Source organism: Astatotilapia calliptera, chromosome 23 (genome assembly GCF_900246225.1).
Source record: "Astatotilapia calliptera chromosome 23, fAstCal1.2, whole genome shotgun sequence".
NCBI lineage: Eukaryota > Metazoa > Chordata > Actinopteri > Cichliformes > Cichlidae > Astatotilapia > Astatotilapia calliptera.
In genome coordinates, this window is record NC_039323.1 from 24797053 (window position 1) to 24869141 (window position 72089).

At 40.7% G+C, this 72089-nt stretch overlaps 1 protein-coding gene and 1 pseudogene across 1 annotated transcript; both read right to left on the reverse strand.

Annotated features, from left to right (window-relative positions):
* Positions 1 to 2272: 2272 nt before the first annotated feature.
* Positions 2273 to 23665, reverse strand: LOC113016329 (major facilitator superfamily domain-containing protein 6-A). Its single transcript, XM_026159084.1, has 7 exons — positions 23350 to 23665; positions 19829 to 21332; positions 14514 to 14611; positions 12206 to 12367; positions 11943 to 12041; positions 10890 to 11176; positions 2273 to 5462 (listed from the first exon to the last, which is right to left on the reverse strand). Exons 2-7 carry the CDS (start codon positions 21328 to 21330, stop codon positions 5238 to 5240), a joined length of 2373 nt encoding a protein of 790 aa, XP_026014869.1. The 5' UTR covers positions 21331 to 21332; positions 23350 to 23665; the 3' UTR covers positions 2273 to 5237.
* Positions 23666 to 26470: 2805 nt separating this feature from the next.
* LOC113016395 (insulin-like growth factor-binding protein complex acid labile subunit) lies at positions 26471 to 36287 on the reverse strand (annotated as a pseudogene).
* Positions 36288 to 72089: the final 35802 nt, after the last annotated feature.

Genomic DNA, 72089 nt, shown 5'->3' on the forward strand with positions numbered 1-72089 from the left:
GAGTCGTCATAATAATGAGACGCAACAGTAATCCTAACCCCTAACTCTGTGTTTTACAGAAAAATAAAAGAAAATAAAAAGAAGGACAATATTTTTACTACTATTGTACTGATAGCACAGGGTTAGGGTTACTGAAGGCTTGTAGCTGTATTTGCAACCCTCGACCGCGCACTTGTCCCTGATCCCTCAAGGAGTCTCGGTGGACATCGGGCGCCGTCGTCACCTTGACTCAACAGTTCCTCCTCAGGGTGTCTGTCTCGCCTCTCTGTCACGGCACAGTGAGGCGAGGGAACTAAAAATAGCTTCAGGTTGTATCTGGGCAGCAGCTGGCCAGGACTGAATGCTCTTTAATATCAATGGTAATTGGTACAATTAAGAAAATAGGCTCTGGATGAGGCTCTGTAGCATGTACATTAACATTAGCTTTTGTTCTTCAGCTTAAAGGGAACAAAGCAAGAGCAAAGGAGCAGGTTAGGGGAAAAAGAAAGATGCTAAGATGGTGAGGCGGTGAAAAATGACCTTCGGGGTGTGAGGGCCTTATTTGACTCCTGAAAATTAGGAGAAAGCTGTTAGTTTACAGCAAAATGTGTTTTAATGTGGCTTTTGGGGACCAAAACTAAAAACTGGCAGCATTTATTTGCATTTTTACCCCCTCCTCCCATTAGTCAAATAATCAAGTTGCAAGATGCAGTAATGACCAACATGCACGACTCTCTTTGTTCAACTAATTGGAAACGTCTGCAGGTCAGCGCTGCAGTAATTCCCTGCAATTTCCAGAGACATGTCAGGGAACAGAAAAGCCGGCCTCTTCTCGACCTTCCGCGCCATTTGAATTAAAATGTGTGGCATTGTTCTGCAGCTCGCGGTCATGACACCTCAGAAGAAAAACAACACCATTATACTGTTCATTATTAAGGACCACGCAAGACAAAACAACAACAACAGCATCAACAGCACCGGGGCTGATGAAATTTCTCCACGGATATCAGACAGGCTGAGCGTGCCAAGACGGGTTTTGATTTTATTATTTCTTTTTTTCTTCCTTTCCTTTCCTTTTTTTTTTAACAACAGCACATAGTCTAGTTTTTGAGGAAGCCTATTACTGTCCTCCCACACACACCCATCAGTAGCAGGCGCACCACGACCTCAATAACCCTCCACACACATATAGAGGCTGGCAGAGTCCATTTAAGACTCTGTAAATGCACCAGAGCACTACTGCCATCAAGTGGCTGCTTTAGCACACAAACGCTGAGCACCAGTGCAGAAATACCTCAGTGTGAATGCTGCACACTTGCACAGATGAACTATGAAACATTAAAGTATTTAAATCAATCACAACACCCCTCATTTCAATAGAAAAATAGTCATATAGATTACACTGGAATCATGTGGCCTTTTACCTTTGGGGTACTTTTTACTGGAGTAGATTTCTGAATAAACGTTTCTACTTTTACTTACGTGAAACCTACTGCAATAAAAATTGCACTAATTTTAGCCACATTAAGGCATGCTCCTTAGAGGAATGTTTGGTTTTTCAGGTGATGTGGTCTTTCTGGCTTCATCAAAATGTAGATCATCTCTAACTCACTCAGGGCGTCAGGTCAGCAGCAGATGTTGAGGTGATGGTTTTCAGCCGGATTGAGTGTGGCGTATCCACTCTAGGTTGGGATTAGTTGCTTTCGCAAGACAAGGAGTTTTTGTATCGTTGGGTCTTGTTCATGAGCAAAGGGGAGGTGTAAGCTTTGATTTACTGGTGGAGTTATAGTGCTGTGCAAAAGTCTTGAGCCACCCCTCATTTCTTTATACTCTGACTTTCCTGTCATTGTTTTTTTTAAAGCGGCCTTGAGCAATGGCTCTCGAGACTTTCCGGTGGTCTTTTAAAGTTATTCTTTGGACATTGGCTGCTTTTCACTTATTTTCAGTCCAGTCCTTTTACCCGACCAGTTTCAGAGAAATGACTTGTTGATTGTTAAGCCGTTTAACACTGACCTATGAGTCATTTAAGTATTTTCTTAAAAGGCTCCTAACTTAACAGACATTCACAATTTGACTCACTCTCCAGTTTGTGTCTTTAGAGAAATTTGGGGCTTATTCTCATATCTGGTTTTTTTTAGTGCAGTTCATATACATTAAAAATACCCCAGAATATTTCAAATTACTCAACACCAAACACACCTGTGAAAGAAAAGCAATATAAGGCTACTCATTTACACACTCATTTACATCAAGTTAATTAAAACTGGATGATTACTGTAATAAAGGAGTGATATTGGCCTTTTCCAAAAGTCCTTTAATTGACCGCACATCATTACAGTACATCGAATAGCTTCGTCTTTAAGGCTTTCCTACACATACGGCACAAAAACACTCAATACTGAAAACTATTTGGCATGAAAATAAAAGACAGGAAGCAGAGAGCGTGTCAGCTGTTGGCAGTGTAGTGTAGCACAGTAAAGGGGTCTTTGCTCAACATCGCATCATAAGAAGTTAGAATAATAATGATGATTAAGAAGAGGCACTTCTTCATCACAGCTCCTTCAGTGAGCTCTGACGAGAATTAACACTCAGCAGTTCCTCCCACGAGACTTCAACAATCTGATTTGTCAAGGAGCAACAAAGGTAGAGGATGTAACGTCTTTATGTGGACCAAATCTGCTTTTCCTACATTTTTGCATCCATCTTCAGTTCCAGTGGCCAAAACCCACGTTAAACATGGACAAAACGTATGTACAAGCAACCCTTTTGAGCCGCAAACTCCAAACGCCATCTTATCAGTTCTTTTGCTCTTGATATCAGTAAGAGCAGACGTCCTTACATATTGTCATCCCTACTGGGGATACACTAGGTTTGAGTGTGGGATGCTGCAATGCCTTCAAATCACATCAGGAGTGTTTTAGAAATGTAATCTTCTGGGTCTTTTATTTTGAAACTTTATCTGATTTCTACGCCCGAGCATAGAGACACTTCTGAAACACGTCTGCTGGAATCAAAGCGCTTAAGTGAGTGCAGTGTATTCCCAGGCTGGTCAAAGGGATGAAGTGAGACCCATTTTAAGATAAATATGGATTATTTTGAACTGTGAATCATACAAAGCTACTCTAGTAGAGTCCAAGAATGAAAATATTCTTCCCATTTCCAGCTCTGTCCATTTTTAAGGTACCCACAACCTGAAACGGCACTGAAAAAAATAAATTAAATGTATTTAAGGAATTTGAAAAATACAGTTTTAAGTATTACAGCGATTCCCAACAGACAGACCACAGATGTAACCAAATTATTGTAAGCTTATGTAAAAAATACATTAACAACCAACAGTACTTGTTTTTGTAATAAACAGTTTTTCAGATAGTTCTTCTAACCACATTATAGCTATATCAGTGTCAACTGTCATATGAGGGGCAAACTAATTTACCATCCCCCTGAACGTGACGGAGCTCGTTCTGGTTTTCTTTTATGTCTCGGTTATTCGCTTTATTCCCGCGACATTTGAGACATGAAATATGGAGATTGTGTTAACACCACACATGATAATCTTGCGAATAATACGGTGCCATTAACTACCTGAACTGTAATTATATTTCATGTGGTTGCCTTTGCATTAACCTGAATCATTCTCATTGTACAGTTATGGTTACAGACTGTCTACACTCATTTTATGCTTGAATGAATTAAACCCAATTTTAATAAGCACCAGTTTATTATTTGCATGTCAGAATCAGAGAAGTTCTCACAGGAGAAATCATCTATATCTTCAAGAAATTTCACAAATTAATTTTTACTCACGCACTGTGAAGGTGTGCCGTCACAGGCTGTGCGTATTATTATTATTTCAAATTTTTATCACCAAAGTATTAGAAAATCAGTAAAAATCTAATTTATTTATTCTCTTTAATAAACTTTTTATTTTTACTGCAACTAGATTTGCCTGATTTTTATGCACTTTTTCACCAATATATTTGCAGTATTTGCAATTTGATTCATTATTTTATGCAACTGTTTTATTTCGGTTTCCTTTTTTTGTGCAACAGTGGAAACGTAGGGGAAGAACACAAAAAAAAAAAAAAGACAAAACTTTGGTGAAAGTGTGCACATGTAATGTATAATTTACTGTTTGTTATTTACCTCTAAATTTACATTGTTGTGCCTCATCATGACTCTACAAAGAAAAGGAGAAAGGAGAGGTCATTTCTATGAGGGGGGAAGAGAAAGGTGACATTTTTTTAAATTACAGAAATCTTTGGGGATCGTAGAAAGAGCTCCAGAACAACAGACATTAGTTAACTTTTAGAGAAACATTAAAATGATACATTAACTTAAATGGGTTAAACTTCCCCAAGAAAAAAATAAACACTGATTTTTAGAAAAGCAGGCCCTCAGTAGAAAAGATAGCCTCCGTTTTATGTGCATTAAAAAAAATGTTTCTGATTTCATTTGTATACTAAGTAATCACAGGTTGAATTTAAACTTGTTGTAAAGCTTTTCTGTTTGCTGTATTTCTCATTCAGTATGTGGTAGTTTTCACGGTTAGTTACTTATGCTGCTGCTTCAAATTAAAAGCACTCAGCCAGACACAACTGAGAGGCTTTTATTGTGAATTTAGCTCCACACATTCGAAGCGTGGCCATGAAAATGATCTACGGCACATTCAGATTGAGAACTCTTGTATTACAGTAGAATTAACAAAACAAAACAAAAAAAAAAAAATCCCTGCCACAAGTTAAAATCCCATGAAGTCATTTGTGCTGTCGTCCAGTCAAAGCTGCACGTTGTATCATTACTTCTTTTAAAAACACTTCAACAGTTTTCTTCCCATTTTAAACGTAAATTAAGTTAAATAACATATCAAGAGGCACATTTACAAATGAAGGAATTTCCTTCACAGTCCACTGGAAGGTGTTGCAGTGTGCAGAGATCAGTTTCAAACCTGCTGCAAAAACCATCCATTAATGAAGTTTAGAAACCACTCCACCTCTAGAATTAAACCATTCCCAGCTTGCTTCCAGTATTCAAGGATAATCCCCCATTTCACAATCATATGTACACACTACACTAGCTTTTAGAATAATCTGGACACAGTGTTTATAAACTGCAGAGGAATCACTTCACCACACAATAGGATTTTAACACTGAACTAGAGGACAGATGAACTTGTTTAGACAGGTCACTTTGCAGTAATGAAACACACTGGGGTTAAAGCCCTCTGTGTGTGCATTCAATAGTTTTTAAATGAACACTCAATGTGGGTTTTCTTCTGTGAAGACCGTATTGTCTTTGGGCGCTCCTCCGTCTGACGCAGGGTGCGTTTGGTCTTTGTCAGAGTCTGTGTGTGAGGTGTGGGCGGTGTCTGCTTGCGTGGGAGTTTCCGTGGTGGATTTCGGCGGGTGTGCGCCGTCATCGCTCGAGTTTCTGTGCGAAGTTGCCACCGCCTCGTACTCAGCCACCGCCCGCTCATTATGCACCTAGCAACATGAGAAACAAAAACATTGAGGGCGGCTGGCAAGAAGCCAGTTGAACATGTGGCACAATTGCCGAACAACAGTTTAGGTTACATCTGCTAGATCATGTCTAACTGCTTCCAACAAAATGCTAGCAGGAAAAACCTGCCTGAGCTGTTACTAGCCAACAAAGACATGGATACAAGGGTGCTAATGCTAACACTAGCTGTTTACATAACATGTTAACTATGACAAGTATTTAAGAATTGGGTAACCTTCCCTGAACTTCCTCTGCTACTCTGACTGCCTCCAGGTCATCTTCAGACCTCAGCTCTCTCATCCTGGCTCTGTTCCAGGCGCTCTAAGGAGCCACTATTTAACTTGTAAAAAAGACATTGACTTGTAACTAAAAATGCTAGCCCTTCGTCATAAGAAGCAGCTGCGATCACACAGCCACTGAATACTGCACACAGGTTTAATGTAACTTAAATTTATCAAGGACAGATTAAGAAAATTTAATGAAATGCTGTCATATGATAGTAAATATTGTGGAAAAATGATTAGAAGTAGGAGCTTTAAATCTCCCTAAAAGCCGGTGAGGATACGAAAATGAAGAAATTTAACTGCATTAAAAAAAAAGGATCAAAATATTAAACAAAGCTAGCTTTTCATTATAAAGTAAATATATGTCCACCATATGTTTCCATTATTTTTAACATCATTGGTGTTTGTTTTCGCAGATGTGGGTGTTTTTTTTTTTTGCAGTTTTACAGATTTTTTTTTTGTTTATATCTGTTTGTAAAAATATTTTAACTGTTAAAATTGAATTTAGTGATACAAAAGCTGTTATAATTTTCATCCTACATTTGAAAATTGTAGGATGAAAGCAGCTTTAATGAAAATCTTGTGTTTTATCCCCTTATAGGGGATTTACTGCTCAGCATGGCTTTTATTTTTTTTATTATTTTACTGTGTTTAAACTAAACTCAGAGCAAAGTGCAGCTACGAGTCATATTTAATCTTCAGATCAAATTGATTAAATAAGACTGACAAAATCTGATTTATTTGCTTGCACGGCTGCTACATTATGGAAAAAAAAAAAAAAAGAAGATATGCTCATTTTTCCCATAGCAAACATTACATCATTTTATCTGCAATTGTATTTATTAACTTAAACATTACACAGTTATTGTGGTGTAATCGCAACAAGGAAATGGGATACATTTAATTCTGTTTCCCCCCCTCTTTTGGATAGTATAATTCTTCATAAAAACTGTATGCATGGTGATTTGTTTTTATAACTCATCTATCTGGATACTAAAGTTAGAGACAGCACATCCAAGTAGTTTATGCTGTGGTTTTGGTGAGTTATATTCCAATTAGTCTGTCACTTAGCACAATTAACAGGTTGTGTGATGCACCCATATAGTCTATGGTAATAAAAGCTTGTTAGCATTAGTTGAGAACGCAGTGTTTCACTGTTTGGCCAAGATGCCAACATTGAGTCCCAAAACAAACAGGTGATATTTAGGTTATTTTTTTCATTATTTTTATTTGAAAGGGACTGTGTACAATACTAACATAAATGTTATTTGAGCTACTGTACTAGAGTTAGCTTAAAGCTCATTTGCATCTGCGATACTTTGGCAGGTCACATTTTTACCTACTTTTATGGTCACACAATAAAAAGTCTAAATTGCTAAAACAGTATGTGAGTGAAAATGCACCAACGTTAAGAAAATAAGCATGCGATTTTTATAACACATTATTTTATGCATATCATCTTCTTTTCTCAGCAAAGAAAATGATATAAGTATTTTTTAACTATGAAAATTATTAAATGCGTTTTGGCCAGAAAGTCTATAACAGTTGTGTTTTAAAGATATATTATATTTAAAAACAGAATATATTGTTTTGGGAAATTCTGCAGACACCAGTAGTGCCATCAAAGCAACAAAAGACTGAAGTAGCTGCTTTACCGAGCACAGATTATCTAAATACCTCATCAGTCAGGGGTAAAGCTCAGATCAGCTCCCGGCCACAAAAGCAGACCTCAGGCCCCACCCCCAGAGGGTGGGGTTGGAGGTGACATCACCGGGGAGAAACCCATACGTGTAAGCGCATCACATGATGTCAAGAGTCAGGTGTGGGCGGTTCACAGACACACAAAGACGTACATGCATGTACACGCCCACACATACACAGGTATGCCTGAGTCACTGTTATCACCCCATGCATGAGAAAACACACACAGAAAATCCTGAACTACACCCCCACCTCACAGACGCACACACACAGTAGTTTTCCATCAACCTTTGCACGCAACACCATCTCACCTTTCTTCAGTGTGTGTGGGCAGCCAGTCAGGAGGAAGTGTCAGATTAATGAGTTAAAGCATGAAGAAGAGACATTTCAGACACAACAGATGGAAACAGTGAGTTACTATTACACAACGCCTCGTAATACAGCAGCTACAGCGGCATGTGGCTATTAAAAAAAATTACACACCGTGTAAAATGTCCACAAATCAAAAGCCTGCCCTGATTTAAATCGTGCTGATGTCTATAACTGACAGAGCTCACTTCTAACCGTTTTCTTATTTTTATACTTGTCGATCAGTCTGATTTGTTTTTACTCCTGTTTGGATCGCCAGTAAATTCCTCATCAGGAATATCCTCTTTTAACCAGACAGGCTGGCTGCTATTTTTAGATCTCTTCCTGAAAGTCACAGTCTGACCACTTACACACTACAAAAAGCGACTCGTGCCTCGGGCTGACCCGGATTGCATCTAATAATGAATGCCAGGTCTCGGGCAGTTTTCAGCTTAAAAGTCATCAGTTTAGAAGCATTAACGCTGGCGTTTGGCTATGTTGAGTTAAGGACTTTGTTCAGTTCTCACAAAAACAACAGGGTATAGCAGATGGTGATGATAAATCATGCAGATAAGATGCTGTAGGTTTGAAAATGTGCTAGAACAGGAGCAAAGATCACCCGTGAGGGGAAGAAACATGAAAAAAAGAAAAACATGAATAAATAAAACAATCAGCACAAGAAGCTCTGACAGGCTTCAGACTTTTGGGTTCTTGTGAGTTTTTAAACATGTAAACCGATATACAGAAAATATAGTTTTGAAATTTGCACTGTTAAAATTTTTTATACAAGTTAATTCTATAAGAATTCATAAACTCTGAGGAGACAAGCTGCAGAAGTCTGAAGAAAATCAGGGAACAGGACATAAAAGAAGTTGAAGCTAAGATAGTCTTTTCTTAACTACATTAAACTAAGCTCAATTAAAAAAATAATAATTAAAAGGTGTAGTTTTAGTTTTGTATTTTCTTGACCCTCCAGGTCAATGTGAAAATTAATAATAAGCACTGCTGAAAAACTGCTGGATTATACTTTCTTTGTTTTATTTGACAGCCAGTTGCTGGTTTCATACAGACACCCATGTCCAACTGTTAGGTTACTTCAGTTAAACTACTTTGAATATGCCTGCTGTAGGCTCAGATGCACTTTAACAGGCTGATTTGGATGATAATGACAATCCTTTTGGTTTCATTCTTGAGGATCAAACCATTTGAGATCGATCCTATAATTGAAACCCAATTTTTCTGCTCAGATTTCTTTTGGACTTTTTAACCTGTGTTTAGCTGTTAAAAACACTTTCAGTCGAAAATAAGTTTGCTTAAACATTTCATCACAACATTTAAAGTCAATGTCATGAAGCTTGGATAACTTTCATTAGTGGACTATAGGGCACATTTGAAAAGCACAGATGCAGAATTTAAACTATATTAAAGCTATTAACACCCCTAATAGCAGCATTCATATTAGCAGACCTGCATGAGTGTACGATATTAAACATGCAGAGTGTTGCCTCTATAATGCATTTGTGTACCTCGCAGCATTAATGTTCACACATTAAAGCCTCCTCTTAGACAAAGACTGGCTTCTCTGTGCTGCCTCCAAACTCCAATCAAGAGTCGACTTATTTTTGATCTTGAACTGCTTATATATCCCACCATTAGTTGGAAGGAACGTAATATGGAACAAACCATCAGCCCAAAATAAACTTGGGAATGGCTCTAAGCTAAAGAACAGCAGTAACAGCAGCTTAAGTAGCCCAGATTACTGGTTGTTCAACATATTTTGAGAAAGCTGCTGGTGATAATGCATAGCTACAACACAGATGTCTGTAAAGCTCTGCGTAGGACAACCACGCAGGTCGCTCCCAATGCCGACTGCCACTGCACTGAACACAGGTCTCGCTCACCTCCTGCCCCGTGTACCAGGTTTGCCTCCCTGTGACTTTAGTTCCAGTTTTGGGAAATGCACAAAGTTGAAGGATCAGTGTTCTGATGCAGTGGAGGACATCCAGCTCACATTACAGAGCCACAAGTACACACGGACGTAACAGGCCCTTCTGTAAAAAGCAGCTACACTGAAAACAGTCTGAGAACTCAAGTCTGATCTGATTAGAGATCAGCTGAAGATAAAATCAGGTGAGGCTTTTGATATTCAGGTATCTGCTCTCAGAACTTTCTGATCACCCCTCGTGTACACACTAATACATTTATCATGTTTGATTCAGCGCACAATGACTTCACTCTTACTTTGAAAGTCCGGGTCAACCAGGTCAGGTTGCTGCTGTGGCATAGAGTTGTCTCAGGTTTTATTCCCTGCTTATTCTAACTGAAACTCCACCTTCTGGGATGTGTGGGGCTGACCTCCAGCTTGACAGAACAAGGACTAGCATCACCAGCTGCACTGGAGATGGAGTACGTCCATGAAATGAAGACTACAGCAGCAGCTGATTGGTGCTCCACTATTTATTATCACTAATTAAAAACGGTATCATTTACTAACTAATTTAACAAAGTGTTTAACATCTACACGCAGATCCTGCCTCACCATCGCAACAAAAATGATCCAATTCTCTGGGAAACACATATTTGTTATATGGATGTCAAATTCTCAACTATGCAATCACTGATTTTAGTTTTTCTTTAATGTGGAAATCTAAACGCTTCAGCTCACCTCACTGCTGACAGAGCTGTCGCTACATTTAGCCACTTTTCCGACCCTTTTTGCTTCGTCTTTCCTAAAAAGACTGAGCTAAAAGTCTATACACTCTCTGAAGCCTCTATACTGAGGCTTCAGAGAGTGACAGACGTGCTGCGGCTTTTAGATTCTGTCAGTATAAAGTACCTTGAGGCCCCCGATACTGCGATATGGCGCTCTACAAATAAAACTGTATTAAATTGACTGCAGAAGACAGAAAACTATTCAGGAGAGTCCCAGTTTAATATTCCCACAACTTGAACCAAACATAACATTACTGTAAGTCTTCCGAAATGACCAGTTCTCACATTTTTATCTCCTAAATCAGATTTTTGCTTTTCTTTTCATGTGCTCATGACTAAAACTCTGCTTGGCTACTGTCTGTTCACCTGCAGTGGGTGAGGGTCTCGAGTGCTGTTCTTTGCCAGGCTGATCATCTCTTTGATCTGGACAAAGGCGAAGGCAATGGTGACCCAGGGGGCACCGGAAAGCATCCAAGCCGGCCTGTTCGGGTCCTCCTGATCCTCCTGATGTTTAGTCTTCCTTACTGGCAACAAGGGAGCCTGTCGCACTGGGGCCGGGCTGCCGTCGGGTGCGTGACTCTGCACCAGGTCGATGGTGGCGATCGGGACTGGACTGGAGGGCACAGGGATGTTCTCTGCTAGCATTTTGTCCTCTGGAAGAAGGTGCAGAGGGAAGAAACACAAAACGACGGGCACAAAAATATAGATTTTAAGGATCTGAATGTGTATCATGTCACAGCAAAAGCATCAGTTAAAACAGTTTGTTCTGCTAATCTAGAGCAGGGTATTCCAGACATACTCCTCCATTCCTCCACCTCTCTTGGTCACTCTCCAGAGCTCATGACCACCGGTGAGGGTTAGAATGTAGACCTACTGGTAAATCAGGAACTTTCCTCTCGATCAAAGCCCTCTCATTACCACATTATCTGTAAAACTGCACCAATCCACGTCACTCATGAACATCCTGACACACTTAGACCCAACCCCAAGGGACAAACCCAGCAAAAGCAGTGGAAACATGACCAGCCGTGATTCAACATCCGGCTCAAAATATCAACAGGAAGCACAGCTTTTGTTTACTGCGGATCACATAGTTTCAGCTTTAATTTTTAAGCTGCTCCTTTATCCACAAGGGGCTAAGGTCAAGGCATTAGTGTTTCCTCCTGGGATCAAACCAGGAATCTTTCACTTATTAGGCAAATCTGTACACCTCAACACTATGGAGCTACTTTTCATCAATTTCCTTTTAGAAGGTGATTATTATGCTGTGTTCTTACACTTCTTATTAGACAAGATTAGTTAATGCTTTAGTTTTCTAAATATTGCAGACACTATAAACCTGCAATCTACTTAGTGACATACAAAACAAGCCTAATGTGCATATCTGCGATCTTGTTTATTTGTATGCATTTTTCCCACCTTTGCCTTCAGTGTCTCCGGTCAGACACTGGATGAAGGAGAAGATGAGGAGGATGACGAGGGAGGCCATGCCGATTCCTCTGAACGTATCTGCAGCACCTGCAGAGCAAACAGAGAAACCATTAGCAAGGCGAACTCATATATTTCCTGTGTTTCCTACCCTAAAGCAGCTCAAATAAACAACTTACACTACACCGGTACTGCATTTAAACATTAGCCAGTGTGCTGCAAGGCAATTTCCGCCTCACGTGCTCGTTTCATACCAAAATAATTGACGAATACTCCTCCGACCATGGCTCCGCAGCCGCGACCCAGCCCGAGGTGCAGGCCCTGCAGAATTCCCTGTGCCGACGTCCTGAGAGCCGGCGGGACCGCAGCGCTCAGGAAGGAGATACAAGCTGCCCAAACTGAGGCATGGGTCACACCTGGAGGACAAACAGGGACATCCAAAGGGTCACAGCTGAATCTGGATCTAAATAAACTCAAGCATCCTGATGTAATCAATTAACTCCAACATCTCAGCTTTAGAGTCATTACATCAGCAGCATGTGTTGAACAAATACAGGCAGAGCCTCTGAAATTATTATGTTTTTTAACAATTGGCCAGATTTTCAACTTAAAAACACTTTCAGTCGAAAATAAGTTTGCTTAAACATTTCATCACATTTAAAGTCAATGTCATGAAGCTTGGATAACTTTCATTAGTGGACTATAGGGCACATTTGAAAAGCACAGATGCAGAATTTAAACTATATTAAAGCTATTAACACCCCTAATAGCAGCATTCATATTAGCAGACCTGCATGAGTGTATGATATTAAACATGCAGAGTGTTGCCTCTATAATGCATTTGTGTACCTCGCAGCATTAATGTCCACACATTAAAGCCTCCTCTTAGACAAAGACTGGCTCTCTGTGCTGCCTCCAAACTCCAATCAAGAGTCAATAACCTGCAGATATTGACTGCTGCATTCTTTCTTATTTATTTTTCTATTGTTATCTATTATCTAAATCTATTTCTAATTCACCTTTTTCTTCCTGGCACTTGAGTAAGTGAATTGCTCTACTGTGGAATTAAAAAAAGTCTATGAAAATTTGGCTTTTCATGCATTGCAAGATCAAATATCACAAGTTAAATTATTTGTCCTTACTTCTCCACTGCCAAGTGTCAACCATTTGTGGACTCTGGAGAATAAATAAATGCTGACATATATGTTTAATTAACCTGCAGTGACAGTTTTATTTCTTCACCTCAGCTTCCTCTCTGCAGACCAGCTAATCGCATCGAGGTAAAAAGCAGGCTGCCTCAGCCCTCCCTGTTTTTACACCACATGTGTTGCAAATGCTAAATATACTTTTAGACTTTTTGAAATTGTGTCATACTCAGGGTAACACTGGACCAACAGGTGGAGCACTCAGAACTGAAGCCCCGATGCAGCTTTCACGTGTTTATTCTGCGAGGCAGAGGTGTTTTCTCAGGGCGGATGTCTCATGCAAACCAGTGAGCCACAGAGAGCAGCTGTTCACTGCTCAAGTCTTCACTGTAGTTTTATTGTATGCACTGCATTTCTCACCTTACTTTGCATTGCTTAAATAAAGTCAAAGATAAATTAGAAATACAGTGTTAATAATCTGGGATGCCAATTCATATGGTGTGATGGGAATATAAATATAAAAAAAATATCAAATTAATATATAATAAAAATATTATATATATTCTATTCAATATTAAAACTATTAAAAACAGAAAATTAAAAAACATAAAAACACAAAATAAAAAATACAATTTAAATAATTATATTTACAAAAATACAAATAAAAAATGGAAAAAAACTTAAATAAAAATACAAAATGTATATCTAGTAAAAAAAATGTTTTAAATGTATGCATAAATCCGTGTTGCTGCTAACTGTGGCTTTAGTTTCCACTAACTGTGAATCTGAAACTGAACTGACTGAGTGAAGACTGAAGACAGATTACTGCTAAGTGTTCTGTAAACCGCAGCAGCTCCCGAACAGGAAACAAACCGCTCATAAACAGGACCTATGACATAATATAATCAGTCTTTTCCTTTTTAAAACTGATCAGCCCTGTTTTGAGAAAGCTGCTGCTTGCACAGAAAAGCCAGCGTTCATTATCCGGGCTGAAAAAAGTGACACATGGTTTGCAAGTTTGCATTCGACTGATTTGTGACTCCGAGAAAGACGACTTTTTCTCTGTTATTTTCAAGTCCGGCAGCGCCCTGCACATGCTTTCTGACAACACCTCTGTTAATATCCTCTCTGTATGTTGCAATGCTGCTACAATAAAGGAAATAACACAGAGTAATACAGATCGTGCAGTTGAGAATCCGGGCCGTTTCCCTTCCCTTCAGTTTTTTCTCGTACTTTACAGCTTTCTGTCATCTGCTGCAGCCCTGACAGCCTTCTGCTAACCAGCGATACTGTAGGAAGAGAAACGCTGTCTGATAAGGCGCCATGCTGGACAAACAAAGCCATTTCCTGGCCTGCCCTGTCCTCTGGGTCCTGAAGTCCTAATACTCCCTGCAGACACAGACAGAGAAAGGGTTACCTTGAAGGATCTCCATGGGCAGGACGATCCAGGCGTTCTCCAGGTAGGAGATGTACAGGTAGCGAGCTGTGTTGCAGGCCAGCCCGATGTACAGCACTCTAAGGAAGGAAAGAGAAGAAGCATGAGACTTGTTGCAATGAATTACCAACTCAATCCTGAGCTGTTGTTTCTTTGCTTTAGTGATGTTTGGTAAGACTGATATGCATTTTTAAATCCTAATAACATCTTTCCAAGGACTGAAGAAATGTCTTCAACTGTTTCTATCCTGTAAGCATCCCGATTCTTAGTTTTACTGCAAGTATGACCATTAGGATGAACTGGTTGTGATAAGGCCACACCTTCAGTCAGTATAATCGTTCATCATTTGAATCTTTGTTTAAGCTTTGTTCTTTTTTTTCCACGTCAGCAAAGACAACAAATTCATCCTGTAACTAAAAACGAGCAACAGTTCGTCTGGATCTGCTTGCCTTTCTTCTTAAACCCAAACCTGCTGCAGTTTGGGTATCAGACAAAAATAATTTGTCCTATTTAACTGTTTCTTTATTGCAATAAATATTGAAGTTATGACCCAATGGTACAGAGCATAAATGCTGAAAAACTGACAAACACTCAAGCTGGTAAAAAGTCTTTAAAGTCAGCTGACTGAATTATCCTGGTGGTTTTTTGTTGCTACAAAAACAGGAAAAAGTATTTTCGTTATACGAGCCTGTATTTAACTGTTCGCCTCATTAATCTTTCTGTTCTTCTTCTGTGGTGCTGTTCGTACCCATCAAGGAGGCTTTGTGCTGCTATTTCGAGAACAATACAGCACAACACGCACCGAGTTCATCGCGCTCATCACCGGGATTATTTTAATGTTTGCTCATCAGCTGAAGCGTTACTGAACACACAGACACACTCTGTTCTCTGGGTGTGTGAACACTGAGCTCGACAAGCTCTCTCGCTGAAAACAACGTTACAGGGAAAGGTCGTGTTGTCAGCATTTCCCAAAGATAATAACAACGAATGAGAGCTGTTAGGCCTCAGCCACACAGGCTAGAGATTGGACCGTCATTCCTGGCAACCTCTGGCTGATGGGGAAAAATGTGTATCCCCAAACTGGTTGGCCGCCTTTATTATGAAACTAGTTATAAAGTTTGCATGTTCTCCCCCGTGTCTGCGTGGGTTCTCTCCGGGTACTCCGGCTTCCTCCCACCGTCCAAAGACATGCAGCTTGTGGGGATAGGTTAATTGGTTAATCCAAATTGCCCATAGGTGTGAATGTGCGAGTGAATGTGAGTGCAAATGGTTGTCTGTCCCTGTGTGTTGGCCCTGCGACAGACTGGCGACCTGTCCAGGGTGTATCCCGCCTCTCGCCCTATGACAGCTGGGATAGGCTCCAGCGCCCCCCGCAACCCTGAAAAGGATAAGCGGACGCGAATGGATGGATGGATAGTTATAAAGAGCGCGCTGCACCAAAAATCTTGTTTCGATTGCTTTGGTTACGTGGATGACACCAAATAGTCTGCATTTCAAAAACATTTCAAAGGGGCACAACTCCTTGTATGGGTCGCTTCATACTTTTCACAGCTTCACGACCGCTTAGAGAGTAGTTGGCAAGTTTTTGCAGACAAGTCGGCATCTTCCATGCAAACCACAGGCAACCACAGTAAAGCAATTACAAAGAGGTTTTTGTTGCAGCACCCTCTTTGCGCCCAATATCGGCATTTCCTTCTCTCTCTCTCTCCCTCTCCCTCTCATATTCTAAAGAGTATTCAAATGAAGAAGTATGAATTAAGTTGTGATGATGTTTCAGGCTGCCTTGTTGTCTGATAATGATCTAAACCTCCAAAATATTTCAAGTGTTACAACAAAGCACAGAACAGAAACTTTAAAAATAACAACATTAAATACATAAAGCTAATATATCTGATTTGGTGTGGTGGGAAACTGCGATAATCCTCACAAGAAAATACATCTTTAGATTCTGGACATTGCGAGTTCAGTCCGTCCTCTAAGATGGGCTCCATTAAGTGCTAAACTGAGCCCATCTGAGCAGTAGCAGATGGTCTCTCTGTGCTAACAGGTCGGTTTAAAAGGGTCAACACATTAAACCTTCAGCCCGAGGTCACTTATTGACGTGCTCTCATCGGTTAAAATGAAAGCAAGTGACCACCAGAGAGGAAGCTGCTGCTCAGACGTTGCAGTGAAGCAGGAAGTGTGCTTACTAGACAGAGTCACATCCTGAAAACACAGGAAGATGAAGGGCGTGTTTGCATGAGACTGAATATACACACACAGAGTCACTAATGCAGATTAAGAGGAGCCAGACAGCCTGTGGGCCTGTAAAGGCTGTAACTGTCTTCTGTGAAAAGGTGCTTTCAAAAACAGGTGAAATGTTCTCATTGCTTTAAAATTTCTAAAGGTTTCAATGCATATGAACAGAAAGGAGCTATTGTTAATATATTTAACCAGTGTGTCTGGATTTTACACATAATGAAATAATGACACAGCAAGCTGCTTTTGATTGGCTAAAATGAAACATGGAAAATGGTATTAGGCTTCACAGCTTCAAGAAGCAAAGATGACTTCCAAAAACATTTCTGCTAATGCTTCTAGTCACTTAAAAATCTACCATCAGCTCTGAAAGTGAACTAAAAGTCCCCAGTGTGATCACAGAGAAAGTTAAGGTCTGTCACGTCAACGCAGCCGTATGGTGGCCAGGAGAAGTTCCCAAGGCGCCAATTCTGGAAAGTGCTTACAAGCGTGGACATCTGTCATAGGACTGTATGAAGGAGGAAGATGCTGATCTGAGGAATGAGTTGGATCAGAAAAATGACAAACCGACCCTCAAACAGCTGAAGCTCTCCCTCTCTATCAGCTTCCTACTCCTCGTCTCATGTTGATGTAAAAATTTGAAAACTATTGCTCTACAACATGTTACAACATTTAAAATCTGAGATAGCGAGCAGCTGGATGGTTTTTCATCCTATTGTTGCTTTTTTCCCTGTTTGTTGACATTTATGGCGATGATGTGCCCGATTTGTCTGTCCGAGGCACTGAAATCAAATAGCTTCTGATCTGTGTCCGTGTGAAAATCCCCACTGATGTCTTGCATAAGCACCTCTTCATAGTGAGCATTCCTGTTCAGTTTATTTATATTTTTGCTTCTACTTTAAAGTTAAATCAGTCTAAATATTCCCCAGTTTTAATCTTCTAACTCCCAGTGGAGTAACAAAGACATTACTACTTTCATGCCCTGTGTTTTGCTCATGTACTAACTTATATTATATGCTGTATTTTTGTTATTCTAAATAAAGGAAAAGTGAAATGTGTGTAGTTTAAGATAATCAGCAGCCTTGAGGGGAATAGAAATACTCTGAAACATTATGAATAAAAATTTCGTTGCTAACTGGAGGTCTGGTAACCACAGTCACAGTCATGTCAGTTAGAGTCCCACTATTTTCACTTTTTGCCAGTGAACAGCTGAGTAAATTCTTCTCTTTTGAGGCCTCTAAAAGTAAAACAGAAAGTACTCCACGTCTGACACCAGAGAAACGGTGCTCATCATTCATTATTCAGTTACATTATAGACCTTGTCTAGCTTCTACGACTGCCTCATTTTGTCTGAGTAATTGCTGCATGCTCCCAACTATCAGTGGCTTCGTACAAGGCTTTTGATTAACGCGAGGAACAGAAATATCAGCATGCCCAGCAGGTGTATTTATTAAGTACTTCAGCTAAATTTGCTCCATCTTCACCTCGCGTAGACTTGAGAGCTCTTTGAAAGTCAACAGCATAGATGGATCTGTGAAATCTAACCCCTTGTTCTCAGATGTCGAAGCTACCCGAAGGGTCCGACCCTGAATCCAATGGCCGCATTGTCCCAAAGAGGAGCGCTCACTTGTCACAGCTCTGACACCAAACACAGCGAGGCGATGACTGAACTGTTTGGACCCACCATTAATGCTATGAATGCACAGTTTAAACGGTTGATCAAGAGTTTTTGCTTTTAAAAAGTCTTTAAAGAAAGCATGGAAGTGGATTTTTTTTTAAACAGCTTACAGATTTCTTTGATTTAATGGTGGAAGAGTTAGATCAGAGGCAGCTGAACACGAGGAAAAAGGAACTCATGCTCCAGCAATGGTAATACAGATGAACTGGCTCTTTAAATAGCCCAGAAGGAGAGATAGTACTGTGTATCTAAGGGGGAACATCACCTATGTGAAACCTAACAGCATGATAATAAATAATTAGTAAATAATTCATTACTTCATTAGTTAATTACCAGATGTTTCTGTCTTGGTTCCCATGATTATCAAAAACAAAAATATTTGGGACAAAAAAAGTCAGAAAAAAGTTCAAAGTAAACGTGATCTCCAAGCAGCCTTAACCTCCTCAGACCTGGCGGCCACATATGTGGACATCACATTTTGGGTTGTGTAGACCAAAATATGAAATTTTGCTCTACAATAATAATAATAATAATAATAATAATAATAATAATAATGGATTGGATTTATATAGCGCTTTTCAAGGCACCCAAAGCGCTTTACAATACCACTATTCATTCACTCTCACATTCATACACTGGTGGAGGCAGCTACACTTGTAGCCACAGCTGCCCTGGGGCAGACTGACAGAAGCGAAGCTGCCATATCGCGCCATCGGCCCCTCTGGCCAACACCAGTAGGCGGTAGGGTAAAGTGTCTTGCCCAAGGACACAACGACTAGGACAGAGAGCCCAGGGATCGAACCCTCGACCTTCCGGTTACAGATGCGATTCCCAACCCCCTGAGCCACGGTCGCCCTACAAGGGCCTGATATCCACTTACGAGGACATTATACTGCCACTGTTCTATCAAAATTATAACGAATGTCTTCATATGTGGATCTCATTTATTTTAGGTTAAAAAAAAAAAAAAAAAGATCTGCTAATTCTTTGTTTTTACATTCATCAGGTCCCAATCAGTCCAAATAGCAAAGAAAAATTAAAGCATGCAATGAATGAGTTTGGGTCTTAGGAGGTTAAGGAATATCAACACAGGAAGCAGCTAGCAGCAACATACAACAGAAAATGTCAATGACAACAAGCCACACAACCACTGACGACGCAAAGTGTGCGAAACCTTTTAAAATTTTTAAGCAAGCGACTAAAGAACAACCAATGAAAGTGAAGGATACACTGGCAGTGAGAGAGTGGTATTACGGTTAGCCAGGCAAGTGGAACCTGGGATGCTCTTTAGCGACCAACTACCAGCTACTAACTGATGTGTGATGAGAAAATCTCTGTATATGTAGGAGCAGCTTTGGTGCCTTGTAGTGTTTGTTCTTACCTGATGTGTCCCACGAGCTCGATGAACTTGTGGCTGGTGAAATACGCAGCGAGCTCTGAGATGTGGCTGAGGACGGAGCAGACCCCAAAGAGCGTGGTGGTCCCGCCCAGGTCCTCCAAGTGCCAGTACAGGAAGCTGAAGACGAAGCCGTAGCCAAAGCCCATGAACCAGGCGACAAAGAGGACGGAGCTGTAGCGCACGCTGCACAACAGCTTGAGGAGGTCACTGTAGTGGAACTCCTGGGTGGTGTTGGGGTTGCTGGGGGTCTGCTCTGAAGTGACTGACTCCCTGTCAGTGTTCGCTGAGTCCTCCACCACCTCTGGAACTTCCTGCTGGTATTCACCGCCTTTCTCAAAGTAAAACTGAGTGGCCACAATCAACGCCACACCCATCAGAACACCAAAGACAATGAAGGCGAGCTGGTAGTTGTGAAGGCGAAAATCGGGCACAGCGCAACCAGTGCCTTCGATCGCCACGGTGATATGAGTGTGGTCAATCCAGATGCCCACCAGCAGCATTGCCAGACCCCAACCCAGAGAGCCCCACATCCTCTGCAGGCCGTAGCGGTCGCGGGCTTTACCGAGATACTGCAGGGTCACCGTGTCCACGATGGTGACGGCGGGAGCGCTGAAGAACTCGCCCACGATGATGACAAGCAGGATGAGCAGGAAGATGGACTCCACCTGGTCCCTGTTGTAGATGATCTGGTACTTTTTCTCAGGTGCTGGAGCAGAACTGGTGATGGTCTGCAGAGTGGTGTTTGGTACGAGCTGGGTGGTGTTTAGTAAATTAAATGGAGAGTATGTTGTGGTTATGTTGGCATCCACACTACGTTCTAGCCTGTGGAGCACGTGGGAATGCTCCACATGCAGCTCCAGTACGTTTCGCCGACTTCTGGTGTGGTTGGTGGAGTTGCTTGGTTGTGTTACATTATCCTGAGGCTGGACCGTTACCACGGGTGGAAGCGGCGTGGAGAGAGAAGCTCCCTTTTCCTCACATATCATTTCCGCAGGTTTGACAAACCCGATGCCGCAGTTGAACATTAACCAGCACAGAACGGAAAACAGCAGCACAACTTTTCCTTTCTTGAAACGGTCCGCCACTACACCCCAGAAGGGGGCGCTGCAAAATTCAATGAAGTAGCGGATGCCGACGAGTAGCCCGCTGCGGCTGGCTGACATGCCGAGCTGCTTGTAATACACGGCCAGCAGGGGGTGCAGCGAGCCGTAGGCGGCATAGAAAAAGAAATAGAAGACTTTGGAGATGAGGAGGTGGCTGTTGATGCGGAGGCACGTCCTCTCGCAGCAGTCCATGGAATTTGGCTGTGAGGCCGCCACTGCTGCCACCTGATCACGTGCCATGTCAGAGCCGGGTCCTGGTGGCGCTGTGACATCCTCTTGCTGGGCCATGGAGAGGGTGTTGAATGGCTCAGCGAGGACATACTTCCTCTTCTGCTCCTCCTCATCATCTGTCAGGATGGCAACCTTGTCGTCGGCTGGCATATCTGGAAGATAAGGAAATGAGGGTTAGAGCAACGCCAGAGTAACCAAATGAGGCTAAATTCATCTTGTAACTACTTCACTGTGAGACATCATTAGTAGTTTTCTGCTAAAATATAAGTTATACCAGAAATCTGCTAATAACACCCAGAAATAACCTGAAAGATTAAGAGAAATGTTTTAATATTAAATAATTTTTAAAACAGAAAAAGAACATTTGTGGATAACTTGTTTGACTACGAGAGAAAACAATAAAAAGAGCAAACCTTGATCACGACATGTCTTTGTATTTCTGTGAAAGGGCTGAGTTCTCTGGAGACTTTCCAAAAACAATACTTGTCTGACTGTGGCCAAAATCAGACAACCGGTATAAATAGATCTGCCTCTGGAGGAACATTTAGGCAGTTCTGAATACTTTAGACAAGCTGCTTTAAAAAAAAAAACCCATCTATTCAGAGTAGCATTATGGAATATTAATTTAAGGATTACGGTTTAAACAGAGCTCCTAACCTGAACCTATGTTGGGTAATATAATCCAGATTATGGCTGCCCTCTGCCACCCCTGTACACCATCACCAGGTCCTCCTGTCTCGGGAAAGCCAGGACCATCAGAGGTAACCCCTGCACCCCACCCACCACCTGTTTGACCGGTTGCCCTTTGGTAGTCAATCAGGTCCCACACCTCCAGACTCACAAACAGCTTCTTCCCCTAAGACGTTCGGACTGTCAGCTAACACCGCACCCCATCCCTGCACACTCACCTCACCAGCCATGGTCTGAGTAGCCCTCATCATTCAGACCACTAACAAATGGACTCTATACTCAGACCAAGTCCTTCGCACTACTTCTATGCTCTTTGTTCTCTAACATGTAGTTATTTTTGATCTACACCTGGTGTCAAATACAACCAAATGGTTAAAAGCTATCAAGTAATCTGGTTCCAGATGGGACAAAAGTCTCACAGAATCTGAATTTGAAACTCTCCTGGATGTTTTCTTGATTACATAATCTATAGATTAAAAGAGTCTAAATGCAGCAGGTGATGGTCTAGATCGAGTCTAATGTGGTCCACTAGCCAAAAGAAAAAAACTCTCTTTAATCATATGTTTTGTGTTACAGACATGTCAAACTGTTTTTCAAAACATTTATTGAAACGGTTTGGTAATGAATGATAATCCAGATTAGAACAGTACCAAGGTAGTGGTACATGGTCTAGACATGGTGTCATGAGGTCTACATGCTAGAAAAACTGTGAATCCAAGCATTCAGAGGTAGAATAAAAGGTTCAAATAGTCTCATTCTGTGTTTTAAATGGCCCTGACGGGTGCTAGGTAATATAATCCATACTAGAAGGGGCTAAATGTGTAGAGTATCGTTCAAATTGGTAAAAAGCAAAGAAATCATCATATTTCTGTGTCACAGTATTCACATATATTAAAACAATCTGTACACTCTCCCATGTCCAAATTAAATCAGTCTAAATGGACGAGTTCCTGGTACTATAATCCGACCTGTGTAACGTCAGTGTTTGTGGATGTACTTTGAAGGTGCTGATATTTTGTTTTTATACAAAGACGGCCAGGTTAGACTCCCTGACGGTCCCTAAGCCTTACTTTGAGATCCACTTGTGTATCGTGACAACAATAAAACTGAAAGCTGAGCAGCAGTCACCAATACAGATATTTCAGCAAACATACGACCTCTGGAGGTCCTCAGACCTCAGTTTGTAAGCCGTCCATCTATCAGTGATGGTCTCCGCGGAAGTGTCAGACATGTTAAACAAAACTACGGGTTATCTAAATTGTATAAAACAAACCAAAGTCGGAACGTTTAAGGGGTAATTTAAGGAAGTGCTAAGGAAGTGCTGGCGCTCATTTAAACCCGGTTAAACACAAAGGAAGTGTCTCCGAATGTCAGGACTTCTACCATGTAACCTAAATTAAACGTTTTAAACATGTATTTCACGAGACTCAATTTAAAATAAAGGACAAATTTAACGACAACGCAAACTAATGTTCTTACCTGCTCAGGTCACCGCTCCCATTAAACTATGACTGCGCAGTTTCTCTTCAATTTTCTCTCTTCTCCTGCGGACATTTTTCACAAAAAACGTTCAAACTACCGCTTTTATTTTCTGTAAAATATTTATAGTCTCCGACATAAGTTCATGTTTTAATTCGGGGGGAATTTCAGGTCTTTCTCGTCTCCGCCTGTCTTTGTATTGAGAACAACGGCAGCTCGTCAAACCGGAGCTTCCACCTGTCCAGAAAACAGAGACGCCGCGGTCAAGCCCGCCATTGGGACCTCTACGACAACAGGCCGAGACTTCCAAAATAAAGCTCATGCGTATGCGCTACCTTATTGTTTTATTAAATTGTGTTTATTTTTAAATTATTGAATAGTTTGGAGTAATTCCTCTCAGAAATATAAAATAATAACCTTTAAATTAAATTTCACAATTAAATGAAAGACTGAATAAAGTTCATTTTTGTTTTTCTATAATTTACTGTTTGTTTTGTTTTTGAATTATTAAGTCTAAAAAATGTTGTAATCTGTTCAAGGAACACATAATAAAATGTTACCATAAGCACATTGGTACAGTATTTAGAAATAAGGGGAAAACAGTTTAAAATTAGAAATTAAACATTTCTTAGTGGATCTTGGGGAAGAAATTGTTTTAGAAAAGTTAACATGTTCGGTTTTAGAAAGTTTAAAAAAAACATTTGTTCATTTTATTTAACAAAAATGTTGCTACTTTTGTGTGTTTTGTGAGCCTACTTTTTTCAAAGCTGATGGCACCGTTGTGCTTTTAAGTTTTCGTCACATCCGGTAGTTGCCAGGTGTAAATTCTGGCAACTTGATACCACAAAGCGACTCCGCCTAAACGTCTCCAGTGCCTCAATTAAAGGGGAAAGTGCCATTAATCGCAGTCAAAACATACAAAAACACAGCAATAATTCATTTTTAAAGAGACACAGGCAGTTCAAAATGACTGTAGGACTCCCTGAAGGCTTATTAGTCTACAACAATAAAACATTTTTCACCATAAGGAGCATTTTGCATCTTTCTTATGATCAATATCAAATTATTATCCAATAATCATACAGAAACTCTCTTGTTTAATGCACTCATGCCCAGTTTTAGAGGAGCTGTAATCAAACCTTCCTCTTTAAAAGGCTTCATATTATAATTTAGCTGTAAAGATCATGAACTGTGTAAACTGGCTCTATTGTTAAGTCAGAAATGTTCCTTCATGATCACCATCAAGTCTGAAAGGTGTCATGTCGTTTTCCATTTTTCTTTGTGACAGAAATTAATTGGTTCAAACACCGTGACAATCAATGAGATGGAAAGGACTTTATTTGTACACCTTCTTTGCTTTACAGAACAAACAGAGCAAATGCAGAAGAGCATAATTCATGCCGTATTTAACAAAGGTGTAAAGACAGGTGGGTGAGGACTGCTGGCTTTAAATACAAGAGCAATGAGAGTTCCTGGAAGGCATCATAAAGTTACATCACCAGGAAACCACACACTCCACCCAGCCGCTTGAAGTAAATAACATCTCATGTCACACAGTCATTTTCAGAGCAGTAAAAATCTGTACCTAAGGAGCTGTAGTCATACACACTCATGATTATTGATTTAAAGATGGCCATACCAAACTTAAGGCCATACCACCGTGAGCACACCTGATTTCATCTGATCTCAGAAGCTAAACAGGGTCAGGCCTAGTTAGTACTTGAAAGGGAGCCATCTCTGATTGCTAACTCGGAGGATGTTGGTCTGCTCCAACTTTCCGAGTGGGAAATCCAAGTTGAGGGGATGTTCCACAAAAAATTTCCAATTAGGAACTTGGAATTTCTGACTTCCAACTAATTCAGGAGCCCGGTATAAGCCCCAGCACACATAAAGACCCCCGCATGGGCACCTTACAGCCAGCAGCTGCAACCATTGGAGTGAGAGTGTGTGTGCAAATGTTAGACAAGGTGCTTAGGCATAGAAAAAAGCACCTGTATGACTGTGTGGGTAGTGTGGTGAATGAGGCTTGTGGTAAGAAAACACTTTGAGTGCTTAACTAGAAAGCAGTCTTTGACTACCGGTCCAAACAAATGGCAAAGGACATGCCTCTTTGAAGAAAGGTTGATTGACTGGTACTTAAATAGTGCTTTCTACTCTATTTCAAATAGGTGCACTTCAGAGTTCAGCATCTTACCCGATCTACTTCAACATGCAGACTACAGGAACTGTGTTTGGAACGGGCAACCTTCACGATTAGCTGTTAGCCCACTCTACCTTGTGACCCACAACCACTACCACAACAACAACAGTAGTAGAAAAAATGGGCTTTGTTTGGTGAAGTCCTGTGAAAGCTCCAGCAACAGGAGATTGAGGACAATTTTGTCTAGCCTTTCATGCTCTTGAAACTGCTGCAGAAAAGATAGACTGTAATGGATTATCTCTAATATAGCTGTCAGTCAACTGGACCTTTTGATTGTGCTTATGCTGTTGGTGCCTTTTGGAGCATTTTAATGCAATGATCTATTATATATATATTGCTAAATGGTTGTGGAAATCACTTCTGTTCTCTGTGTGTCTGCAGGCTTACCCGCTGGCTGGTTTTTGTATAAATCTATCCTTGAGCTGGTTCCCTCTTATCTGTGTGTATACATGTGTAATCAGCAACCTTCCCTTCAGTCATAACAGACATGCTTTAAAGGGCGTTTTGGGAGTTTTTCTGGGAGGGAACCCTCCAAAGCTGGGAGGAGACCGTGGGGAAGAACATTATTTGTTTCAGATCATCAAATACATTTAAATAATAGACAAAGATAACCCAAGTATGAGCATCTACCCCCCCCCCCCCCCACACACACACACACACACACACCCAAGTTGACTCTGAATATAGCCTTCCAAAAAAATGTGGTTACTCAATGTCACTAGTTACACCCAGACCTGATTACGACCACACCAGTTGAATCAAGAAAATAAAATTGAACCTGATTTCAATATTCTCAAAAAGAAACACATTATGTCATGATCTAAAGAAACAGCTGACAATCAAAGTCACTGACATCTAACAGTCTGGAAAGGGTTAGAAAAAGAACAAAAGAAACCTACACAGCATTTCATAAAATCAACATCATAGCAACAGTCAAACATGGTGGTGGTAGTGTGATGGTCTGGAGTTGCTTTGTTGCCTCAGGACGACTTGCTGTAACTGATGGAACCACAAATTCTGCTCTCTACCAGGAAATCCTGAAGGAGGATGTCCGACCATCAGTTCATGTCTTGAAATCCTCAGTTAAAAACAGATTTGTTGTGACCACAACCCAGCTTCACATATGTAGAATGCAATGAATGGATGGATGGATACAATCTCTGCTGCCTTCTTGGCCAAGTCACTTTTGAAAAACAGGTTTTTAATCTCACTGAGGCTTCTATCTGGACTTTTTAAACTCCACTTCTAGTCTAGCTATGAGCACTCTTGGTTGAAAATACTATCAGACTACAGTGCGAGAAAAGAAAGAGTGATATATTTAAGTCAGAAACAGAAGTTGCTTCAGTAGTCTGACTCGTCTGAAAAGTCTCCCTGCTGCGTCCAGTGGAATCCCTTCTTCTTCCTCCTCCTCCTCTTTCTCTCACCCATCAGCATGGCAGCCAGCAGGGTGATGATGACGGTGATGGTTATGATGAGCACAGTGACCGTCTCAGCAATGCACAGCTCATCATCCACGTTTATCAGAAGGTAGCCCTGGAGGTCAGGTGGCGAACTGCATGTCAGGTTGTAGTAGTCATCCAGGAAGAGCCGCTGGATGCTGTGCAGCTTCCGGAAAACTCTCTGCAGGTCACAGTCGCAGTTCCAGGGGTTCCCCTCCAGCAGGAGGTGGGTGCTGTAGGTGTGGATGCTCAGGAATGTCTTGAAGCAGATGGTGGTCAGCTGGTTCTTGGCAATGTTGAGTAACGTCAAGCTGGCAAGTGGCTTGAAGACACCAGTCTCCACCTCACTGATCTGGTTTCCGGCCAGGTTGAGGACTTCGAGAGAGCGCAGCATGGAGAAAGTGCCACTCCTCAGAGACGTCAGCTGGTTGTCCTGCAGGTGGAGCTGTCGGAGGAGGCTCATTGAGGAGAACGACCTCATCTGAATGGTCTGGATGCTGTTGTTGGTCAGGTTTAATCGCTGGATGCTGTCCAGGTGCCGGAAGGTCCGGCTGCCCAGGGTGGTCAGTCGGTTGTGGGACAGCTGCAGCTCCTGCAGTGAGGCTAGGCCAATGGAGAATCCCTCAGAGAGAGTGGTGATCTGGTTCCAGCTCAGATCCAGCTTCTGGAGGAACTCCAGTTGTGAGAAGGCCCCATCCTCCACCACGCTGATGTTGTTGTTCTGCAGCAGGAGTACCCGTAGTTTGCGAGTGGTGTTGAAGGTGCGTTCGGGGATGATGGAGATCCAGTTGTCAGACAGGTCGAGGCGTTCAGTGTTGGGAGGCACTCGGCTGGGGAGCCGTGTGAAGGAAGCCCTTGAGCATATGGTGAACTTGAGGTCTCCACGACAGTCACAGCCCTTCTCACACCCAGAGCTGTGAGACCTGCAGGATGCCTCCGTCACCAGCAGGAGGAGCAAAACCAGCTTCATGATGGCTCTCTGAAACAACAAGGAAGGATTTTACCACTCAGTGACCTCTTTCAGGACTGTGACATGGATACACAAATCTCATACTGTGCAGGAAATATATATAGATTTAGTGTGAAGATTTGTGATTGTAGTGATTAGAAGAGGAAAAAAATGAAGCATTATGTTTCAACTATGTTTTCAACTTTTTACATTTTGAACAAAGAGTAACCCTTTAAACTCTTTTGACTATTTTTCTTTGCAGAATTGGTAGGGTTCATTTAAATTGGTTGGTTTCCAGTCACGGTCCTGGCTTTTATGCATCATCCGCTTTGGCTTTGGCAAGGCCAGTCCAGACGTTTAATGTGAGGCTGCTTTATCCATACCAAAACCAGTTTTGATGTTTGTTTGGTATCATAGTCATGTTGGAACACCCAACTGTGTCCAAGTTTTAACTGTCAGACTGTTGATTTGAGGTGAAGTTGAAGAATTTGGAGCTAGTCCTCCTCTATTATATTATTATATTATTCCATGAAATTTGTTCAGCTTACATTGTACCAGTACCACTGATAGCAAAACAACCCCAGAGCATGATGATATCACCACCATGCTTGACAGCTGGTATAGTGTTCCTAGGTTTGAAAGTCTCACCTTTACTCCTCCAAACATACTTGTGGTCAATGTGGCCTACATCAGCGGTCCTCAGCCCCCGGGCCACGGACCGGTACCGGTCGTTTGGTACTGGACCGTGAGAGTTGAGATGTGAAATTTATGGTTTTTAGGGTTTTTATCGTTAACTCGGTTTCCCTGGGTCTTTTCCAGTGTTGTAGTTGTGTGGCTTATTTTGAAAGAAATTAGGCATTACCATAGCGACCAGAGAGCATTAAGGGGCAGAGAGGAGGAGGTTACTCTCAGTGTTGTCAGCACTGCTAATAAAGTTACACAATTACACAGTGAATTCGTGTTTATTATTAAATGTACAAAATACCACAGTTTTTGTCTTGGTCGTATCATTTTATTTTGTTGTATTTATCCGCAACACCTTAAAGGCCGGTCCGTGAAAATACTGTCTGACATTATACTGGTCCGTGGTGCAAAAAAGGTTGGGGACCGCTGGCCTAAATAGCTCAATCTTTGTCTCTTCTGACCATAAAGCTTTAGGTGAGTGTATGTACATATTTGAGCCTGTGTGGATTAGAGGAAATCCAATATAAATTCAAACTTGTGCAGCCAATTCTTGTTTTTTAAAGTTATTAAAAATGTATCCTGTACAATCATTCCCCGCCTGAAAAAGACAGTTCAAAGAAATCATTATAATACCAAAATTACAGTTACATTCTTGCCCATAAGGAGCAGATGTAAATTTCTGACTACAGCTGTATATTTCTGTGTTTCTGACGAATCGACATTTTTATAACTGAGAAAAACAACCAAACAAACAGATAGCTGGAGATCTCTACCTATAAATGCTGTTGCCTTCATTTGTTCTTGAATGTACAGTGAGTTAGACCTGAATCTTCTTTGTTTTTATAAAAGTTGTAAATGCTGACTAAAACAACTGTGGGAAAAAAATAATCCTTTTTTTTCATCACAGGAGCTCTAAACTAATCTTGTGACCCTGTGTGGGAGCTCGACTTCAAAGCATAAATCCACTAATCTACAAATGACAGCTTTCAGCAGGACTTCTTTACAGCACTGAGAATTTAAAATTTTCATAAAGACATATGCAGTACTATCTGTGATGAGATAAATGAGAAATCCAGCCTAAACGGCTAAGAGAGAGAGCCACTGTACCTTGATGACACTGCAAACTTTTTAAAGGTGAATTTTTAGATTTTCTCATTTAAATTCATTCAAACTCATTTAAATATCCTCCAATCTGATCTATGATCAGAAATGGGTCAGGGAAAATATTCCTTTATTGTAAAAAACAGCAGTCAGATTTAACTAATCATCATTACAAAACAGATGTTAAAAAATCTGAGATTTTCCCCCCACATTCAATCACAGCTCTGCCATTCAACCAGGGCTGTTTAAATGAACATTCATTTAAACACCACTGGGTGTTAAAACCAAATCAGACAACTCTAACAGAAACAACAAAAACCCTTTACTAACTGTCCAAATAGACAGACCACCTTTGCCATAAAGAGGTTGCGCAGGAGTAACAACGATGGGGGAAAGGAGATCACGAGGCAACACATGGGGAAAAAACATGAACATTTACAGGTGACAAAGAGGAGGACAGGACTATTTATACACCGAGGGCTGATTGAGGAATCACTCAGACAAAAGAAGTAAATATAGCACAGGTTCCAAAAAACTCTAACCCTCAAAGTAAAACAGGAACTAGTCAGAGACAAAAAGAGTTGCATCAACTATGAAGACATACACAAGAGGACTGGAGGACAAAGGCATCAAGCGTATGAGACACTAGAAGAAAAAGGTCAACTTTACACGCAGTTAGAACTTCACTAATACAGAAAGTAATGCTCAGTAAAACCTAAACTGAAACGCAGACTCACTTAAAAAAAAACCCCTGAGTTATGCCCCACTCTCATTAGTCTGCAAAGCCAGATTGGGTCGCGCCTGGGCTAATCTGTCACATTGCGTCAGAGATCATTTAAATAAGAGCTGCTGCAGCTCTACAGAGTTAAAGAGATGCTGTAATTACACATTTTAGAAGGTTTAGTTATACTGAAGCTATTTTTTTTATTATTTAATAATGCATACTGGACATCTGAAGCCTAAGAGGTTTTTATCTTTTAAAATGTTCAGTAGTTTTGATTTAATTTAATTATTAATATATTTTTTCACTTTTGCTTTTTGGTTGCAGTGCTATATATTATTTTGCAATGTTATTTTTCCTAATATTACAACACTTTTTGTAATTAAAAATATAATGAAAGAAAAAATAAATAACTAAAAAGTTGCTGATTAGTTCTGGTGAAATTTTGCAGTAAAAACACAATTTTTAAGTGAGCTTCTGCCCCTAGTGGGTAAAAAGGCACTGCACGTGGACCTTTGGAAGTAATTAAAAGTTAGTATATTAAAAAAAAATCTAGTTTAACAAATCCACTGGATATAACAGGAATCTCTTGGTTTTCTGACATATTTTCACTATTTTCCTGAACTTGTGTTGCAGTATTCGAATGAGAAATAGGTGCAGTGATTCATTTAGTCTTCAGACATGGTTCTCCATTTTGACAAGATGTTCAAGATATCAGCTTTTTCTCCCTGTTTCCTTCCTTAGGCATGGCTTCCTTCCACTAACACCATTTCTGAGGCTTCAGTGAACAGTAGATGAAGGTCCAGGTGCATCTCTCAGGTTGTTTTGTATGTCTCAAGGACAAGACTTTCAGATACTGTAGATAGTTTTCTTTAGACTGAGACTTGTTCTTTTGTTATCCACTTTTGCAGTTTCCTCAAATCTTTTAAGGTCAGACTGCACACCATGCAAGTTTTCAGCTAAAAGCTCTCTGAGAATCACCTTCTGTCAAAATTCAATTAAAGAAATGGGAAAAAATTATGTTTTTAACAAACAAATAAAAAAAACATTCCTCCAATAACGGTCAGTTACAAGGACTGAAGTAAAAGTGAATGAAAAAACATCCAATGTACAACATAAAACTGTAAAAACTATCAGAGAACGATTGATCAAGACCACTTTAAAAAATGACAACAAAGTCTGGCTGCTTGGAAGCAAAATGCAAAGACATGACAAGCTGTGGCCGTCGGGAGGCTAAAGTGAAGCTGTTGATGGAGAATCACCATAATTAAACTAACTGACAAAAATATTTATCATTAAAAAAAAAACATGGAAAAATATTTTTCATCTTTGCCTGATGTGATGATCAGAGTTGTGATTAAAGGATTTTGGGAGTTTTCCAAGAAAGATTTCCAGGAAATAGGCTGCTGACTGTGGAACTGAAAACTATTCAAACATCTGCCTGCAGGTGCAAAACACAGAGTAAAAAAAACACAAAACTCCTTTTGTGCAAACTGTCAGACTTTGTAAAGCCATCAGGGGGCCGGACTGATTCGTCATAATTTAGTAAAAGCTGCAGCGTCTCTGCACTACTCCTCTGAAATGGACAAACGTGAATTCAGACGTCATGTCAAAAGTAGTCTGATAGATTTTAATAACAACAGAATTTGAACATAAATCCTATAGAATAGAGCACCGAGAGGTTTAACAGCATGTTATAATACCAGAGAAGCATCACTGCTCTCCTGTGTCACCAAAACTGATTTTGTTGATAAAAACAAAAAACTAATAATCATCTATTCATTAAAAAAAGGAGTTTATTGATTACAGATCTGGGAATGAATAAAGTTCATCTGAGTATAGAAAACTGGGTGCAGCGAGAAAGCAAAATCACATACATGACTCGAGCACTCTCACAGTTTTAAAAAAGGGTCCCCATCAGGGCGACGGCAGTAAAAACATCCTTTAAATGAAACGAATGCTCAGCAGACTCATTCACTATGTCGTCCTCTAATAAAATTATACCTGAACATGAGAAATAAGAAGAATGAGGAGCAGATGCAGCCTGTGAGATAAAAACCTCCAAAAAGTCTGTGTTGTCTGACCGTAACAGAACGGTTTCATCTTACCAGCAGCTGCTGCTCCTGCCTGCCCCTCCGTCCGTCTGTCTACCTGCTGACAGTCGTCAACATCCAGCCAGCAGCAGGTGGCGAGTGGACGTGATGGAGCAGAGGGAGGGGCGGGTCTTCACGGTCTGGAGAACCCGGCGAGCGACAACACAAAGACAGAGTGATGGAAAGAAACACAGAGAGGGAGGGAGAGGAGGCAGGACTCGTCAATTATTCACCACGCAGCGCTGTTGGTGTGCTGTTGGTGTGTGGTGTGGTGTGGGTGTGGGTGAGGAGATGGGAGCTTTAAGAGATTGAAGCCAAACTGGGCCACAGAGCAGAGAATTAGGAGGTCTGGACAGATTTGATTGACCGCAGGCGCCGCTGTGTTTATCTCCCCGATGTTCCTGCATGTTTACAGCAGGGTTCGTACACACAGCTGCATTTAAGTGTGGAAAAAAATTGGATCATCAAAGAAAAAATGGAAAAAATATGTCTTCAGTTGTAGTATTTATCATTATAACCACCCTGAGGAGGCGTCGGTGCATCCACATACTGACCATATACCAAATGAAAAGAAAACAACTGAAAACAAACCGAAAAGCAAAAAACTCAAAACTAAATCAATATATAACAAATCTGTTTTCGAGATTTCGAGATCAGATGTTCCATCACAAGAAAGGGTGATTTGTGTGCTTTCATGATCAGTGTCTGCGTCTTTTTTAAAAACTGGATGCAGAGGAAATTGCAAAGACACTCTTTGCGGATTTGCTTTAATTCAGACACACTGGATGATTTTCCAGCATGAACAGCCTGTTTAAGGTCACGTCAAAGCTTCTCAATCTGGTTTAACTCCAGACTTTGACTCAGCCACTCCAAAACCTTCATTTTGTTTTTTTGGAGCGAGTCAGAGGTCGACTCGCTGGTGTGTTTCTGATCGTTGTTCTGCTGCAGAACCCAAGTGCTCCTGAGCTTCAGAGCATGAACTGATGGTCGCACATCCTCCTTCAGGATTTTCTGGTAGAGAGCAGAATTCATGGTTCCATCAGTTACAGCAAGTCGTCCTGAAGCAGTCAGTCCACAGAACATTTTCTCTGGGTTGATTAGGTGTTCTTGGTAAATATGACACCAGCCTTTGTGATCTTTTTGGTCAGCAGTGGTTTTCTCCTTGAACTCTCCCATGGAGACTATTTTCCCCAGTCTCTGTCTTATTGTTGAATCATGAACTTTGACCTTAACTGAGGCAAGGGAGGCCTGCAGTCCTTTACATTTTGTTTTGTGACCTCCTTGATGAGCCATCGAAGCTCTTGGAGTAATTTTAGTCCATAGCTTCACCACTGTTCCAGGTTTCTTCTTTGTGTGGATAATGTCTCTCACTGTGGTTCACTGAAGTTCCTGAGCCTTAGAAATGGCTTTGTAACCTTTTCCAGACTGATACATGTCACTGACTTTGTTTCTTAGCTGTTTCTTTAGTTCGTGGCCTGATGTGTTGGTGTTTGAGATCTTTTATCCTGCTTTACTTTGTGAGACAAGCTATTTTTTGGCTTGGGGGTTTCTTTGTCTAATATTAACATATGTTGATGGGTTGAAATATGCACGCTTGATAAATATGCAAAAAAAAAACCCAACTAAACTAAGAAATGAGAAAAGGGGGAAATACTTTTCCATTCCACTTTATTAACAGTTCACTATAATTTATATACAACGACTCAGCAAGTTCACTTCAATAATAACCAGAACTCTACAAAGAGCAGTGCAAACTATCAGCCCCAAACCCAGCAGACCCAATGACGCAGAGAGTGATTTAACCCAGTGAACAAAAACAATACAATTTGAGCTCAGGTTTCTCTCTGAAAACAGTAATTCAGGTCAATGAGACAAGGACGAAGGAGCATCAGTGTGTTTTGGTATGAGCGATAACTCCCTCAGGACTCCCATGATGTCCTGAGGACTGAGACTCAGGTGGAGCAGGAAAAGAGCTGGTTTTATTTTCATTTAAAAGCCAAACAGAGTTTGATGTGGTGTGCATTAACCTCTATCTTGTTAGCTTTTAATCTGCACAGAGCAACAGTTTGTGGATTTTAAGAAGTTTTATGTAACTTGATAGATTCACCAGAGGTTGAAACTTCGGAGATGATCGTCTGTTCTCGATGTTATCAAGGTGGATCACGTTTTAAGCAGCGGAGCAGATTATGTTCCAAATGAGACATAATCATGTACCAATCCACCACCTAGTGACCAATCAGATCTGTGTAAAACAGCGGCACCGTTCCTCAAAGTGCCCTCAAACTTCAGAGTCCAGAAACGATCACATCAAAAATCTCTGTAAAACTTTACTCCCGTTTGTTTCCTTCTGAATAAAAACCCAGAATCTTTACCAAGAATCTTACTTGATGATCTTATTTAAATATTCCAGGTATTATTGTTCATAATGAATACAATAAAATCAACAAATACACTTTTTTTCATTCATATATTTACGAAAATACAACAATGACCACGTCTGTGATCACTGTTAAATCTCCTCTATATCTAATTCTGCTATCAGTACTTCCTCTGTTCCCAGTACACAGTACTACCAGTACCAACACTCCTTTCACCTATATTGAATTTACTTTTACTTCCTCCTTGTCTCACAAATGTGTCCAGCTGATTGGGTGTCTGTGTTAACAGCTGTCAGACTATCATGGAGCCGGAGGATTACAGTAAGACAGAAACCCTGACAGTGGAAGATGAAGATAATCCCTGAGGAGGAGGATTAGCTTTATATTCTTCCCCTGCTGCTGCAGAGAGGAACATTAAAGTCGCTCTTTATTTCACTAACCAATTTAGTTTGATTATCAGTATTTTTCCCGAGCTGCTGTGCTCATTTTTCATTATTCTCTCTTCTTTTGGTAAATTGCTTTCAAACGGTTTTACAGCCATAATTTCTTTACACTGTATTCATTATTTGCATCAGAAGCTGTAAGTGAAACACGCTGTGATATTTACTGAAGGCTGTGAGCAGATCTGGTGTAGTTTCTGCTGCTGGCCACCAGAGGGCGAAGCAGGTCTGTTAGAAAAGGATGAGACCGCAGGCGGAGCAGCAGCACGAGTAGTAATGGTTCTCAAAATGTGGCTTTTACGTCAATAAAACTAAAATTGGATCCTTTTTTAATTTTTAATGATAATTTTATTGATCATGATGAAAACTGTGGGCTGGTGGGAGTGAACGTTTTTGGCTTTGAGTTTGAGGACCACAGGTTTAGATCAAGCATCAGCCTCTGGGGATGAAAAATGAAAAGAAGCTGACAGAAGTTGCAGTTCCACTAATCACCACCTGGGGTTCGTTAGTAAACAATTTTTACAGCCCAATGTGAACATTTGTTTTGGCCTCTATTGATAGCTTTACTGAAACTCTTTCTTACTTAGGACCGATTAGCATATATGCAGAGATGGGCAGTAACGCGTTACTTGTAACGCGTTACTGTAATCTGATTACTTTTTTCGAGTAACGAGTAAAGTAAGGGATTACAATTGCAAAATCGGTAATTAGATTACCGTTACTTTCCCGTAGGAACGCTGCGTTACTGCGTTACTAAAACCGTGATTTTTTGCGAGAATGTCTCACGACAGTGACGTAAGCGAGTGCGCCGTTAGTGACAACAGCTGTGTGCAGATCAACAATGGATCACATATCGAGTGCGGGAGAGAGTATGAGCATGCAGCGTTTAAAGCGTGGAAGTACTGACCTTACTTTGAGTTTGATTCCATAAAAAGTGACAAAAACATTAGCGTCCATCGTGCGTGGGAAGAAAACTTCTTTTTACAGCGAAAAAAACCCCTAAACTTCCAAGGAAGCACCAAGAGCGCAACGACGTAATGGGAAACTCACAGAGACACTACCGTATCCTTCCACTGACCGCTGCACACCTGCACCAGGGTAAACCTCCGCCTACTGCAGTCCTGCTTTACAGGTGAAAATAGAGCAACAGGACCGCTGAGTCTTTGACTTTATTTATGTTCTGCTGTGTTTTACTTGCATCTATTTGAAAGAGTGAGTGTAAACACAAAAAATTATTTTATTTTATGTGCTGGAATGTGCAGAAAATAGGTTTAAATGTTAAACTCATTTATTCAACTCAGAGAATGTTGCATATAATTAAATTTTTGCTTGATGCATAAAGTTAAAAGATTAAAAATGATAAAACAAGTTAAAAAAAGAGACTTTTCCATTTGATTACATTTTGTATGATGGATTATGTAGAAAAAGTAGAATTGGGCTGAAAGATCTATCGCTTTATCACCTCTTCAGGTTGTAAATCGTGTTTTTAAAAAGTAACTAAGTAACTAAGTAACTAAGTAATTAATTACTTTTGAAAATAAGTAATCAGTAAAGTAACGGGATTACTTTTTTGGGGAAGTAATCAGTAATTAGTTACTGATTACTTTTTTCAAGTAACTTGACCAACACTGCATATATGTGTACTTGCATGATCTTCTCATTTACGTGAAGGATGTGGCTTCCTTGGATAACTCTGTGTTCAATCGTCTTGTCCAAGTGTGATAATGTCCAGCTCCAAGAAAACCAACCTGATGGTGTTCAAATCTGATCTTTTCTACAAAGAGCGGTCAGCTGACATCATGTGCACTAAGAAAACCTACTGGAGCTCATGTTAGAAATTATTGTGAGTTATGATTCTTTTCCCTGAGCTGAGCCTGTATTTCATCCACCTGATGAATCCCACTGTAACCCCTGACTGAACGCTATTTACCTTTTATGTGTGGAGGTAAGGTCACCCTCTACAATATAGGCAGCAGAAAATAGTTTGTTTTTTTTAATTCACTTTCGCTGCTTATGTCCTACATAACAGGTCAAACCGAGTACACTCATTAGAGTTGGAATTTAAATTTGAAACATTTTTATCCTCATTTATTAATATTACTTTATTATTATATTAATACAGCACAAGGTTCAGTTAACTTAACAAAAAGTTATTAGACTACTTTTTACTTTCTTACTTTGAGGAGATTTCAGAGCCTGTACTTTTTCACCTTTACTCGAATAGTATTGAGTATTTTTTAACACAGGTATCTGTACTTCTATTTAAATAAAGAAAGTCTCTAATTTTAGCCACCTCTGGCTGGGAATGGGAATAGTAGTTGTAGCACAAATATGGCAGCTTCAGCAATGAATCAAGTCTGTTTTAGTTGATGCCTAAGAAGACTAAAACCAAGCAGCTTCAAACACCAAACCAGCGTTCTTAATGTCCTCAGCCTGCAGCACATGATGAACCTGAATGATGAGTTCACCAAAGCAGAACAAAGACTGCTGCTGGAACCTGTCCTCTGAGGCGGTGCCATCGTCCACCTGTGAGACGAGGTGAGACGAGGTGAGTACTTATTAATCCTTCTAAAAACGCCTGCTTCCAGCTGTGGAAAGAGGCGCTAGATGAAATTAGAGGGCTTCACACACTCAGTATAGACGCACAACTCTACAGGACAGGACCATCACTCGTCGCTCTTATTGTCAAAACACTAACATGCAGGTGTGTGTGTGTGTGTGTGTGTGTGTGTGTGTGTGTGTGTGTGTGTGTGTGTGTGTGTGTGTGTGTTGCACTGAGGTGCCGACAATGCTCCGATAATGGCAGAGTGACGTGGCGGCCTGTTCACGCCCCTCCTCAGATCCGCCGTGGCAGCTCTGACTGGGTGACAGGAAGAGACTCGGAGAGGTTGTGGAGGTCAGGAAAACACGGGGTGTGCCGGCGGGAACAGATTGTCCCTGCCGCTGTCAAGTCTTCAATCAGGTCCTCTGATTGAAACACAGCGAGTGGACACCCAGGGAAGTGATGACGAATGTCTTTATTTATTAAATACAAGTGACTGTTAATTACTGCTGTCCCCCTAACTAGTAGGCTGAGTAAGGGCATGAAGAAGACAGGGTGTTACGTGGAGTTAAAGTAAATAAATAAATATAAAAAAAAAAATTAAATGAAAAACACTAATTAATCATAATAAATGCTAATGAAATAAAAGGTATAAGAATAAAAATAAATAAATAAACTAAAAATTGAAATTGTGGGACGAGAGGAAGAAATAAAGTAATTCTAACTAATGATCAGAAAGCGCAATATTAACAGTAATGAAAGAATTGATGTTTAAAAAGATACATTTAAATGGGTGATGGAAATAAAAGATAAAAAATAATCAATAATGATGACAATATAATGTAAATAAATACAAATATAAAAACAATAAATAAATAAATAGCAGAATAAATAGTGAAATTTGTTATTGTTGACAACTGTTGGAGTCAAATTGTTGAATGTTGTCATTGTGTTACTTAAATTTGTAAGTCTTAGTTCAAACTGTAGGATCAAAGACATTCCTTTGTCTCTGACCACCTCTCCAGCCAGTTTGTTGGTGGGGGAGGCTGAAGTGTTTTATTATAGGATAGATAAACAGATAAATACTTATAAACAAATTAAATTTGTGAGGCAGTGGAGAGACATAAACAACGATAAATAAAGCATAAAAATAACAAATATTGATAATAAAATAAATACAAAAATGTAAAAAAATATATAACAAACAAAACAATAACAATCCCATTTTAATTTTGAGGATTGATCAACACAGTGCTCGTTTAATTAAAAAAAATGAAGAAAATATTTAAATACAAAATTTTAACCACTTAGTTCTTTTATCTCGGGTGCTGAAAAAAAAGAAAGTTTAAAATCCTTTGAAATCAGAACACTTGTGCTGTACGTGCTGTGATGATGTTAAAGAGTCTGATGGAGGCTCCTCGCTGAGTGTGAACCCATTCCTCTGAATAAACATCATCACTTCTGTCATCGTCACCATCGCCACCTTCATCATTTGTCTGATACTTAATTACTGCTGAGATCAGAACTTCATAAACAATCTGGCAGATTTTTACACACATCTAAGGCTGAGTACTCGTGCTGGTGTGACTGGTTTCTGCTGCTATTATTATTTTTTAATAATGATGTGCTATGTGCACATCATAGTCACAAGTACTTGAGCTACACTAAACCTGCAACCACAGTAAAACTACTGCTGCTACCTTTGAAAAACTACAACAATGGGTCAAAGTGATCAGTCTAATAGTAATGCTGTTCAGTGAAGTGTTCCTCTGTTCCTCCCGTCTGGCAGCTCCATCTCCAACATCCTTTTTCAGATATATCCACTATCCCTCCTCTGCACATGCCCAAATCATCTCAGCCTTTGCCTCTCTAACTTTGTTTCCAAACCACTCAATCTTTACGTACTCATTTCTAATCACGGACATTCTGGTAACTACCAATGAAAATCTGAGCTCGGACTTCCATGTTTTCTTTTTCTTTGCAAATCTCTTTTTATTAGCATTGCTTTTTTTTTTCTTTTTAACAAACAGAAAATACTTAAAGAACATTACATAGTAATAAAAAAAAAAGAGTAAGAACAAGATAAAAACAACAACATAAAAAATTATAAAGACGAAAAGAGGCAGTGGAGGAGTTACAGTGAGTAGGAGATTAGCTCGGCCGCAGAAACCCCATTTCAAGTTAGAATTTGATCATAATTTTGTGAAACCAAAACCTTCATGTTGAAAATTTGTAGAGATTAGAACGTTTGTCCACTTAAAGGACAATAATATCGGTTTCCGCCACTGAACACCTCGTACAGATTATATGCAGGTCTAAAGATAAAGTACACATATAATAATAATATTAATAATAACAATAAAAGTTACATCCATAAAAATCCACAGGGGAATACATGTCGTTGTTGTTGAGAGTAAAGTCAATTCTTGCGTCAGAAATGATCAACATTGACCACTTCTTCCAGTTCTGAGTGAAGAGCTGTAGTTTAGTCGTAATGCGAAAGTTATTTTCCCATACATACTTTTTGAATTATGTTTGTCCAGTGAAGGAAAGTTGGGGCCTCGGGCTTAAGCCACAGCCTAGTAATGGCTTTTCTTGCTGCAGTAAGAAGAAGCTTAGTTAAATATAAGTCCTCTCTTTTAACTCTATCATCAATATTTCCTAAAAATAAAGCAGTACAGTCCTCAGGGACCTTGTAACCAAAGACTTTTTGTAAGGTATCATTCACTGTTGTCCAGAATAATTTTAGAACAAGACCAGAAGCTATGGGAGTGGTTAGCTGCCAATTCACCACAGTTTCTCCAACAAGGCTGCTGTGTGCCCACCTGCTTACTCCTAATGTGAGGAGTGATAAAAAAACCCAATAAGGCATTTCCAATTAAATTCCCGCCACTGTAGGGAATTTGTGGACGTTTGAAGTGAACCACATAACTGGCACCATGTTTCATCTGTAATTGACAGTTTTAGTTCCTGTTCCCATTTTGTCTTTACATATAAAGAGGTAAATCTTTGATTCTTCATCAAATTAGAGTATAATTTGGATGATAGTTTAGTAGTTTTCTGCTGGTAGGCGTCGCACATCGTTTCAATTAGAGGGTTAATCATCTCAGCCTCAGCTATCTCTTTATTGTAATAATCTCGAAGTTGTAGATATCGAAAGAAATCCCGGTTTTCCAATTCAAACATGTCCTTAAGCTCTTGAAAGCTCCTGACTTTGTCCTTTTTGGTAATTAAACAGAGAGCAGTTAGGCCCCTGTTGGTCCACTCTTTGAAAGCCTTGTCAAATTGTCCTGGTTTAAAACCCCAGGCTCTCCATCTCAACTTCCTCTGGGCATTTTGCGGTTTTAAATGTTTGACAATAGAGCACCATATCTGTAATGAAAACTGGGATATGGGATCGAGTTTTGACTTAATAATGTCAGTTAAGGTATTTTCTCCTAACAGTGTCTGGACATTATAGTCCGTGCTATCTTGTGTCTCAATCTGTTTCCACTTTGCAGTGTATGAATTATCACACCACAGGCATAAAGGGCGTAATTGTGCTGCCTGGAAATATAATTTAAGGTTTGTCCTTTGGCAACTGCAGAGTGGAGAAGCGTACTCTTGCCTTTTTGCCTCCCCATATGAATCTCAACAACATTTTATCCCAGGCCTCGAACTGTTGAGATGGGATTTCAACCGGCAGTGCCTGGAAAATGTACAGCAGCCTTGGCATTATATTCATTTTTATCACATTTATTCTGCTTCTAAAGTCCAACGGGTATGTTGACCACCTCTCCAAGTCTTTTCTAATATCATCCGTGATCGGAAAATAATTTGAAGTGTACAATGCAGCTGGGCTTCTTGTTATGAAGACACCCAAATGTTTTTAGTTTTCCAATTGATATTAAAGCCTTCTTTAATTTCTTTGCTCGGTACATAATTGAAGTGAATCATTTGTGTTTTTGCGATGTTTAGTTTATATCCCGAGCATTCATGAAATTCTGCTATTACTTCCAGAAGCTCAGGAAGGGAGGTGTTCAAGTCCCTCAGATACAATATTACATCGTCCGCAAATAATCCTATTTTAAGTTCCCTTTTTCCTATAAAGATCCCTTTTATTTCTACCTCTTGTCATATTGCTTGAGCCAGAGGTTCAATATATAATGCGAAAAGTATGGGACTTAACCCACATCCCTGCCTTGTTCTGCGATGCAGGCTGAATCTTGCTGATAGGGATCCATTTATTTTAAGTCTAGCTACAGGTTGGTGATACACTGCCCTTATCAATTTTATTGAGTCTTGAGTGAAACCAAATCTTTCTAAGGTCTGATACAAGAATCCCCACCCAACCCTGTCGAAAGCCTTTTCGGCGTCCGGACTAATAAGAGCTGCATCCCATTTATTACTATCAATGTCCTCCTGATATTGTCCTGTGTTTGCCTCCCTGGAATGAATCCACATTGGTCGTCCTCAATTATATCGTTAATGAACAGTTCGATTCGTTTAGCTATAATTGAAGTGTACAATTTGTAATCTACATTTAGGATAGATATCGGTCTATAATTTGCACAGTTATCTCTATCCTTCCCTTCCTCAGAGTTCAGAGTTCTTAGCAGGATAGGGTTAAGCTTCTCCCGAAATACCTTCTACCATTCTGCGGGGAACCCGTCACTGCCTGGGGATTTGTTGGCTTTCAGTCTATTGATTGCCTTATTCAGTTCTTCTACTGCGATTTCCTTAGTAAGTACTTCGTTTTGGTTTTTCCCGATGGTAGGTAGATCTAGTGAGTACAAACATTTTTTTATTGATTGTACATCTATTATTTCCTTCTTGCAGATAGAGATTTTGGTAGTAATTGTTGAAAATGTTTACTATTTCTTCCGGTTTAGTTCCAACTTTTGAGTTATAGGGTTTCTAATTTTGTGTATTGCTGTATCTATCTGCTGTTTTCGCAGTCTGCGAGCTAATAATTTGGCAGATTTAGGGCCTAGGTCATAATAATTTAGTTTCAAATATCTTGCCTTTCTTTCCGCTTCCTGATTCAATAAATTTTCTATTTGCATTTTAACCTCTAAAATTTGTTTCTGTGTTATGGGGTCCTTTTTAGTCCTGATGATTTGTTTCAGCTCTTTTAAATTTTTTGTCAGCTGATTATATTTTTCAATTCTTTTTTTTTTTAACAAAAGAAGCTTTTGCTGTCAAGCTTCCCCACAGAACAGCTTTCATTGAATCCCAAAGAATTAGAGGGTTCACTTCTCCGTTGTCATTCTCTTTAATGAATGTATCTATTTCTTGTTTAATATCATATGTAATAGATTCATTATTCAGAAGCCCTACATTAAGGCGCCAAACCGTGTTCCTTGGAAGTGAGTCCAACTGAATTGTAAAAAAAAATCGCATTATGATCTGAGACATCCGCTACCCCGATTCTACAGTCTAACACTGTGTGACATTCTTCCTTTTGCATTAGAAAATAATCAGTCTGGGTGTGCACTGAGTGTGGAATTGAGTAATGTGTGTAGTGCTTTTGTGAAGGATGCAGTAATCTCCACCCGTTTCCTCAAGTGTCAAGTTCAAGTGTCTGCCTATATGTGTTTTGCATCTAGTTTGACTAGTTGTGTCCAAATTATAATTCAATATTACGTTGAAGTCTCCTGCACAAATACAAATTCCCTCTGCCTCCACTGAGATTAGGTCAAAAAGATCTTTAAAGAATGATTTGTGACTATTTGGTGGTGCATATATACAGACAAGAGTCAAGACACTATTTAAGGTTTTGCCCTTCACAATGATGTACCGTCCTTCTTTATCTTTTATTACTTTAAAGAGTTCGAATGACACTATGTTCGCCATAAGAATGGCCACCCCTCTTTTATGGCTGTTGATATGAGAGCTATAATATGTTTTTCTATATCCAAGTTTCTTTAATTTTTCGTTCTCTTGTGGTGACAAATGGGTTTCCTGCAGAAAGATTATATCCTTATTTTCTTTTTTAATTTTTGTTAATACTCTGGCTTTTTTGATTGGATTTCCCAGACCGTTAACATTAAGCGACATCAATTCCAGACACTGTGACATAGTATAGGCTACTGTTGTGAAAGTAAAATGATCCTCCACCACTGACCTCGAAAACAAACAAAACCTAAACCAAAACACGGTAGGACAAGTAGATGAACAATTACAGAGAACTGTAGAATTCAAAACTCGAACAACATTGCAATATGACTCCCAATATGAGGTAAATGACACACCCCCACACAATGATGAGAGGGAGAGCCACACCGAAAGTGAGGGCCCTCTCTTAGAATCAGTGAGAACCCCGATCTGAGTCACACTCATCCTATCTTAAGTTGTTGGCTACCTCAAGGTAGAGCGATTATACACAACTAGAACCATAAAGAACATATTCATTATTCAGGAAAGGCAGATATATATTTGAAATGTTCATCTGCCCCCACACTGAAATAGTTTCTACAAAGTCAAACCCTTCTCTGAAGTCAAGTTGTTCTGCGCTGGAACTCTTGTAGTTTGTCGCACACTCTCTGAGTGGCTCCGCTGTTGCTTCTCCGGGTCACTGGTTGCCATGGTGACGCTTTCTCCAGTTGCTCTAGTTGAGACGTAGGGTCGAGTCCTCCTCTTTCGCGTGGCTCCTCCACTATAAATCCCCTCCGCTGCATCTCTCGTACCGCATCCGCCGGACTGTGAGTTTTGTGAACGGGGATTGGAATCGTATGCCCTTTTGTTTAAGTGCGCTTTTCACTTCTCTATATGCACGATGCTGTTGTACTACCGTAGCAGTGCAATCATGGTCGAAACCGATGGGTTTGTCTTTGACGAGGATCTTCTTCTGCCATGCGTTTCTGAGGACGGTTTCCTTTGTTTTGAACTGAAGAAAACAGACGACAATGGAACGGGGAGCGGCATCAGCACCTGGCTTAGGACCGAGGGATCGGTGAGCCCGTTGTATTTGTGGGTCAGTGCCATCAGGTATTAGCCTCTCTTCTGATCACATTTTCAACAAAGCTCATTACCGAGCTGTCCTCTTCTCCTTCGGGGACTCCGTAGATTCGCAGGTTATTTCTTCTGCTGAAGGTCTTCTAGCCTTTCGGTTAGTTTCCTCTGCTCCATTAGCGATTGTCTCAGCGCGTCATAGGCCACCGCTGACCAGCTTTCAAGCCCCGCCACTCGTGTTTCAGCTTCCTCGAGTTTCTCGCCGTATTCTTGGACCGCTAGCTTGTTAGCCAAGAGCTGTGGGTTTGTGTCTTCTTTGAATTTCTTTAGGTCGTCTTTCAACTCACGCCTGAAGTCTTCTTTGAATGCGTTGAAATCAGCTTTCATCTCCGTCCGGAGGTCAAAGATTTGTTGGCTGATATTTTTAATGCCCTCTTGCAAAGATTCGAGATTGGCCCCCGCGCCATTTGCTTCATCTGAGTTAGCCATATCAGCGTGCGTGTCCTCTCGTTCTTCTGGAAAATACTGTTCAGTTGGTTCATGTATCTTCTTATTCTTTTTCTTTATTCCCCCCAGTATTGTTTTAAACATAGAAGCAGTCGGAAAACTTGAAATTAAGGGGGAATTCGCTCGACCTTGAGGAGCTCATTCTGCTCGCTGCCAACCAGAAGTCCGGACTTCCATGTTTTCATCAGCACCACTCCAAAATCTCCAAACTGTGCACCGTAGAAGGTCTCTATCATCTTGCAAACCATCACTTTGACCCTGTCATAAATCATCTCCACCCTGCATGTGCTCTCTTCTTCTCCCCTCTTGTGCACTGTCTGTTGCTTTGAGTGGCTGACCCCAGGTATTTAAACTCATCTCTTGTCCATCACCACTGTAAACAAGAAGGGATTCAGAGCTGATTCATAACCCATCTGTCACTCCTTCTGCACACCTCACCAATGTCTTGCTGTTCTCATACATGTCCCGCATCACCGCCACATACTTCCCTGCCACCCCCATGGTTTTATTATTCATACATTACTTCCAAAAATTATTCTTCTCACCTTCCAAGCGCACAATCTTCAGTCATAAGTATATTTCCGTCTCTATCCTTAATCATCCTAATCTGTTGCAGATCTTTTTCAGCTTGATCTCTCAGTCTAATCAATGACTACAGGTTCTTTTCTCCTTCCTTTGATTTCAGCTTCCCATACAACTCACTATAGGCCATTTCCTTTCCTTTTGCCAGCTTTCTCTTTGCTGTACGCCTAGCCTCCCAGTACTCGTGTCTACTTTCTTTAACCACTATGTCCTGGATCTGCCCCAAGGTCTTCTGCCAGTTGGGTACACCCAAAACACCTCATCTAGAAGACATCCTAAGCAGCTGCCTCCTTTCAATGTGGAACTCCTTCCAAATGACTGAGTTCCTCATTCTACCACTTATGCTGCTTGTATGTTCTTATTATCTCAGTTTCTACCCACTGTTCAACCAGTAAATGGACAGCTATGGTTTCAAGCTCCACTGTCTAAATCTGTAGGGGTGGAGTACATTTACAATCCTTAGGGTGAAGATTTGGATCGTTTTCATCAATGGAAAACTTCATGAAGTGTGATAAAGGAGAATTCCTCATAAGCACTTAGGAAAAGAGAATCCGGCTTCATTCACTCTAGCCACTCTACTAACATTAACCCTTTAAGACCTACCATAGAACCAAGTTCGCCAGAGCTTATATTATATTTTTACATGCTGTGGAGCCATTTTTGGGAGCATTTCAAGTTGCTATACATCAATACAACCATTATAGCCCAAACTTTAATAATATGTCTGCATTAGGTGCATAGTAATTACATAAATTGCAAAAAAGTGCAATAAACTACAAAAAAATTGAAAATCGTTTTTGTTTTTTTAACATATATTTCTAGTTAGAGAAATTTAAGAGGCTTATCCCTCAAAACTGTAAATACAAAAAAGTTACACAAACTAGTTTCCCACCACAGGAAATTTATTTTGAGTGTCTTCATAGTTTTATTTTTGAAATACACCAATTTTTATATACTGCAGGAAAAACAAAAATAAATATTATAGTGCAAATTTGCAAAATAACAGCATATGCATCAAAATAAACTATTTCCAGCAGTGCAATATGAGTCTTAAGCATCCCAGAAACGACACAGAAAGTCATAAAGTCAAACATAACTTTTTAAAACACATAACAAGTAAAACACAAGCTCATAAGGCCTCGATCGTAAAAAACTACATTTCCGCAAAATGACGTCACTTCCGGTTTCGGGCAGGTCATGCGGTCATGTGATAGTTCGCGCTGATGGACGTAGGAAGTGTTACAAACAGCTGATGGATCGGCGAAGCGTGTTTCTGGAATATCATGTTTTTGTTGCTGCAAGTGATTTTTATGCAGTTTTTGCAAAGCTATATGTGGAAGGAAACTGTGACCGAGGACAAGCTGATGGCGTAAGATGTAAGTACAACTCCTCCAGTTTCATATGCAAAAAAAAATTATTGCGCTAGCTTACTTGGTTGCAGAGCTACCGGGATTTAAAAATAGTTACGCAAAACAGAGCGTGCCCGCTCCGATCGGCTGTAAAGGGTTAATCAGGGTTTTGTTTTATTCTATTTGCAGCCTGGTCACGGATCTCAAGTCTACCATCTGTAACAACCAAACAATTCTTGTGTGAACTCTGACCTCTGTGTGCGTGCACGTTTCCAGACAGAGGTGCAGGCGGTAAAGAAGAAAACACCTACACACACACACACACACACACACACACACACACACAGTCTGCGTCTCCAGTGGTCTGAGGTTGTCAGGGTGGATCCATCAGACCAACAGGAGGGAGGCGGTGACCTCCAATAATGCTCCTCACTTCATCCCTTTCCCAGCTCCTTGTTTTATTCCTCCTCTGCCTTTTAGCTTTCCCCCCAAATCCTTTCCACTTTCCTCCTGTCCATATTCTTTTCCTGCTTTCCTCCCTCATTCTATTTCCCAACCTCATCTGTTCCTCTTCAGTCATATCTGCTGCATCTGCTTTTTTCTTCCTTTCCTGCTTTTTTCTTCCTTTCCTGCTTTTTCTTCTCCGATTCACCCATTTTTTTACTCTTTCCCTCATGCTTTTCATTTTTTCTTCATATTCCTGTTTTCTTCCTTTTATGATGCTTATTTTATTTTTCCCTCCTATGTTTTCCTCTTCCACCTCTTACCATAATTTTCTTCTCCCTTCTTTCCTCCTATTTTCCTTCTCTACCCCTCTTGTGCTTTACTCATTTTCTTCATCGTCTTCCTTCCTCTTCTTCTCAATTTCTTACTACGTTTCTCATCTTTTTTCTTCATCCTTCCCAACTTTCCTCCTCTTCTTTCCCTTTTCTTAATTCTCCTTTCCTCCTTTTCCCCTTTTTTCTTGTGTTTTTCTAATTTTCTTCATCTTCTTACTCCCTCCTTTCCTTTCCTTTTCCTCCTTGTCTTTCTACTTCTCTCCTTCCAGTGTTTCCCATTTTTATTCTTTATTACTTTTTCCTATTTTCCTCATTTTCTTTGTCTTCCACCCTTCTCCCCCCTCTTTTCTGTTTCTTTCTCATTACTCCCTTATCCTCTTCTTCACTCACCTTCTTCCTTTCTTTTTTCATGTCTTGGATTTGCTGTTTCTGCTTCTCAGTTAACTTTTCTTTGACTTCTTTCTTCCTTCTGGTTTTAAAACTTTCCTTCTCTATGAAAACAATTCCATGGTCTGTTAAAATCTCTTTTTTTCACAGTTTTTAATTTCTTCCCTTCATCTTTGTTTCATATCTTGTCCCCCTTTTGCTTCCTTCTCTTGGTTTCCTCTCTTACTACTTTATCTTGTATTATCCCAAAACTCATTCATCGCTCCACCTTTTCTTTCTTCATCATCTCTCTTCTCCCCTTGTCCTTTTTTTTCTCTTCATCTCCACCTTTCTCTCTTTCAGCCTCTTTTCCTCTGCCCTTGTTTCACCTCTTTATTCTCCATCCTTTCATTTCTTGTATTGATGCTCTTGTCCTTTTCCTTGAATCCTTTTCTTCTTCTTTATCAACTATCTGGGTCAAGGTTGTGTAGCTGCTCTCTAGTCTGGACATGTGGCACGCACGCACACACACACACACACACACACACACACACACACACACACACACACACACACACACACACACACACACACACACACACACACAGGCACTGCTGTGATCGCCCCTTGAGATGTCAGAGCTTTTAGGTCAGCCTGATCTGTGAGCTTCAGCAGCTTCCTTGAAAACCAAAAAGCAGCAGGATGCTAAAAACTCTTCTGAATTATTCAGCATCATCGTATCAAAGTCAAGACAACAAACAGCAACAACAAGAGAAGCTGTCAAAAACGGAACAGCACGTTCACCTGTTGGTGCCATGAAGGATTTATGGTTCCACATTTTTCATATTTGAGTTTAAACTCTCTTATTTTGTGCAGGGAAATCATTCACAGGTGGATATAAGCATAAATGTTAGCACATTTTAGAAATGGCCACCAACTCCGGCCATAAAATGTAATTTCTGCTAAAATAGTTAGAAGTGGACTTCAGTTTTAAGCTTTAAGGCGATTCCCCACCAGCTTGCTCAACTCTGGGCAATCTTCTCCAAATCCCTCCAGGAGTGTCTCCAGTGTCAGAATTCATAGTTTCTCTTCATATTTTTGTTTCTCCTCCATGGATAAATGATCTGAGTAGTCTTGGCTCAAAACACTTTTGTCCTGCAGTACTACCGACTGTCCAGTACTGACCATCATGATGAAGTAATGTTTTGCCAAGTCAGCAAGTTAGTCATGGGACTGTAAACTATGAACTATGAAAGTTTGTCTGCAGTCTTCACTTGTAATCTTTTGCACAGACAGCTTTCAGAGTGTAGTATAGCTTTCACACCGGTGTTAAACATCCTCAGCTTCAGAATCAGAAAAGCACTTTGAGTTTGTTGTTTCTTTCCATCACATCTGCATCCATTCCACTCATGCGTGTCCCCCATGCGTGAGTAGATGGGTAAATGGGTGGACCTCTTCTAGGGAACCTCTGCCTGTCTGCTTCATCCTCATGATCTTGGTCTTACTCTCGCTGATTTTGAGGCTTAATAGTCTGAAATTACTGAGAAGCTTCTTTGAAACTCATGTGTACACATTTTTTCAGAGCACCACGGAGTGGGTGTGTGGTTGAGGGAGTAAAACTGGTAAAACAATAAACAAAATTGGTAGGAGAGCCAACCCAAAGTTGGATTTATGTAAGACAGCTAACCTAGGAACTGTAACTGGTGGAGATAGCGAGACCGCCAGGGTCACCGTGGATGGTCTGCCCGCCCAGCAAGCGTAGAAGGCGACGGAGGGAAAGAAAGCAGAAGAGGGGATGCCGGTCGGGCTCAGACGCTAGGCTACGCAAACATCCACACCAGCCAGCACTTCCGAGCCTTTTCCTATCGAACGCCAGATCCATCACCCACAAACTTGACGAATTGGAGCTACAGATAGCCAACACAAGCTTTGCACGTAACTGCAGCATTATTCTTATTACGGAGACGTGGCTTCACCCGCTGATTCCCGACGCTGCAGTCGAGTTAGCAGGCCGCACGCTACACCGGCATGACAGAAACAGCAACTCAGGTAAAAGCAGAGGAGGGGGGCTATGTGTTTACGTGCATAACGAGTGGTGTTGTAACAGCAGGATCATTCACACACACTGTTCTCCTGATTTGGAGGTTCTGGCAGTCTCGTGCAGACCTTTTTACATCCCGAGGGAGTTTACAGTAGTTATTGTGATAGCTGTTTATATACCGCCGGATGCTAACGTTAGCACGGCTCTCAGCCTCTTGCTCAACACCATAAACAAACAACAGCTTGCCCACCCCGATGGGGTTTTTATTGTCGCCGGCGACTTTAACAAAGCGTGCCTAAAGACTGTGCTTCCTAAATTTATCCAGTTTGTGGACTTTGCTACGAGAGGAGAACACACTTTGGACCATGTCTATTCAAACATCAGGCATGCTTTCAGAGCGACACCCCTCCCCCACCTGGCTGGATCTGACCACCTCTGCATGTCCCTCACCCCCACCTACACCCCCCTGCTGAGAAAAACAAAGCCCCAGACAAAGACAATAAAAACCTGGCCTGAAGGAGCCCTTTCTCAACTGCAGGACTGCTTCTCAACAACTGTATGGGATTTATTCTCCAGCCACAACCTCCAGGAGTACACGGACACTGTACTCTCGTACATCAGGAACTGTGTTGACAATGTCACCGTCAACAAAAGGGTCAGGGTGTTTCCAAATCAAAAACCCTGGATGAATAGCGAAGTGCAATCCCTCCTAAAAAGCCGCAACAGATCATGGTTGACAGCAGACGAGAGTAGACGTGTATTCGTGAGCTCCCGGCGGTAGGCCCAGGAATCTACATTTATCCTTACTTGCCCTTATATAATTTTTGACCATAACAAGAGGCAAAGTAACAAAAGAAACTTCTGCATGGCAAATTATAATTTGCGACACTCAAAACGAAAGAAAACAACGAAAACTACGGGATACCAGCACGCATTGGCAGCAAGAAATATGGCGGATGGGGAGGAGGAATTGCCAATTAGCAAATTACTCAATGCTATCAAAGAAACTAAAGAGGAACTTACAAAACATATTGACAAAAAAACGGCTGATATACAAATAACCCTGACGAAAATTGAATCCTCTCTTAACACGCTTTCCGAGCAGGTTGAGGAGATGGAGGCACGAGTAAGTACAAACGAGGACGACATTAAGGAAATGCATAACCGCACCGATAAAGTGGAGAAATTGACAACTCAACTCAAGGACAAAATCGACAACTTGGAGAACCGCAGCAGAAGGTCCAACCTAAGGATACTGAACATTCCCGAGCAAGTAGAAGGCCATGACGCTGTGGGATTTTTGGAGAAATTTATACCACAAATCCTGGGGAATGACAACTTTACATCAAACATTACCCTTGAAAGAGCACACCGTGTCGGGAAGAAGTCTGATAGACCACGGCCCTTCATTGCTAAGTTTCTGAACCTCAGAGACAAAGAGAAAGTCCTTCGACTGGCTAGAAGTAAGGGAGAGACGACATATGAGAATAAGAAAATATCTTTTTTCCCGGACTACAGCATAGACCTGCAATGCAGAAGAGACGAGTTCCGTGACGTGAAACAAAGGCTGCGAGAAAAGGAGATTGAATATGCTCTGATGTACCCAGCGCAACTTCGCGTCAGACATCAGGGATCGATTAAAATTTTCCCCACTCCTGCTGAAGCGCAACGCTATCTGAAAGATTTTCTGAGTGAGTAGACTAAAGTGATGTAATGTGATGTCAACAAAGCAATTTACATCCGTACTCGCAGACGAGACGTCCGCCACTGTTAAATCTGGGGATCGAGGTGAAGTGAAGAAAAAAAAAAAAAAAAAAAAAAAAAAAGGGACTATAAAATTAAGCATTGATACAGACTCTCGCCACCTCCCATCTGTCAGACGAATTGAAGATATGATTTATAGCAATCTAGTAGTTAATAGCTAACATAAATATTTGCTTATTACTCAGCTAAAATAAGTACACATTTATAAAACTATAGACTTTGTGTGCATTTATGATTTAGAAATTAATCCCTTACTGGATGAGTGTGATTATATTGTGTTTAAATATTTTACTTTTTCCTTTACACAATTACGTTCTGTATCCGACTGCTAAAATTTAATACTTTGCTGTTTATATATTACCGAGAGTGGCTAGAATTTTAACTTTAACAACTGCCTGGGCCACCACCATTGTTTAGTTGAATTACCTACCTTATGTGGTTTTGTTATAGGGGTTTTATGAGGCAGGTTTTTATTTTAATGTTTTGGGGTTATGTATGGTCTCTTACAAAAAATTCTTCTTATACTTATATAATTGTTCAGATAGCTCATTGGCTTAGGTTATATCCTACCATTACACCCATGTACAGAATTTTACTATACCGAACTTAAATTAAGGGTCATATAACCTGTATATCTTGGAATATTAGAGGGATCAATTCACCTATTAAGAGAAAAAAAATGTTGACATATTTAAAGAGGCAAAATGTAGATGTCGCTTTTATCCAGGAAAGCCACCTTACAGACGCTGAACATTTAAAATTACGAAGAGATTGGGTAGGCAATGTTTTTTATTCATCATATACCTCCAAAGCAAGAGGAGTCACCCTGCTTATTAATAAACACTTGAACTTTCAACTAAACTCAGTTGAAAAGGATAAAAATGGCAGATTCCTACTTGTAAATGGTGAAATAAATAGAAATAAGATATCTTTGGTAAATATATACGGGCCCAACTATGATGACCCTTTATTCTTCAATAACTTAATAATGAAAGTGGCTACAATTGAGGGACAGTATATTGTGGGTGGAGATTTCAATATGGTCCTAAATCCCTCCTTGGACCGATCCTCACCTAAAACAGTTTCTTTATCCAAAGCAGCAACTGCATTGAACCAAGGTATGAAGGATATAGGCGCAATTGATGTATGGCGAAACCTCCACCCAGGTCAAAGGGATTTTTCTTTTTTTTTTCTCCAGTACATAATACGCACTCAAGAATTGATATGTTTCTTATATCACAAAATATGATGGCAACAGTGATAGACTGCTCTTACTTAGCAGCTACTTTCTCAGACCATAATCCCATTAAACTTCTCTGGGCTACCAATATATCGCAAAATATAACCTACAGATGGAGGTTCAAGAATTATATGCTAGGAGACTCTGATTTTATTTCATACATGAACACTAATATTGAAATATTTCTAGATGCTAATTCAAATTCTTCCTCACATGCTAATATTTGGGAAGCGCTTAAAGCTTATATGAGAGGTATGGTTATGTCATATGGGGCTAATAAGGCTAAAAAGGTCAGAGAGAAGATATCTAAATTGGAGACCGACATTAAAAACTTGGAACAGGAATATATTGCCACCAAAAAGGAAGAATGTCTTAATATATTAACAAAAGCAAGGTTGCAGTATGATAATTTATGCACCAATAGAGCAGAAGCAGCTATGGCCAGAACAAGATATCACTACTATGAATTTGGAAACAAAACAAGTAAATTACTGGCCTGGCAAATTAAGAAAGAAACATCGGAGAAATTTATACGGACAATTCTAACGGAAGATGATAAACTTCTTGATGAATCAGTACTTATAAATGCAGAGTTTAAACGGTTTTATGAAGATCTGTATAAATCTGAGCAACGGGTCGATGGTACTGTTGCAAAAAGATTCATAGATGGAATAACCCTTCCTAAATTATATAATGAGGACAAAGAACTGCTTGATGTAGATATAACGGAGATGGAGGTTTTTCGAGCCCTCAAGTGTTTACAAAATAATAAGACCCCTGGACCAGATGGATTCTCAGCTGATTACTATAAGGCCTTTTTTAACAAATTATTGACACCACTTACAAATATGATTAAAGAAGCCTTAGAAAATAAGAAATTACCGGAATCACTGGAAAATGCAACAATTACATTATTGCCAAAGCCGGGCAAGGACAAACAGAGATGTGACTCTTATAGACCACTTAGCCTTTTAAACGCAGATTATAAAATATTATCTAAAATAATTGCACATAGATTGGAAGACATTATGCCTAAGATAATAAATGCCGATCAAACAGGCTTCATTAAAAACAGACAGGGAGCAGACAATGTGCGGCGCCTGCTCCACATATTGAATGCCGCTCAAAAAAATCAAGAACCATTGCTAATAATTTCCATGGACGCTAATAAAGCATTTGACAGGATTGAACCAAACTTTCTATTTCAGACAATGGAAGCCATGGGCTTCGGAGAAAAGTTCACCCGCTATGTTAGGATACTTTTTAACGCCCCCAAAGCCAATATTACAACAAATAATGTGCTTTCTGACACCCTCTCCTTAACCAGAGGCTGTAGACAAGGCTGTCCAAGTTCTCCCTTGCTCTTTGCGATTGCGATCGAGCCACTAGCAGTGGCCATTCGTACTAATGTTGCTATATCTGGAATCAAATTCGGTACAAGTGAACATAAACTTTCTCTATATGCAGATGACCTCCTACTGTATATAACGGACCCTCTCAAGTCAATTCCCTCATTAATGAATTGTCTTAAAGAATATAGTGCAGCTTCAGGATACAAGTTAAATTATACTAAAAGTGAGATTATGTCATTAAATATACAAGATAATCGTGTTAGAGCTCTTACAGATCCACTACAGTGGTGTAACAATGGATTTAAATATTTGGGCATACAAATTGGTAAATCTGAGGATAAAATATTCAAACTAAATTATATTAAACTGTTGGAGCAAACTAAACTTAATATACAGAGATGGATGGATTTTCCATTATCCCTTATAGGGAGAATTAATGTTGTTAAAATGAACATTTTGCCTAAGTTTACCTATTTATTTCAATGTCTCCCTATAAATGTTCCAAAAAGTTTCTTCAAAGAATTAAATAAACTTATAATTTCCTTCATATGGCAAAAGAAAAACCCAAGAGTTAAACTCTCCTCATTACAGGCCCCTTATTCAAGGGGAGGACTCAACCTACCAAACTTTAGGAATTATTATCTGGCCTCCCAATATCGATCAATATTGATCTGGTTATATGCAGAGAGGAGTGAGGTTCGATGGGTTCCAATAGAACAATATGAGGTGAATCCCATATTATTAAAAGACGTCCCATTTCTAGGTACGAAAAAATGTTTATCTAAGCTCACAAATAATTCGATAATATTAAACACCTTCCGTGCCTGGCAGGAATCCCACTCACTTCTAAAAATAAATATTTCTTTTCTTAGAAGGACACCCCTATGGGGCAATCCTGATCTCTCCCATCATATTTCCGACTCCATATTGCGGGGATGGAAGGATAGAAATATTCGAACTGTTGCCGATCTATATAATAATGATACATTTATTGACTTCCAACAACTAAAGGAAAAATTTAAACTTCCAGGCCAAAATTTTTTTAAATTTCTACAAATAAGAGACTGGATCAAAGAAAAAACTAAAGGAACTTTCCCTGAGATTCCTAAAGAAAGTCCTTTTGAAACGCATCTTTGCACCAAACCATGGAAGTCAATAAAAGGAATAGTATCTTCAATATACACCATTATTAATGAAAAATTACCTGACTACAACAAAACGTCACTGAAAAGAAAATGGGAGGCAGATCTGGGCTATGTTTATGAAGAGGTAGAATGGTACCATCTAATGGAACAGGCACAGACCATGTTAATTTCTACAAATCATAGACAAATGCAATTTAATATATTCCACAGGACATATTATACACCTTACAGATTACATAAAATTGATATTAATTACTCTCCCAAATGTTTGAGATGTAAGGTGATAGATGGTGATCTTCTTCATATGCTGTGGAATTGCCCAGTAATAGAGGAGTTCTGGAGACGGACTACTGAAATAATTTCAAGGGTAATTGGGATCCAAGTCGAAATGGACCCAAAACTATGGATTTTAGGTGATATAGATTCTATAAATGTGGATTACCACAAGAAATATTTTATTTTACTTGCGAGTACTGCAGTTAAAAAATGTATTCTGACACATTGGAAATCTGAAAATTCTCCAACACTGAGATATTGGATTAATGAGTTAGCATCCTACTGTACACCTGAGAAGATATCGCATAGTGTAAAAGGGAAATACGGAACCTTTAAAAAAATTTGGGGACCATTTCTTTCAGTATTACCGTCTTTGGACTTGACAGAATATAGAGATGATGTAAATTCCTCTGGGTTTACCCTGAATTGATCCTTGGTTAGGCCCTTCTGATCAGAATTCTTGAATGTTGTGCTGATTCTTGTGTATAGACGGGTGTAAATATGGGCTGTTTGTATACACGAATGTGATGAAGTTGAGAGCCATACAGGGGTAAAGGGGTGGGGGGATGGTGGGAGGGGTTCACACGATATGTTTTTCTTTTTTTTTTTTTCTTCTTTTTTTTTTTTTCTTTTTTTTGTTTCCTTTGGTTTTTTTTGGTTTTTTTTTTTTTGGTTTTTTTTTCTTTTTTCTTTTTTTGTTTAAAATTTCTGTAATTACCAATACTGTTACTATTATAATTATTATTTTTTATTATTATTATTAATACGACCGTATTTTCTGTGTTCGGTCCTCAGAGGGTGGAGGCTATGTTTGAAAGATAAAGATACTAGAGTGTGTTCCTGAGAATATTTTTTTTTTTTTGGTCATAATGGCCAGTCAAGCTTTGGCTAGTTGATGATACCTACTCTGTCCCATAACTGTAAATGTCTTTTATTGTTTGTTTCTGTTTGTTTGTTGTTCGTTTTCAATTTAAAAAATGAAAATAAAAAGTATTAAAAAAAAAAAAAGCCGCAACACTGCCTTCAAGTCAGGGGACAGGGCTGCGTATAGGGCGGCCAGGGCAGACCTGAGTAGAGGCATCAGGAAAGCTAAGGCTGCCTATAGGAGGAGGATTGAAGATCACTTTGCTGACAACGACCCCAGAAAAATGTGGCAGGGGATCAATCACATTACCAACTACAGAAGCAATAACCAGGCAACATCTAGGACTGATGCCTCACTGGCTGAGGATCTAAACCGTTTCTTCGCCCGCTTTGAGACGACCAAGCCCTCAGCTGCCACACCACTTCCACCCGCCCCCAGCACTGGCACACTAACACTTAGGGAGCACCAAGTGAGGTGTGTTCTAAGGTCAGTGAATCCCAGGAAGGCGGCAGGTCCTGATGGAATACATGGAAAGGTTCTCAGAGCATGTGCTGACGAACTGACCGGAGTCTTCACTAAAATCTTCAACCTTTCCTTGTCATCAAACACCGTCCCGCCTTGCCTCAAAACCTCCACCATCATCCCCATCGCCAAGAAGACAGCTGTGGCCAGCCCAAATGACTACAGGCCTGTTGCACTTAAGCCTGTAGTGATGAAGTGCTTTGAGAGACTGGTCTGTCAACACATCAGGGCCGGTCTGCCTCCCACTCTGGACCCCCACCAATTTGCCTACAGGACAAATCGTTCCACCGAGGACGCTATCACCATAGCACTCCACACTGCGCTGAGTCACCTGGAGCACCGAGGAAGCTATGTGAGAATGCTCTTTCTGGACTTCAGCTCAGCATTCAATCATATCATCCCGGAGATCCTGGTCCAGAAACTGTCTCACCTGGGACTCTCCACCCCAATCTGCCTCTGGATCAAGGACTTCCTGACAAATAGACCACAGTCTGTCAGACTCGGCCCCCACCGGTCCAGCACCATCACACTCAGCACCGGGTCTCCACAAGGATGTGTTTTGAGTCCCCTCCTGTTTACGCTCTACACATCCGACTGCTCCCCTACCCATCTCTCAAACACCATCATAAAGTTCGCGGATGACACCACAGTGGTTGGACTCATCTCAAGGGGGGATGAGTCGGACTACAGAGATGAGGTCAACAGACTGACTGAGTGGTGTTCAGTTAACAACCTCCAACTGAACACCACGAAAACTAAAGAACTTATCTTGGACTTCAGGAAGGGCAGAGCAGACCCGGCCCCACTTTACATTCACGGGAGCTGTGTAGAGAGGGTACACTCCATGAGGTTTCTGGGCGTGCAGATATCTGATGACCTCTCCTGGACTGCAAATACTACAGCGGTGGTTAAAAAGGCCCAGCAGCGTCTCCACTTTCTGAGAGTGCTCAGGAGGAACAACCTGGAGGAGAGGCTGCTGGTGACATTTTACAGAGCCACCATAGAGAGCATCCTAACGTACGGCATAACAACATGGTATGCAGGGTGCTCAGCTGCAGACAGGAAAGTACTGCAGAGGGTCATCAACACAGCCCAGAAGATCACTGGCTGCTCTCTGCCCAGCCTGGAGGTCACTGCAAACTCTCGGTACCTCAGCAGAGCTGGCAATATCATCAAGGACCACTCTCACCCCAGCAACCAACTGTTTGAACTATTACCGTCAGGCCGACGGTACAGGTCACATAAAACCAGGACAAACAGATTCAGGGATAGCTTCTTTCCTAGAGCTATCACCGTAGTAAATAAGCACAAAAACAATTGAACCTATTCCATACCGTCACTGTCATTATATTATGCTGCTATTCATACTGTCATTATATTAATGCTGCTATCCTGTATATATTGTACATACTATTGTTTGAGTACTTACGATTGTTTTTTTTGTACTTTTTATATTTTACATTTATGTTTATTATTGAAACTTGCACCAAGGGAGTGGCACTCCAATTTCGTTGTACTCTGTACAATGACAATAAAGGCTATTCTATTCTATTCTATTCTATTCTATTCTAATGAGATGCAAGAAAAGAAATGGAAGGAAGTGAACAGGTAAAACCAATGAACTCAAAGGACTTTCTTGTATGCAGCTTTAACCTAATGTTCACAGACCTGGGGTTCAGCACCTTGCCCGAGGATGCTGCAGGTTGGAGGAACCTAACTCTTGATCTGAAGTCATTGATTAAATGGCCTCTACGACCTGGATAAAAGGTAGAAATCTTATGAATGTCTGGACTACCATGGGGAAAAAATGTCCTTTTCTGATGTGTTCTATTTGCGCTGTGCCTTCATGCGTTCATTAAATGCACCCTGAGAATTGAGTCCACTCTAAAACTGAGAGTTTCAGAGTGAGCGAGAACTTTGTCCAATAAAGAAAGTCTGCTTCTTCTGAGGGGGGCAGAAGGTTTGGTTTTATTATCCGACAACCTCTCTACACTCCTTGCTCGCTGGGGTCGCCAAAATAATGCGCTGATCCAACCCGATTTGTCACACTGATGAGAAAGAAGATGATGAGAGCCATGTCACACATAAACTGGGTGGTGTGTGAGCATTTGAGGCTGGGTTGAAAGTCAAAGCAGGGAAAACGGAAACACGAGGTCCTTCTTTGTCTTTCTTTCTGGTCTCCTTTTACGTTACTGCATGGATAGATAACATAAATAACATGAAGGGTGTACGGCTGCATTCAAATATCTATTTTCTAAAACTGATCTACCATTTTAGCTCGAGGGCATGACACGTCTCTCACTCTGAGCAGTGATCGTCACGCTTCACTTCACCTCGTTACAGACTTTGTCATGTAGAATTAGTGACTCTTCATTCACTCTGAAAGCAAATGATGTCCTGCCTTTAATTTAGACTACTGTTTGAAAATGACTCATCTATATTGAATTATCTGTGCTTTCTTTTTTTCCACATACAGAAAAGTCTTGATGGGCATATTTGCTTCAGTCAATAATTTCGACTTGATTTTAGTAGGTAAAGAATATTTCTGCACTAAGAGCTCCAAAGAGTGATGGGAATGTTTACCTTCCAAGCCTACATTTAGTAATGCTGTTCTTAGACTTGGATGTATAGTGAAGCTTTCCATGGATTGTTGGTCAGGTAACTCAGAAACAGAGTTTCTGTAACAGTGCGCTCTATGTACCACAGAAATCTGACAAAAACTCAGATCTCTGTTTTGTAGCACATTAAGGATAAATTTTTATTCAGTATAAGTACTCTTCTAAAAAAAAAGCTCTAGGATATTGATATTATAATTGTATAAAAATATAACATTTTAGAGCCTTTTTACTTTGGTGTATTGTTAGGTTTATGTACAGCACACTCAAAATACACAAGCTAGCACAAACTCCATTTCTTGAGGCACAACATTTTTTACAGTGTTTTGTTTTGGGGTTTTTAAAGGTTTTTTTTACAAGTTTTTTTTTCAGAAAAAAAAAAGTACATCAATGATTTAATAGCTTGTAGAAACACCTCCACTGAACTCTGTTTTTTTTTGTTTTTTTACAGTATATAGCACCTAATCACAATAACAATCGCTTCAAGATGGTTTATATTGTAAGGTACAAACCCTACAATAATACAGAGAAAACACCAACAATCAAGTGAGCCAATAGGAGCAAGCACTTGGTGACAGTGGGAATGAAAAACTCAACAGGAACCTAAGGCAGAACCAGGCTCAGAGAGGGTTAGCCATCATCTGTGACTGGTTGAGAGTGAAACACCATCAACAGCAATAACTTAAACTAATAATTTTCTGTATGAATTTTTCAGTCGCTCACATTGTTGTGGATGAATTTTTGTCTTTACAGCATTGTTTCAGCTCCTTGTGGTTCATGCACAGCACAGCTCTCTTAAGGTCCCACCTCAGCATTTCAATCAGGTTGACGTCTGGACTTTGCAACTCTTTGATTCTTTTCTTTTTCAGTCATTCTGTTGCAGATTTGCTGCTGTGCCTGGGATATCAGACAGATGGCCTTACATTAGAGCTGACACGCTGTGTGTGGTTTTGTGCATTACGACCATACGTCTCCACTTTGGTCTTATCTGTCCAAAGGATAATGTTTTGTAAAGTCCTCTGGTTTGTTCAGATGCAGCTTTTCAAACCTAAGCTGTGCTGCCATGTTTTTGTGTTGTTGTTTGTCTTGTTTTTTGTAGAGAGTAGAGCAGTGGCGGAGCGGGGGGGTGGCTTACTGGGCTTAAGCTCGGGTTGTTTTTTCAGAAGCCCGGGGTCTTTTGGAGTGTAATTTTTTCATAGTTAGATGCCTGGCTGACAACTGTACAAAACAAAAAACTACACACAATATTCGAAGCACATAGTGCACACTGTGGGAATTTACGACTGTGCGTAAATCCCCCCTGATATTGGTATGATCCAAGCTCAGGCACTAAGCGGGGCGGGGCAGCTGCTGCCTGCGAGTGAGCTGTTGGAGAAACGGAGCCAGGCAGACAGAGAACTGAAGTTCGACCAGGTACCAAAGCAAATCATTCGTACTGTACAAATAATGTAAATGTGACGGTGTATCACGAAAGATTGATATCAAACACTTGACCCATATTACATTACTCGCTCTTCAAGGGAATCAACAAATGGCGAAAGGAAAAGCCGAACAACAACAATGCTGTTTCTTTAGAGAGTCTTAGCTTACATGTGTGTTTATTTCATATTTTCAGTCGTTACCCTCCACGGCTAAATAAATCGGTTTCAGTAATGCACTGATATACAAGAATGGACATAAGGGGCTTCTTTCAAAGAAAAAACTCTGGTAGTATTTTATATATTATGCTTTGTATGTTGTTCAGTATATTTCTATGCAAAACAAGAGGAACTTCAATACACAGCAGTATATTCACAGTTGAAACCAGATATTTACACTTTATGGAAAACACAAGAACATTTCTTTGCTGTACAACATCAATTTAGAGTAAACTTGTTTTGTTTTGGATAAATATTGAAATATATTTTGAATTAGTTAAATGTCAGAATAAAGAGAGACAGAGCTGTCTATTTTTTTTCACTTTCATCAAATTTAGGAGTACATGTACACTAAGTTTATTGTTAATTAATAAGAAAACTCCAGACGATTCCATTCTGAGCTGAAGAAGCTTCTGATAGGTTCGTAGAGTCCATGTGAGTAAATTGGTGGCACAGCTGTGGATGCATATAAGGCAAAACACAGAGCCTGTTTCTGTGACATGGGAAAATCAAGAGATGTCAACCAAAACACCAGGAACAGAACTGTGGAGCTCCATAAGTGTGGCTCAATTTTGAATACAATTTGGTGCCATTTGCAATTAAGAAATACAGATAGTTTCTCTCTTTACTCTTAAAGTTAAAAAATATGTTTTTTATATTTATCAATCTAAAAAAAATAAACATTTAGTCTGATTTGATGTTACAATTAAAAAAGTGTTTGTGTTTTGATCTGAAGAGTTTGTAAATATCTGGTTTCAACTGTATATTTGATGACTGTCAGCACAAAGAGGGAGAGAGAGGAACAGAACAGAGATGAACAAGAGCAGGTGAGACACACATGTTAGTCAAATGGTTGTTTACCAAAAGTATCACCGTATCATAGGTCCTCATGTATCTCGTACCGAGTGTTTCTTTTTAGGTTTGTTATTTTTCAAATTCTATATTTATTAAGTTATGCAGGCTTGTTTGCACAACAAGGCTAAATAATTATATAAACTTTTCTCAATCTGTACTTTGGTAAAATTAAAAAATAAGTGTAGTGCAGGTCTATGATGATTTTTAGTGCTGCTATCATCTAGTTCTGATTCTGGTTCTGTCTTGGTTAAGTCCTCAGTAGTCCTGATTTTGAACTGTTGTAGTCCTGTTTTAATTCTGGATCAGTTCTGGGTCTGGTTGAATTGGGGTTTAGTCCTCGTGTCTTGATGCAGCCCCGACCTTGTTCTGCCTTGCTGCTTAATTAAAAAACTAGTTTAAGGTGTCCTGCACATGTGATATATATTTTTCCCTATATGAAGTCATTCTTTTTTGAACAAAACTCAAAACAGAGCCTATTAATCTTTCAGTCATTCCCCCCCCCCCCAAAAAAAAAAAAAAATCCCACATGCATATTACCCTTTAGGGCTAAGCCCCGGGTGTTTCAAATGTCTGGCTCCGCCTCTGGAGTAGAGGCTTTCTCCTGTCAGTTTTTCTGAGCATGCTCCACATCTCCAGGTCTGAATTCTCCAGACCAGCATAATACAAATACTTCTTCTTTTATACAGGTTCTCACCTTTGCTGATTATTAATTTTAATTCCTTAGGAAACATTAAAGGTGTAATTAGTTTTTCACTAAACTGCAGTTAAGTTTATAAAACACATCTACACATCTTTTTGTAATTACCCTCTGTGGGACTTAACTCTATTTTTTACCATTAGGGGGCAGTGTTTTCCCATCAGGTTTGATGTTTTCAGATGTGCAATGCTGAAATGAAATTTAGATATTTCTTTTTATGTTTTGGTCCCTATTGTCATTCTTTGTCACCAACATTGCTCCACATATAACCTTACTGTGGGAAGACAAGCCTTTTGGACCCATGCTTCATGCTTAAATCACCTTGATGAGGCAAATTTTGCACTTACATAAGCATCAGGTGAAAATCACCTGGGGGCTTGGTGCTTGGTGAGTTCAGTGTTCAGTGTTGTCTGTAACTTAAAATTTTGCAACTCCAAATTGCTGTTATAATGTGTGTGATTAATGTGTGTGATTAATGAGGAGATTTACCATTTGGCGGGTCCTAGCTGCCAGCTGTCAGTCAAATATCGGACCCTACAGGACATCTGTGGAGATTTGACCCAAGCATCACGCTGAGGTTGAAACCTGCACGCTGAACGCTGACACTCACAGTAAAGGTCAGGACAGTGGAGCACAGGGCTCTGGAGGGTTGGTGACCTTTCAGCTCGCTACATGTGGACTCTAAGTGAACCAGGTTTTTAGGAAGCAGAGTGAGCAGTGGCCCGACTGTCCTGCTGTGAGAAAATTAGCCCTGTGGTCCATCTGCTGGTTCATTAGACAGCTGATGGTTTGACCTCTACAGGAAGAACTCTGTTCTTGTGAGGAAAGGGTTGCGGTTTATCCCCGTACCTTAAGAGGAAACATTTATATTCTGATTGGAGCAATCGCTTCCTGGCTACCTCCTTTTCCTGCTTTTCTCAATAAAAGGCTTTGTGATTGCTGCTATTATTTTGAAGGTGTTGAAACAGTCCGTCTGACCATTTATCCAAAGTTGGGCCACAGTGCCAGCAGACTAAGCAGGTATTCCAGCAACATTTTCTATCTCCTCCTGGGGGATCCTCAGGCATTCCCAGGTCTGATTGTCACGGTCCTGGATCAGTGACCCAGTGTTTTGATTTTTGTATTATTATTTTTATTGCTATTCTTGTTCCCCAGTCAGTCGTGTCTTATGTCACTCCTGTCTCTGTGCTCCATGTTATAATAAAGCAGCCTCTTTGAGTTCATTCCTCCGTCTGAGTGTTCTGTGTTTTGGGTCCTACATCCTGCCTGCCACAGCTGTTTCATGACAGAACGACGCGACCACACAATGGATCCAGCAGCACTCGCCCCCTCAGAAGAACTCCGGCAGGATATCATTCACTCTGTGGACCAGCTATCTACTGTATTTTCCGCACTATAAGGTGCACTTAAAATCCTTTTAATTTTCTCAAAAATCGTCAGTAGGACTTATAATTCAGTGCGCCTTATGTATGAATTCTGGTTGTGCTTACTGACCTCGAACCAATTTTATGTGGTACACGGCACTCAAAAAATGTTTTAATACGACTTTGGTAAGCTACAAAGCCGCAGCTGGAGCATTACCGCTACCATAGTCAGGAGCCGTAATGGAATCTGGGTCCAAAACTCCGTCTGCTCAGGTCCCAAAGTCAAACGAACACTGCGGCATCACTGAGAGTTAAAAACCATCTAAATTCTGTCATTAATGAATCAATGGTACGGAAGTGGAGGAAGCTAGAAGAATGAGTTGAGTAAAGTTTGATCTGATTTTGTTTCGCCTAATGCGCCTTATAATCCGGTGTGCCTTTCCGAAAAATATGGTAACCAGTGGCTGGATTTTCCTGAGGAGGAGTAACATCACGCTGCAGCTAACCGGCTACAGTGATTAGTTTCTGGTTACCCCTGGCTACTGAATTCTCTTCACCTGCTAATACAGGATTTTCTTCTCAATACATTGCACCTTCATTGCCCAACTCCAACCGCTCACCTGCCCGGACTACCGGAAAATTCGCAGTTCGACCCGGCAGAGGACTCCCAGCACAAGCCACCGGACGTAACGCCACCCGAAATGTCGGTTCCTCCTTTTTCCCCAGAGAAAGCGGCGTTCACGCCGCCGTCATCCTTCGCTCACCGAGAGAGCTCCAGTGGTCAGTGGAAGTGACTGTTTTAAGCACACTCTACCCGTGGGCGGTCAGCTCATGCCAGCACAGGCTTTCTGCAAAGCATTGGGAATAATTTTCGCTCCACCCAACTTTTCCACACCACAGCAGGGGAAGCCATGTCAGAGCTGTTCCACATCGCCATCAGCTTTCCCTGCTGCTACCGCTCCCTCTTCTAGGAGGAAGAAACTTCCGTGCCACCGGCGGTCATCAGTAGATGCGGTGAGTCACAAAGACTTATGTATTACTCCATCCAAGCCTGGTGAAATAGAGACTGTATATTCTGAGGCCATTTATTTAGGAACTATGGAGGTAAAAGACTCATTTCATCTCCCTCAGTCGAAGCCAGGAATTACAATTTCTGAGGCTGTTTTTTCTGAGGCTAATTTCCCACTCATGCTTAAAGAAATGTTTTTTGTGTTCCTCCTGGGCATAGTAATACAACAGACTTTGTTCATTCTGCTCTTTCCAAGCCTGGACTTACACACTCTATGTCAGTCATCCCTGAGTCTACAAACACCATGACAGCTAACTCAGGTTATGTCGAGTTTAAAATCGTAAGACTGTTTTCTCCGAGACCACATTTTCTGCCTCTGTCGATTATAAAGACTTTTTTCATGCTCCATTTGAGCCGGGGACTATAACAACAAAAAAACTGAAGGCTAACTCAGAGACTGAAGATTCAGAAACTGTGCATGTAGCTGCTAAGGTAGCGTTTCTAGAGACTGACTCTCTCTCCAGGGCTTCCCCAGAGGCCCTGGAGAGACCTCAGCTGACTCTGGACCTTTGGAGGCTATAGAGCTAGTGCAGCCCGCTCTACCATCCGTGGCAGCTCAAAGTCAAAGTAAACTTTATTGTCATCTCTGCTATATACAGTACAGTATACAGAGAGACGAGACGACGAGGCTCCAGTTCCATTCAGTGCAAAAGAACAACAATAAATATAGGAAGAGTAAGAATAAATATACACTATAATACTAAGGTAAGGGGAGTAAATATACACTTGAGGTAAAAATAGTTAATAACAGTGTAAAATTTACAATTTACAATTGGGATTTAAAGTGACCTTGACGTGGTTTAAAATGACCAACATAGCAGCTTTTCAGATTACAATGTGATAATAAAGTGATCAACATGAGCAGTTTCCTGAGAGTAGGATTTTCCATAGAGCAGCATCTGTATTTACAAAGGCAGTAGTATGTGGAGTGCAATAGAGTCAGTCAATGGTTTGTGTGGGTGTGTGTTGTGGGGGGAGTGGGGGAGCTGGTTGTGAGTTCAGGAGTCTGATGGCTTGTGGGAAAAAGTTGTCTCGCAGTCTGGAGGATCGGGCCCGAATGCTGCGAAAGAATCCGTGGATGCTGAGTGGTGTGTGGGTGGAGCGAGTCTTCCTGAAGTCAACGATCTCCTTGGTTTTGTCCACATTCAGTGACAGGTTGTTTTTACTGCACCAGAACGCCAGCTACTGAACCTCATCTCTTTAGGCTGACTTGTCATTGCTGCTGATGAATCCAACCACGGTTGTGTCATCAGCGAACTTGATGATGTGGTTAGAGCTGTGTAGGGTGGTGCAGTCGTGTGTCAGGAGGGTGAACAACAGTGGGCTGAGAACACGGCCCTGAGGAGCTCCTGTGCTCAGCCTGATGGTGCTGGAGATGTTGTCGCCGATTTGGATGGACTGAGGCCTCTCTGACAGGAAATCTAGTATCCAGTTGCAGAGAGAGGTGCTCAGTCCCAACTTGCTGAGTTTGTCAAACAGTTTTTGGGGGATAATGGTTTTGAATGCTGAGCTAAAGTCTATGAACAGCATTCTGACATAGGTGTCTTTCTTGTCTAGGTGGGAGAGGGAGAGGTGAAGTGCAGTGGAAATAGCATCTTCAGTCGACCTGTTCAGCTGGTATGCAAACTGCACTGGATCCAGAGCAGGGGAGGTTGCTTTTCAAATGTGACATGACAAGTCTCTCGAAGAACTTCATGATGATGGGGGTCAGGGCGACGGGACGGTAGACATTCAGGCAGGATACTGAGGATTTCTTTGGCACCGGGATGATGGTGGTGGACTTGAAGCACACTGGGACGATCATCTTTCTCAGCGATGAGTTGAAAATGTCTGTGAAGACATCGGCCAGCTCAGCCTTTTGTTTCCACTGAGAGCTCAGGCAAACTCAGCCAGCCTGCAAAGGACTGTTTTTTTTATCTGCCCACTCAGAGCAGAGCATTAATCTCACAAAGACTGTTTTCTCTGAGCCTGCCATTCTGACTCCTTGTGCTCCTGTTCTCAGGACAGCTGCGGCCCAGCATTTCACTGCATCTGTCTCTATTTCCAAGGAGAGGGGGGCTGGGGCCCAGTTGATCCCTGCTCCAGTTTCCAGGTCAGCTGAGGCCCTGCTGGTCCCTGCACCCATATCAGCTCCTCGGGTGGGGGCAGCAGCTGCCCAGTCTCTACCGAGACCTGTGCCAGCTCTTGAGGTGAGGCCCGCCTGGATGCAGCAGACCTCCGCACCCGTACCTACTCCTTGGGTGGGAGTGGCAGGGGTCCAGAAGGTATCTGCACCCGTGTCTGTCTTTGATGATGGCTCAAGTGAGCCCGTCCGGAGGCTCAGGAGAACCAACACCTACTCTACGTCCACTACAACCTTCAGCTGTCAGCTCTGCCCGCAGCTCAGTTATCTGTTCAGCCAGGGGCCTCTGTACCTGCTGAACCTGTAGCTGCTTCTGTTGGAGGGTCCGAGGAGCCCGTCCAGCCGTCTTCTGTTCCTGCTGGGGGTTCTGGAGAACCGTGCCAGCCATCTTCTGCTCCCACTGGAGGGTCTTGAGTTTTTCTTTACCCTGGTCTCGTCATGTTGATTGCTCTGTGCTCCCCTCATGTGTCTCATCTCCTCGTTTCCCTCAGTGTATTTTAGCCCTGTGTTTGTCTCTGTCAGTGTCGTGTCGTCCCCTCATGCTGTGTGTGTGTTTCTCCTTCCGTGCTCCCTGAGATCTCCATCCCTAGTTTCCTGGTTTCGCAGTGTTTTGTTTTCAGTTCCCAGATTTTAGTTTTTGGTTTGATTTTGCAAGTATTTTTTTTGTTTAAGTTTTGTCACTGCAATAAAGCAGCCTCCTCTGAGTGTTCTGTGTTTTGGGTCCTACATCCTGCCTGCCACAGCCATTTCATGACATGTATAATCTCTTCAGTGGGTTCTCATAACCAGATGCCCAAAGCACTTCAACTGGCTCCTTTGGGCATAAAGGATTAGTGGCTCTGAGCACCTACGAAGGAAACTAATTTCTGTATTTGCAACTTCAGTCTTTTCTTCATTACCCACATGTCATTAGAATGTAGGTAAACTGGCAAATGAAAAACCTTCAAGCTAAACTCTCTCTTTAGCACCATAGACCGGTATGATGGTCACATTACTGCCATCATACCGGTCATACCTCAAACTTGGAGGTGTGGACTATCATCCTGGACAATTTCAGGCTGCAAATTGCTTCAGTGTTTACTGAAGGTCAATGAAGAGCCCAAGTCAGTTTTGATAAGATCTCCAACACCAACTGAAATGCAGCCCCAAACCATGACAGAGCCTCCAGTGTGTTTCACAGATGGCTGTACCTGTGTTCTGACCTCCATTGTACCGTCAGAAAGCCTGCAGAACTATTGCTCCAGACTTATTTAAAAATTAGCATAAAGTCTGGCTCTTAGGAAAAAAATATAAAGAAATGAGAAGTAGCCAAAGCTAAGAACCTCTTTACAAATAAAGCCCCAGATATGGGTTACACTGATGATAGGTGGTCTCCTCCCTAAAAGCCTCTCTGACGGTGAACACTGGCCATTAGCCCTTTGTTTGAAGCTTCATGACAGCTCACGCTTCGCTTTGCTTGGCTGTCCAGACATGTATGTGTCACTCAGGGACGCTCGGATACGGTGTCGTTAAATTATCAGGAATCAGACGGCTATTTTAGTCAAGCTGTAGCTTGACTAAAATAGCTGTAAAGATTTTAGTGGATTATTATGTCTAGAACATCTTCATTTTGTGATTGTACCCCATAAAGTTGCTCCTGATTAGCCATCATTCTCTCACAGGCATTTTTATTTTAACTCAATGCAGGATTGTGTGTGTGTGTGTTGAGGTAGAGCTAATACACTCTGACAGCCCAACGGGTGGAGACAGGGCATGCAGAGAGAGAGAGATCAGTGTTTCCTGCTGCAGCTCTGAATATGGACAGCAGCAGGACCAATAATAGCAGGAGGACAAAAATCAATCTGCCAGCGATCAATCGCAGCATCAGGGAAAACATCGATAGAAATACTTCTATAACTGAAAAGTTATAGAAGGGGTTTTCGTTGTTTGTTTTGTAGATTTTTCACTTAAATGTACACCTGCCTGTTTTGTGAGCAAATGCACAATACAAAGCAGTTTGATGTAAAGTTTTTGAGCGTGGTTTGAAAGCAGGTCAACGGCTCTGCAGACAGGAACAGCACGGTGTCCTCTGAGCAGGCCTGAGTGGTTATAGACGCTCCTTAAATATTTCATCTGTCTTCTGTGCAGCAGGAACAACTCACAGACCGGAGAGGATAAAATACTGGACACGTCAGTATGAACACAGCCTTCATCGTTACCTTAAGCAACCTTTGGCTACCCAAGTCTGTTGCATAAGACAGTTAAGGGTGTTTTTTCCTTTGAACTCCAGAGAGGTTTAACCCTTGATTTTGCACAGGCTTTTTTCCTGAATTACATTATAATGCCAAAAGTACTTACTCATCTGCCTTCAAACACACCATAAACTCGAGTGAAATACCATTCTTAATCCACAGTTTAATATGTTGTCAACTGACCCTTTGCAACCATAACAGCTTCAATTCCTCCTAGAAGGCTTTCCACAAGGTTTAGGAGTGTTTCTGGGAATTTTTGACCATTCATTCAGAATCGCATTTGTGAGGTAAGGCACTGATGTTGGAGGAGAAATCCTGGCTTGCAGTCTCTAATTCATCCCAAAAGTGCTCTGTTGGGCTGACGTTAGGACTCTGTGCAGGCCAGTCAAGTTCTTCCACAGCAAACTCACTGAACTATAGACCTTGCTTTATGAGCATGAGTTTTTCCAAAATATCTATATATCTTATGTCTATATATCAAACTATCACCCTCCACCAAAATTTACACTTGGCACAACGCAGTCAGACAGGTACCGTTCTCATGGCAACCGCCAAACACAGACTCATCCATCGGATTGCGATGGACTTATTGCACAGACAAGTGGCATCCTATCAAGGCTCCACAATGAAATGTATTGAGTAGCAACTTTAGGTGTGCTAAAGCAGTGTAATAGGATGCCCTGTACAAGATTTGAAACATGGCGTGAGGAAAGGCTGATGTGGGCTGGCACAGAGATTTGCAGAACTGCCATGACTAATAGTATGTTTCAGTTTTTTTACCCATCGCACCAAAACACCATCATCAACGATGCCCTTATACATTGTATATAAAAGATAGCAACTTATTTCTGTACTTATTGCTAAGTGTTGATATTCATGTGTTTTAAAATATAGTGCGTACAAAATATTTTTACATAAACAGTAGTAGACTAAATGCAGTCTACAATCTGTGGTGACAATTTTGCACACTGTAACTTTGAGAATTTACATAAAGTGTAACAAAAAAAATGAATACAGTTGTGTTGAAATTAATCCAGTCATTATCACCTGTAATAATAAAAAAACATTCAGTTTTGGTGTGAAATCAAAGCCTCAGCAGCAGGCATCATTGTTGGAGACGCTTTTATCATTTTCTTTTGGTTGGATGTTTTTCATGTGGTTTCTAGTGTTTGCACTGTGGTGAATTATCTCAGTGGGAAAAGAACAAAAACAGCACCAGTAGCATATTTGCTCTGGGCGGCTGTTCTGTAATATTTGAGCTCTCCCCGCTGCCTCGCTGGGTGGCCTGTGGCAACGGGCTGCGCGAGGCATCGGTCTGAGGAGGTTGAAGTGGGACACAAAACATCTTGCTTGGATGATTGATCACGTCACAAGCAGGCAAAGTTAACTGTCAGCAGGCTGCAGGAGAAGGAAAACTCTCATGAATTAAAGATGTAAAGTCAGCAGCAGACAGCGTTCTGCACTTGGAGAGGAAGCCTTATGAGGAAGCCTCCTTTTAGCTACCTTCTTTTAGTCATGTCTTTATTTTTCAGTTAGTTAGTTTGTTTCAACTTCACAGTCAGGCTTCTGTTTGCATTTTTTTGAATGAAGTAATCTTAATGATGAAAAAGAGCTCAAAGCATGAGTAAAACAAACATAAAGTTGTCAGACCTCTTTTTGCTCCCAGTCCACAATACTAACTAAGGCAGGCTTGATTCATAACATGGTACATCCCAGAGTTTCTGGTTGCACTGTGAATTATCCAATGTGGTGATTGAGATGTGGGTGCAGAGCTAAGACAAATAGCTCAAATAAGCTAAGACAAATATTCAGTATTTTAGTCTGTAAGCAGGGCTGGACTGGGACAAAAAAATCAGCCCGGGCATTTTGACTAGAGACTGGC

Excerpts from the sequence above, each read along its gene's own strand:
- LOC113016329 (XM_026159084.1), bottom strand. The coding sequence starts at position 21,330 with ATGCCAGCCGACGACAAGGTTGCCATCCTGACAGATGATGAGGAGGAG. Across the intron at positions 12,368-14,513 it reads GCCCATGGAGATCCTTCAAG|GTGTGACCCATGCCTCAGTT; the intron begins GTAACCCTTTCT and ends TTTGTCCTCCAG. Across the intron at positions 12,042-12,205 it reads AGTATTCGTCAATTATTTTG|GTGCTGCAGATACGTTCAGA; the intron begins GTATGAAACGAG and ends TTTGCTCTGCAG.